This window comes from Macaca thibetana, chromosome 3 (genome assembly GCF_024542745.1).
Source record: "Macaca thibetana thibetana isolate TM-01 chromosome 3, ASM2454274v1, whole genome shotgun sequence".
NCBI classification, from domain to species: Eukaryota; Metazoa; Chordata; class Mammalia; order Primates; family Cercopithecidae; genus Macaca; species Macaca thibetana.
Window position 1 is genome coordinate 87,443,827 of NC_065580.1, and position 72,089 is coordinate 87,515,915.

Below are 72,089 nucleotides of genomic sequence, written 5' to 3' on the forward strand. Positions count from 1 at the left end.
TCCTAAATTGATTATCTTATATTTAGCTTTTTCCAAAATATCAGAGTACCTTGTAAGCGTTTATATCAACTTACAGTTTTTTTCGTCATTGGTAGTGGTGAAAGTGCTAAACATTGCTGATTCTTGTTTTCATCCACTGTATCCAATTTTCAGAGTTCAGTCATGTTCCTACGGGTTTAACTTAGTGATTTTCATGTGTTTAGTGATTTTCATGTGCCCTAGTGGGCCAGTCCAAGGTCCTGATAGTCATTAAAAGAATGATCACATTATAATAAGAGTTGGGATTCTTTTAGATAGTGCTTATAAAAGGAAGACATTGTAGTGACCAACCAGGTGGTAAATGGCTGATCTACTGGGGCCATTGTAGCCATAATCCCTGACTCAATAGCTCCACATCTTTTTGTTTACATTCTTTCTTTTTTTCAGGCTCTTGCTCTTACAACTGACTTTCTGGTCTGCTGAGGAAGAAAGGTTTCAAGAGATTGGCTCCTTCTACACTCCTCTGAGAATTTCCTTTTGTTTCAAAGGGAAAAATAGCGAGTAACTTTTTAGATTAAATTAAGCATCTATTTCAGTTCATAATGTATAAATTGTAGTAATTAAAGGTAGAATGACTTTTTAAGTAATTATATTGCATGTGATGCAATCCCAAAAAGATGTAGTGCTTTCTAAGACTACACATTTAGATGGTTGGTGTGTACAACTGCCAGGGTTTACTAAAGCCAAAGAGGCAGTGTTCTGAGTTTAGATTAGAGTACAAAAGGAACCAGTTATTTGAAGAACTGCCTGGGAAAAAGCATTTCAGGCAGGAGCAGCAAGTGCAAATAATCTGAGGTAGGAAAGAGATTCTCAGCATGATAGAACAAAGTAAGCAGCCAGTGTCCCTGACATCACAAGAAAGCAAGAGAGAGACTGATATTCAACTGATGGAGAGAAGAGCAGGGAAACAGAAATGGATCATAAGCACTTGACCTGCTAGGAATCATTGATATTGTTAGTTGCCTCCTTAACTTCCATTTTCCTCTTTTTGATGTTCCCTCTTTTTCGAGTAATACCTTCCTTTATGCATTGATCATGTACTTCAAGAGGAAGCTGACTCCTCTCCATCTCCATGATTGGGTCCTGGTTGGCTTGGGCCTATCAGCATATTTCAACTCTGTGGTCACGACATTGTTTCCAGGGTGAGCCTGTGACTCAAGAGAGCCAATAAGGGAAAGCCACAGGACCCTTGTTCCTTCCTTTTGGACATGAAAACAACCTGTTGTCCTGATTGCATTTTGTAGACATCTTATGAGCTGTCATTGGGAGACATTCAACATTGTGGATAGCAGAAGAAAGCAGAAAATGGGACTTTGATGACAATTTTGAGCTCTGGATTTTTAAAATGTAAGTTAATAAATGTCCTTAATTGTTTAAGCCAACTTGATTTGGATTTTCTTGTTTTGGCCTGTAGAGTCACAGTCCATTGAAAAGTAATTACATGGTTTTATGCCAGGGAATGGCATTGCCCTTGTGCCATTTGTAAAAAGCTTATTATAGTTTAAATAATAAAGGTATCTATTGACTCACAAAGGGAAAAACCAGAGCATGGAGAAAGGGTAAGATGAAATTGTAGTAATGTATGCAAACGAGTAGTGATTAAACCCAGGCTAGTGACATTGCAAATAGAGAAAAATACATATGGAGAAAAATGTATTTTGGCACTAGCATCAACAGGACTTGTTAAAGGGTTGCTTTTAGGAAACAAGGAATAGAAATAATCATGGATGACCTCTCCAAAACCGTAGGAAGGTTTTGGTTTAAAAAATTAAGATGATGCCATTTACTGAAATAGGAGTAGCTGGTTTGGGGATGAGTGGAAAACAAGGATTTCAGTCCACGATATGTTAAAGTGTAAAATAAATGTTTTTCTTTGATGAGGATATGTCAATTATATGTAGTTTTATATACGAGTGTGTGACTCAGTGGAGAAATCAAGGCTGGAGATATGGTTTGTGAGGCATCAACATGTAATTGGGTTTTAAATAAATGAAATGAAATGAAGTAATCTATGGAGAGATTGTAGATAAAGAGTTAAGGAGAGCCTAGGATAGAGCTCATGCACTTCAAAGTTTGGAGGTTGACTAGAAGAGCTTGGGAGGAGATTAGGGAAAATTGGCCGGAAAGGCAGATGGGAAATGGAGGATGGAGAGTTACAGTAACAAAAAGAGGAATTGTTTCAAGAGAGGTAATAACACTGTGAAATCCTGATGAGAGTTTGAGCAGGGAGTGAAAGATATGTAAATAATCAAAGAATAATTTAATCATGTTTTATATTTAAGACAGGTATGTTCTAATATCTATGCTTTGAAGATAATATTTCATGAATGATGAATCATAATTAAGCAGAATGTCACTTATATAAGTGGCATTCTTTCTTTTATTCGGGCTGTTGCTCTTACAACTGACTTTCTGGTCTGCTGAGGAAGAAAGGTTTCAAGAGATTGGTTCCTTCTACACTCCTCTGAGAATTTCCTTTTGTTTCAAAGGGAAAAATAACAGGTAACTTTTTAGATTAAATGAAGCATCTATTTCAGTTCATAATGTATAAATTGTAGTAATTAAAGGTAGAATGACTTTTTAAGTCCATATATTTCAAAGAAAAATAAATAAAGTAAGCAGAATATTTTACCAAAGTAATGATTCTAATTCAAATAGCTGTCAGGCACAATACGGCTCTATCCAATAAAAAGAATTGAAAATATTCCCATATTTACTTGCAGTTCTCAAAGAACATTGATGGAGATCTATGCCATAGTTCATAGCCTCGTTTCTCTTAAGTGCCTTTCCTTTTCTCCTTTAATTCTCTCAAATTTGTAGAAGAGAGAGGGGAGAGGGGAAGAATGAATGTGTGTGTATACATATGTGTGTTTGTTTGTCCCTAATATTTTTCCCACATCTCTTGCAGATACCCATCTCTTTCGTTTCTCTTTTATTCCACCTTCCCCCATGTCTTACCACACTGCCATCTCCCCGTGTTTGCTGAGATTTTTGGTCTTAGTACCAGCCATTGGAGACCATTCTTGGAGGATTAAAAGACCCAATTATTGCATTTGTCTGGACTTTCCTCCTGGAGGGAAATGCAAGTTCCTTGGAAAATGTATATTCTTCTTTCACTCGGATTGATATTTCCTTGCAGAGAAACTCAGATGAATCAAATTATCTTTCTTCTTAAATCTAATTTTCTAGCCATGTTGGATGAGAGAGTTTAGGGTTCAAATGCCTTCTCTTTTTGGGGGAATATTCATTTTAAATAAATTTTCCTACTCGTTAATTTCAAAAGTCAAAATGCCAAATTTTAGAGGACTTAAAACATTCACTGAATTTGTGAAATAGTTTTTTCATTCCAGTGACTCAATCTTGCTTTTCTTTTGTTGCTGCTTTGGAGGAGGTTAATGTGCTTCCCATAATGTCATCACCTTGTTGAAATCCATCTGTCCCATAGCTCGGCAGTGGGGCAGCCCTTTCAAGTTCTGCAGGGAAACCAGATCAAATAAAAGTATCCAGCTCTTCAACAAGTATATGAAGAACAAAAAGAAAAAGCCTATTAAGAAGAGACAGAGCAGATACCTTTGCCCTAAAGGTGTAATGTGAAACTAATATTCTGTTAAATCTGTTGAGCATTACTCAGATTTCTTCATGAGTACATTCACACCTGGAGGAAAAAAATGACCACTGTCATACTATGGAAAGAAATAACAGAAATTGCTAGAGAAAGAAAAGTAGAAAGGCTCCATTTTCTGGTTCCAGTTGGAAATTTAACTCTTTTTGTTAGAGCTAAAATATGCTTAAACTGTACATTTCTAAGAGTTCTCTCAATGGGAGAAACATAGCAATTCCTGAATATAACTCACTATGCTTGTGCCTTTCAAACATTTTCTTTCGTTTTTCAGGGCAGGTTTTAAGCAGAAGAAAAAGGAAAGATAGGAGTTGTGGCTCATTCACTCACTTCCTATTATAGTTTAAATGCTGAGGTGTCCTAAAACTTCTGATATTCTTTGGAAGCTAAGCTGAAGAATTTTTTTTTATTTATTCTGGTCCAGTACAAATATTTGTCCATTGAGCAATATACGGCACATTAGAATCATAAACCCACCATCTGCTTAAAATGAGCCAACACCCACCTGTAAGGAGACGGTTACAGGCTGGTATCCTGTTCCTCTAGTGCTTAAGTGAAGGCCACTGACGCTGTGGGGCCCTGCTTTGTTTGAGCTGCCCTGTGCTAAGATTGCCTGATAAAATTCCAAAAGGGTGTGTACATTTGCTGCAACCCACAAAGATTACTTTCAGGTTCCCTTGGAGAAATCTTTTCACAGTAATGGGGGCCAAAATGCTGTCAGCTTCTGATATGTGGGTGCATTTGTGGATTCTCCACTCTGATATTCTAGTGCAAGGAATGAAACGAATGAATAGATCATTTGGCATTCTGTGATTATGTTAGCAGGCATGACTGCTGTCACATTAACTGAGCAAGAAAGGGATCTTCATTACCTTATTCCTAGCAAGTACCGACAGCAGGGTAGAAAAAAAGACACTCTGCTCATAGTATTTTATTTATTTTTTATTGATTTGTTTAATTTATTTTTTGAGGTGGAACCTCACTCTGTCACCCAGGCTGGAGTGCAGTGGCGTGATCTCAGCTCACTGCAGGCTCCACTTCCCTGGTCTCAAGCCATCCTCACACTAGTTTATCTTTTAAATGACCGTAAGTCCCCATTTTAAACTGACAGACATTCGACTGATACTATGCCTTAGAATTCTCCATGAAATATTTGTTCTTGCTACTCAACGGGAAGCTTATAGAATCTGGAAAATGAATTTGTAGTGGAGGCTTGTTCCTTGAAGTAGCTACTATTGCTTTTAAAAGAAGCCCTCCTGGCTGGGCGTGGTGGCTCATGCCTGTAATCCTAGCACTTTGGGAGGCGGAGGCAGAGGCAGGAGGATGACTTGAGCCCAGGAGTTTGAGACCAGCCTGGGCAACATAGTGAGACCCTGTCTCTACAAAAATATAAAAAATTGTCTAGGCACGGTGCCATGCACCTGTGGTCCCAGCTACTAGGGAGGCTGAGGTGGGAAGGTGGCTTGAGCCTGAGAGGTCGAGGCTGCAGTGAACTGTGATTGTGCCGCTGCACTACTGGGTGACAGTGAGACCTTGTCTCTTAAAAAAAAAAAATGCTCTTTAGAAGACAAAAGTTTCAGATTCACCATAACACATTAAGTGTTACCCTAAAGGGTTTGCCTCTGAGATTCTTCTTTAGGAAAACCCTAATACAAAATGGAGGCCAAAAATCCACTAGTGATTGTATTTTAGATTTTGAAAGTTGGTTGTCTATGACTCCTGGGTGATTTAGACAAATTTATACATGTTATTTGCCAAATCTAGGTAAGAAAGCAAATCAAGCAAAACCTGTTCGTTTGAGGTGTAGTGCTTTACTCTAATTTTTTATTATGCAGGTTTGCTACATGGGTACATTGCATGATGTAGAGGTTTGGGCTTTTAATGATCCCATCATTCAAGTAGCAAACATAGTACCTCACAGATAGTTTTTCAACCCTTGCCTCTCTTACCTTTTGGAGTCCTCAGCATCTATTGTTCCTATCTTTAAGTCCATGTGTACCCAATAATTAGCTCCCATTTATAAGTGAGAACATGCAGTATTTGGTTTTCTGTTTCTGTATTAATTTGCTCAGGATGACAGACTCTATTGCATCCATTTGCTACAAAGGACATGATTTGTTCTTTTTTATGGTTGTGTAGTATTCTATGGTGTGTATGTACCACATTTTCTTTACTCAATCCACTGTTAATAAGCACCTGGATTGATTCCATGTCTTTGCTATTGTGCATAGTGCTGTGATGAACACAGGAGTGCAGACGTCTTTTTGGCAGAAGAATTTATTTTCCTACGGGTATATACCCAGTAATAGGATCTGCTGGGTCACAAAGTAATTCTGTTTTTAGTTCTTTAAGAAATCTCCAAACTGCTTTCCACAGTGCCTGAACTAATTTGCATTCCCACCAACAGTGTATAGACAGTCTCTTTTTTCCAAAGCTTCAGTCACATCTGTTATTTTTTGACTTTTTAAAAATAGCCATTCTGACTGGTGTGAGATGGTATCTCATTGTGGTTATGATTTGCATCTCTCTAATGATTCATGGTATTGAATATTTTTTCATATTTTTGCTGGCCGCTTGTATGTCTTCTTTTGAGAAGTGTTTGTTCTATTCATATCCTTTGCTCGCTTTGTAATGGAGGTTTTTTTTGTTTGTTTGTTTGTTTATTTGTTTTTTCCCGGTGTGATGGTTAATTCTGCAAAAAGGCATTTTATTTTACAGGCAGCATGGACTTCATACACATACAGTATCAGTGCCTTGAAAACCAAAGAATTTTAAAAGCAGTAGTTTCTAGTTTCTGCAGAAAAATACATATTTATTTATTTATTTATTTGAGACAGAGTCTTGCTCTGCAGCCTAGGCTGGAATGCAGTGATGTGATCTCGGCTCACAGCAAACTCTGCCTCCCGGGTTCAAGTGTTTCTCATTCCTCAGCCTCCCGAGCAGCTGGGACTACAAGTCACTGTAGGCCGTGAGTCTGGGCTGGCCACATAGTCCACAGGCCAAGAGCTGGTCCGCAAATATTTTCTCCCGTTCTGTAGGTTGTTTTCAGCTGTGTTGATAGTTTCTTTTGTTTTGCAGAGATCTTTAAGTCTCATTTTTAATTTTATTGTGTTTGCTTTTGGGGTCTTTCTCATAAATTCTTGCTTTTTTTTTTTTTTTGAATACCAGAGCTCTGTGATTAGTATTAGTAAGATTCTTAAGTGTTCCATACAGGTAATAAAATCAGAAGAGTATGACTTCAATATGGTACAAGATCCAGGTTTTGGTAGATAGAATAGGTGATTTTAGAGTGGATTAGTCTGTTTTCACACTGCTATAAAGAATTACCTGAGACTGGGTAATTTATGAAGAAAAGAAGTTTAATTGACTCACAGTTCCACAGGCTTATCAGGAAGCATGACTGGGAGGCCTCGGGAAACTGACAATCATGCCAGAAGGCAAAGGGGAAGCAGGCACCTTTTTTTCACAAGGTGGCAGAGTGAGCGAAAGGGGAAGTGGCACACACTTTTAAACCATCAGATCTGGTGAGAGCTCGCTATCTGGAGAACAGCATGGGGGAAATCTGAGCCCCCATAATCCAATAACCTCCCACCAGGCTCCTCCTTCAACACTTGGGGATTACAATTCCACATGAGATTTGGGTGGGACACAGAGCCAAACTATATCATAGAGGTACTTGAAAGCCTCACTTACTCTCTTTCATCACTTAATATTGGGACCTGGAACTTCAAAAGCTTTGATTTCCTCAGCTTTCCACTGTTAAATATAGAAATCCAGGTGGGAATACTGTCAATTGCAAATACCTTACAGAAGATATTTGCTACTTTAATCATGAATGATTTCTAAGGGGAATCTAGACAAAGGGCAGATAAGATTTTGAGAGAGATTGGGGCAGGGGTGGCGAGGAGGGGGCAGGAGGCTTGAGGAAAAGCAAAAGAGACTGAGGAGAGCAAAAGATCCCAAAGTAAGAGTTTACCTAGAGCAAGTGTGGAGGGGATGGGGTTGAGAGGTGAGTGATGTTAACAGGGCAATGAATGACTAGGGAAGAGGTCCGAAAGAAAGTTAAGAATGCTGCCAAAGATCACTTGTCTTCTTAAAAATTCTTTTATGGGTAACATTGCGTAGCATTATAGAGTAAGAACACTGGGGCATTTAGATAAGGGATTTTAAAATGAGGGTGCATGTGTACATGATATTAAAACAATACTACCTTCTCCCTCCCCTCCTGGCCCCCAAGCCTCTCATCTTGAGCATCACAGTTACACTGATCCGCCAAAAACTGATAGAACCTCGCCCTTTGGTTTGTTGGGGGGCGTAGTGGAAACTCGGGGCTGGGGAAAGAAGAATTGCCTATGATTTTGCTATAAAACAATTAAAATAGATGTTAACTGCCTTTCTTTAATAAAAGATATACTCTAAGGATTTTCAGTCATTGTGAGAGACAGGACTAGCTGGATTTCCTAGGCTGACTAAGAATTCCTAAGCCTAGCTGGGGAAGGTGACCACACCCATCTAAACACAGGGCTTGTAACTCAGCTCACACCTGACCAATCAGGTAGTAAAAAGAGAGCTCACTAAAATACCAATTAGGTTAAAAGCAGGAGGTAAAGAAATAATCAAATCATCTATCACCTGAGAGCACAGGGGGAGGGACAATGATCGGAATATAAACCCAGGCCTTTGAGCAGGGATCGGCAACTCTCTTTGGGTCCCCTCCCATTGTTTGGGAGCTCCATTTTCACTCTATTAAATCTTGCAACTGCACACTCTTCTGGTCCCTGTTTGTTCCGGCTCAAACTGAGCTTTCACTCACAGTCCACCACTGCTGAACGTGGCAGTCACAGACCCGCCATTGACTTTAACCCCTCCAGATCTGGCAGGGTGTCCGCTGGGCTTCTGATCCAGCAAGGCCCTCATTGCCACTCCCGATCCAGCTAGAGGCTCACCATTGTTCCTGCGTGAGTTAAGCACCCGGGTTCATCCTAATCAAGCTTAACACCGGTCACTGGGTTCCACGGTTCTCTTCCGTGACCCACGGCTTCTAATAGAGCTATAACACTCACTGCATGGCGCAAGGTTCTATTCCTTGGAAAGCGTGAGGCCCAGACCCCAGATCAAAGAACGAAAGGCTTGCTGCCATCTTGGGCGCTCTAAGAAAAAAGAGGCACCGGTAAAAATTGTACAATGTCAATTTTGATTGTCTTCTGCTTTTCACAATATGTAAAATAAAGCAGAATAGTATAAACTCAGGAGCCAAACTTGCTGGGTTTGAGCCCTGGCTCCACTCATTAGCTGTGCAACCTTTTTACCACGTTACTGAAAATCTTCAGTCCATAGCTAACTCAGTAGTAAAATAAGTATAACAATATTTCACATTGATAGTAAGGTATTAATCAGATAATCCATGCAAATGCCTCAGCACAGTGACTGGAACATAAAAAGGGTTCAATATATGTTGGTTTTAATAATAACAAAAATTCCAAATATAGTAATTAGCTCTTTTTTTTGAGATGGAGTTTTGCTCGGTTGCACAGGCTGGAGTGCAGTATTGTGATCTCAGCTCACTGCAAGCTCCGTCTCTCTGGTTCAAACGATTCTCACGCCTCAGCCTCCCGAGTAGCTAGGACTACAGGTGCATGCCACCACACCTGGCTAATTTTTTTTATAGTTTTAGTAGAGATGGGGTTTTGCCATGTTGGCCAGGCTAGTCTCAAACGCCTGACCTCAAGTAAGCCACCCACCTCAGTCCCCCAAAGTGTTGGGATTACAGGCATGGGCCACCGCGGCCGATGGTAATGAGCTCTTTCTCTGAGAATGACTGTTTCTTCTGAATTAAAACTACAGCATTGACTTCAGGTATTTCATAGACTTGATTCACTTAAACAATGACACAAAACTCTTTGAGTACTGAAATAATACTTAATAGGGTAGAAGTTTGTTTGAAAGATAGAACAAAAACCTGACAAACTTATTATGAGAAATGATTTGTCCATTCTAGCATAGCTCCTTTTGAAGTGTGTGATAGGAAGTTTTGGTGTTTCCCCACCCATAGTGGAAATCATGTAAATTGGAGAGGCAGGGAAAGAGCATCTGTATTGGTTTGCTAGAGCTACCATAAAAAGTACCACACACTGAGTGGCTTAAACAATCAATTTATTGTTTCACAGATCTGGAGGGTAGAGAGCTGAGATCAAGGTGTTGGCAGGGTTAGTTCCTTCCGAGGGCTGTGAGGGAGAATCTTTTCCGTGCCTGTCATGCAGTATGTTTGCTGACAACCTTGAGCATTCCCTTGGCTTCTGCTGCATGATCACACTCTCTGCTTTGTGCTCACATAGCATTCTTTCTGTATGCATGTCTCTGTATCCAAATTTCTTCTTTATATAAGGAACTCAGTCATACTGGGTTGGGGGCCCATTCTAGTACTACCTCATCTAATAACATTTTCCTTTAAAAAATTTAATTGACACATAATAATCATACATGTCTATGGGGTACATAATGTTATGACACATATAATGTATAGTGATCAGATCAGGGTCATTCAATATCGGTCATCTCAAAGGTTTATCATTCCTTGTATTGGGAACATTCAATATCTTCTAGCTATTTGAAATTGTATATTGTTGTTTACTATAGCCATCCTACAGTACTAAGTACACTAAAACTTATTCCCATTTTTAATGGCCTTATTTCCAAATAGGAAATACCTCCATTCTGAGGTACTGGGGGATAGGACTTCAACCTATAATTTTTTGTATGTGTGAAAGGGACACAATTCAACCTGTTACAGTATCCTATCCTGGAAAGTAACTATGATATACTTCCAGAAGTTGCAGTAATCACTACTTAGCAAAAATCTAATTGCATTCCAGTTAATTCATTCCAGAAAAAATGTTCAGAAACTGATTCACTGCTAACACCAGGGGAGTCAAGTGTTTAATGACCTCCTATTGTGGGTGCTCCCCACAATTCTGTTGCCCTCCTAACACTCACAAGACTTATTTTGTGAGATTGTGTGTGGGCGTGGGTGTGTGAAAGAGAAGGGGGTTGGGGACAGGGACTTTCTGCTCCCAAGGACTTTCCATTTAGTGAAAAAGATGGATGTTGCACAAAAAGCAAATTTTAAAAGAAGAAAAAAATGCTTATCTTTCTTTACTCAGTAAGGAGGTTCATGAATATACATACTGTATGTAATTGCATTTTAAGAAGTACTACTTGTAAACTCAAGTAATCTTTATGTGTGTGAAATCATTGGGTTAAGAAAGTACGCTTCCCTGAGGCTTGGCCTACTCTTATTAACTCTAATCTAGAAGTCTGAAAGATGCTACCTAGAAAACTTTGTATACTTACGTATTTTAAGATTATACCAATGAACAATACTTTCTTTGGCCCTTATAATATACCTGATTTTCTATTTTTTCATGTTGTTTTCCATGATGTTGAAATACATTCTCCTCTCATTCAGGATTCATGAGTACTGCATCTTGTGTAAAGCCTGACAGTTCTACTAGAAGGTTGAGCTGTTTCTCTACTGATTTCACATTATTTTATTAGCTTATTTAGTAAGGAGTTATTTCCCACCAGTGATATATCTTACCACTAGACTGTGAATTTCTTTTAACCGGTCTATCTTTGAATCCATAGAGGTTAGTATCTGGCAGAGTGAAAATTAATCATTGAATAATTGGGAAAGATTAAATGCTAGGAAATAATTTAGGTTTTATTTTGATCTCAGGAATTGAGAGCTTGATCTGAATAGAAATGTTGCTATTTTAGGAAAACAAATGGGAAGGAGGACAAGGAAGAGGTGAAGGATCTAGTGCAGTAATTCTAAACTAGTATTGACAATATTAGCAAATAAAAATACAGGTCACCCAGTTTAATTTAAAATATCACATAAACAACAAATACATTTTAGTATATCTCAAATATTAAACAGGACATGCTTATATTTTGAAAATATTGTTTATCCCTTATTTAAATTTAACTGGATGACCTGTACTTTATGTGGCAATGCTGGACCTTATCTAATTAATCCTTTTTGAATGTGTAACTTTTTTGACTGTTATCTCTTTGAAATGCAAATGAAAACTCTGAAAGCCTGCATTAAAATGCTTTGCATACTATTTCAGGTAGTTGATGTTGGTAACTTTTTAAAATGTTGGATGTGTTAGGAAAGGAATAATTTCTTGGAGGTTATAAGGGTAAAAACAAATGGAAGTAAAATTATACACATACACACACACACACACACACATACGCCTATATGTACATACACAGACACAAATTCAGTAAACATAGTCCTACATTTCCAAAGTAGAGGTAACCTAAGAAGGAATGGAATCCAAACAATTAATTTTATAAAATAGGGTAGAAATATCAACTACAATATAGAAAGTTTTTTTTTTTTTTTTCTAAAAAACAAGTTGGGATCTCACTATGTTGCCCAAGCCGGAGTACAGTGGCTATTCATAGACTTGATCATAGCTCATTGCAGCCTCAAACCCTTGGGCTAAAGTAATCCTCCTGCCTCAGCTTCACAAGTAGCACAAGCCACTGTACCCAGCGAGGATTATAGAGTTTGTTAAAGTGAGGAGAGAAGGAAAACGAAATGGGTTACAAGATTACAATGACTGAAACTGATTATCGAATATTTATATGTAAAATATCTACATATTAAATGTTGGCATGCATATAATTACATGCATAATAAAAGTATATACATAACAAAATAACAATATATGCATATTAAATAACAATATATGCATATTAAATAACATATGCATATTAAAATGTAAAGGTGTATTTTTATTACAAAGAAGAATTTATCACTTAGTAACATTTTTATGCTACTTGAAGCAAGATAAATGAATAATCAATTTTATTTATTCTTAAAAAAACTAAATTGTCAACTGATCTCTTTTATAGTTCACTGCAAATAACTGCTAAAATTTGGATCCTCTGAACTATTTATGCAACCATGGAATCAGCTATATTTCTTTAGTCTTCATATGTTAAACTATTAAATCAGAGAATGCCAGTGCATTCTGATCTCTTAGCATCCATTAAGATAAAAACTCTAGACTTTTATCTAAAAAGCCAAAATAGTCTGTAATATAAAAATTAAAATAGGATATTTAATATTCTTTTGTAAATAAATAGGATAATGGGTATCTAGTACTGATAATCATATAACCTATTTATATTCAAATAGATCAATTTACTACAAACCCGCTTAAAATGAACAGAATAGTGATCAAATAACACCCAAAGAAAATCTTTTTTTTTCTCAGACTCATCAAATGTTGAAATTACAGGGATCTATAACATAATATCATAGACATTGCATATCTATCTCATATAAAAGTGTAGTTCTATATCACAAAGCAATTCAAATTTTGCTAAATGCAATAAAATCCTATGAGTTAGGAAAATTTTTGCCCATCTAAAATATTTTCTTTCTTTTTATCTTTTTTTTTTTTTGAGATGGAGTTTTACTCTTGTTGCCCAGGTTGGAGTGCAATGGAACGATCTTGGCTCACTAAAACCTCCACTTCTCAGGTTCAAGCGATTCTCCTGCCTCAGCCTCCTGAGTAGCTGGGATTACAGGCGCTCACCACCATGCCAGGCTAATTTTTGTATTTTTAGTAGAGATGGGTTTCACCATGTTGACCAGGCTGGTCTCAAACTCCTGATCTCAGGTGATCCTCCCATCTCAGCCTCCCAAAATTCTGGGATTACAGGTGTGAGGCACCATGCCCAGCCTCTAAAATATTTTCTACCTTCTGATAATTACTCCCAGCTGATTTTGGGATTTCTATTAGCAGAATTTTTTTCTTCTTGTTGTTATTTAAATAAATAGAAGACATGGTATTAACTCTCTGGAGGCTTCCTGTGGAGAACTGAGTTGATGATTGGATATTTGATCATTTCAGAATAAATATAATCCTTCCCTACTAGTTAATTGGAGAATTCTTCAATTTTCCTGAAGTAGTTACACTTTCTTAAAATTATTAGAAATTTTAAAGTATCTACCCACTAATTAAGAAAAACATGTAGCTGGATGCAGTGGCTCAGGCCTGTAACCCCAACACTTTGGGAGGCTGAGGCAGGTGGATCACCTGAGGTCAGGAGTTTCAGACCAGCCTGGCAACATGGTGAAACCCTGTCTCTATTAGAAATACAAAAATTAGCCAGGTGTGGTGGTACACACCTGTAATCCCAGCTACTTGGGAGGTTGAGGCAGGAGAATTACTTGATGGGTGGCGGCGGGGGCACAGAGGTTGCAGTGAGCCAAGACTGCACCACTGCACTCGAGCCTGGGCAACAGAGCAAAACTTTGTCTCAAATAAATAAATAAATGTAGTTGAATTTTTAAAATATAATTAGGTTTTAAATGTCTGTCTTAGTGTAAAGTAAGAAAAGAAGTAAGTGGTTAATGCTGCAATATGTAGCTAAAATTTAAAATCACAAGTGGGCAGAGATTTATCTACTTTTTTTGGTAACATGGAGATCATTTATGACCTGGGTTGGCAGGTATGGTACAGTGGAGGAGACAGAATTAAAATTAGATTAGTTGGTGGTTGGACCGGGAACAGTGGCTCAGGCCTATAATCTCAGCACTCTGGCAGGCCAAGGTTGGAGGATTGCTTGAGCCCAGTTCGAGACCAGCCTGGGCAACATAGTGAGACTGCATCTCTACCAAAAAAAAAAAAAAAAAAATTAGAAAATTAAAAATAAAATTAGATTAGTTGATGGAGTGAAGGAGAGGTGAAGAAATAGAGACAAACCTTATAGGTACCTCTTATTTAGGTCCTCCTGTCTCCACTATTACTCTTGGCAGGCTTTCTTTGCTACTGATGAGGCAGAAATAAAACTATATTGTCAGTCTCAGATTTAAAAAACATTCATTTTAATAGGACTATTGCAAACACATTAAAAAACTAAACAGTAATATTACAAAATCTATATACTTGCACATTTAATATTTGTCAATGTGCCAGAGGTTTTCTTCATTCAATTTGACTCCTTCGAAGTGAAGGCATTTTTCCATCATCCCTTATAACTCTGATTGAATAAGTCTTAATGCTTTCTTCATGTTTTCTATCACTGAAATAAGAGTTAATATATATTATGCTATTAACAAATGAAAGTATAAATGCTATGATCTATTAACTCTAGAACCTGAAATTGACCCAATAGCTTTGAAAACTTGAGAATTCATCTGTGACATTAAGGAATATGCTAAAAGTGTACATGTAAATTTAGGGATTAGACCATTGAGAGCTGGTTAGTCAACTTTATGTTGAATAATTTCATTAGAGGGGTTTTGAGGAATACCTCTTTTATTTTTTAATGGATCATTTTGTATTAGTATTGCCAGATCTTACAGGCACAGTTGTCTTACTAAATGTGGTTGACAATGAATGTTGTAAAAAATAGATTTGGCCAGGCATGGTAGGTCATGCTTCTAATCCCAGCATTTTGGGAGGCTGAGGTGGGAGGATCACTTAAGGCCAGGAGTTTGAGAACAGCCTGGGAAATAGACTAAGACCCTGTCTCTACGAAAAAAAAAAAAAAAAAAAAAAAAAAAAGAGAGGATTAAAGTCCTAAGTAAGACTGTACCTCCTTGCTTATAGGCATTAAAGAAAGATGAAATGATTTTACTATCATTTGAGGAAATCACATGAGATCTTTGATACTAGGAGAATGGACTCTCTCAAGTTTCTGTCATTTTAATGTGTACTATATTCTTTTTAGTGATCTCAGAATTTAGTAATCATAAAAGCCCTTAGGCATCCCTGTTAAAATAGATTCTGAGCTACCCCCAAAATTCTGATTTTGGTGGGAGCCAGAAGTTGGCGTTTTAAACACCACCACTAGCCTCAGTGATTCTGGTGTGTAGATAGCACTGTTTGTGGAGAAGCACTGATGTAGGGCATCATTGTCCCTTAACTAACAGTCAGGGGTCAGCTATGACCACTGTTTCAGATCGTTTGTGAATACTTACATAGGGGTAAATCCTGAGGTTCATATGTGTACAATCTGTTAGAGTATCTTCCAGCTATATCAGCTCTGACTGTTAAAGAAGGGTCTGTCAAGAAAAAAACCGAGTCAGTAAAGTATAATTTAGCATGTTCTTTTTTTTCACTCTTGTGAAAATTTTATTATTATTATTTTATATTTGGGGGTTATGTGTGCAAATTTGCTACATAGATATATTGTGTGATGGTGAAGTTTGGGCTTCAACTGAAACCAACACCCAAATATTGAACATAGTACCCAACAGTTAGTTTTTCACCCTTTGGCCCCATCCCTCCTTCCCTTGTGTTGGAGTTCCTGTTGTCTATTGTTCCCCTCTTTATGTCCATGTGTAACCAGTGTTTAGCTCCTATTTATACGTGTGAACATGCACTATTTGGTTTTCTGTTTCTGTGTTAATTTGCTTAGGATAATGGCCTCTGGCTACATCCATAAAATGTTCTTAAAATCATTTTTATTTCTTAATCTAAAACAAATGTCAAGCAAATTTATAAGCAAAATTAGTTTTCATACATGTCGGTTCATGATGAATTAACCTGAATTCTCCTTTTAGTGTGTCATAGATCTCTGTCAATCTAGTCTGGGGCAGTGTATTGAAAGTACATTGGGATATAGATTTAATAGCATACGTGCTTTGAAAAAATATTTAAAATTTTCAAATTGCAGAGATAGTGGATTTTGGTTGTAGAACTGACAAGAGCTGATATTGATTGGATTAGAAATGACTTCTCTTTAAAAAGAATAGTACTTGAACCAGCATTTAAAAATAAAAGCAAGAATGCTGACTTCTACTAATTTTGTAGATCCGATGAAATGAGATCACATACATACCTACAAACATGATTCTAGGCACATATTGCCCATCAGGTGATAAATTCTTATCAGTGGTTTCATGCTAGCAGAAGAAAAAAAAAACAGTGTTATTGGATTCATTTGTTTTTGATAGTTTCAAGATGATTTTGTGTGAACTAGACTGTCAGTAAATTCTATTTTGGCCTTTTATAATTCCACATAACTTCCTCTATTAACCAACATTTAGCTCTTTGTGCTTTAAAAATAGAAAAAAAGGAGGCCGGGTGCGGTGGCTCATGCCTGTAATCCCAGCATTTTGGGAGACTGAGGTGGGTGGATCACCTGACGTCAGGAGTTTGAGACCAGCCTAACCAACAAGGTGAAACCCCATCTTTCCTAAAAATACAAAAATTAGCTGGGCATGGTGGCAGGTGCCTGTAGTCCCAGCTACTCGGGAGGCTGAGACAGGAGAATAACTTGAACCAGGGAGGCTGAAGTTGCTGTGAACCCAGATCGCACCACTGCACTCCAGCCTGGGCGACAGAGCGAGACTCCATCTAAAAAAAAAAAAAAAAAGAAAAAGAAAAAGAAAAAAAGTAAAAAGGGATTCAAATTTTCCATGAAATTATAATATTAAGAAAACATCATAAAGTTTATGTACCATAAGGTTTAGCATGATGAACTTATTCTGAGCCATTTCTTGTATTTCTTCATTTTGGGAAAATACTTGTTTTAGTGCTATAGGGGAAAACAAAATTGTCAGTTAGTTTTAAGGATCAAGAGAACTTTAATGTAGCATAGCAAAATAAAGCTAATATTTAGCATTTGTTTGCATATATAACTCAAGTGTAAATATTAATAGTTCATTGGCCTATTGCCACTTTGCAATGAGGGACAGTCTGTTCAAGGAGACATCAAAGGATAATCACAGTGAAGACACTAGTTTTATAATTTTATGTAACTCATTGACTCATTGGTTAAGACAACAACTTTTTTCTTTCAGTGTTTCTCCACCCTCTCAGCTCACCCCTCTCTTTTCATGGGAAGAAGAGGAATATCTAATTTCTAAGGGGATATAATAGAAATATTCAGTAGATTGGTAACAATCATTGTGGTCTTTAAGCACTTTAATAAAATGATGGTACTCTGGCAGTTGTCTAATGTTTTTTTTTAATGAGATTTGCTGAGTGCCTTCTTAGCTATTATTACCAGGTCACTTTTCCTATTTTATATTGGAAATATTATGTATTATAATAAGAGCTCAGGGACTAAAATTACCTTGGGAGTATTGACAATCTTCCAGGTGATGAATAACCATTAATGGCTTCTTACTAAACAAAGAAAGTATGGAATTAAGTCAAATGATTAACTTTGAGTCAAAACATACAGTGGAGTTAGATTTGAAGTTTTATTAGTTTCAATAAGACTTACAGTAGTAACTCAGATTTACAAATCATAGCACTGTAGTCAATAGCAGTGTTACTCTATTTGTGGCCCCAGAACTGACAGTATCAGTATCACTAGGTAGCTTATTAGGAACTTAAATTCAAAGGCTCCATTCCAAAATTAGCAAAGGCTCCATTCCAAAATTAGCTGGGTGTGGTGGCGTGAGCCTATAGTCCCAGCTGCTCTGGAGGCTGAGATATGAGAATCACTTGAACCCAGGAGGTGAGGTTGCAGTGAGCCAAGATAGCACCACTGCACTTCAGCCTGGGCGATATAGCGAGACTCTGTCTCAAACAAACAAAAAACCAAAGGCTTCATCCCAGACCCACTCAATCAGAATCTTTGGGGTGAGGGGTGGTTTCAGGCATCTGTAGTTTAACAAGCTTATTAGGTAATTCTTATGTACTCTATAGTGCAGTTAGAGAAAATCAATCGTGTATCCAGAGATAAAGGGATATTATGAACAATGTATTCATTTCCAATGAACACTTAGTGTAAGATTTCAGGAAAGTCAAAGACTTAAATGTAGTTTTTAAAAAAGTTTTACAAAAAAGCTGTTAATATTTGGCTATTTTCATATCCTTTCATTCTGGCACATTGTAGAATGTACAGACAACATAAGTGGAAGTTTCCTAGTTAATACATTTTTGGGGGGTCATTTTGATTTTAACCATAAAAAAGTGAAAAAGATAAAAATTCTTCCTCCTCCTGCTGACTTCTATAACTATGCTGTATTACTTTTCTTTATATTTTCTCCCAGAGGTTTTCAGGTCATATAACTGAAAATCTATATGAATATATATATATTGTATATACCCAGATGCATGTTCATATTTATGTGCATGTATTTCTTTCTAAAAAACAAAAATACTAGCACACAAGTATCTACATTTTGCTTTTAAAATATAACATATCTTAGTTATGCCACTATTCTTTTATATTATATTCTATTATATGAATATATTTTATCTTATTAGTCCCCCCAAAGATGGATATTTAAATTGTTTCCAATCTCTTGTATTTAGATTGTTCCTAAACATTTACATTTGTACACTTATTTGGTAAACATGCTGGTTCTTTTTAAGGCACAGTTTCTTTACACTCATAATTGCATACTAAACTCTTATATAGTTCATATTTACAACCCGCCGTAACATTTTTGCATTCTGAATTAGTCCTTCATATTTTGATATTTGGCATAATGTTCAAACACACTTTATACACACTGACCTCTCCTTAAACCACTCATAGATTTAATAAATCCTACAGAAAAACATTCAGAGATTATTTGAAGGCTTGATCTTCAACCACTCACAGATTTAATAGATCCTACAGCAAAACATTCAGAGATTATTGGAAGGCTTGATCTTCTATTTACTTCAAGATGACAGAATAGTTAGTTTCTCGAGATGAAATACTACGAGAATGGAGAATTACAAACTGTTGTGTAATTCATCAGAGAAGCATATTAACTCTGCTGAAGTACCACTGAATGAAACAAAAATGAATCTGTGAAGTAGCAATCGGATTGGCAGGCTGGCTTCTATGTCCCATCACTCTCATGGTCTTCTGTTATTATGTTTTCTTCCATGTCTCCTTAGGCTGAAAAGGGCTGAGGCTGGCTGGCAGGCAGTTCACTGGCACTATTCTGACTCAGAGGAAGAGACCAGGTTTCTGGCTCTGTGTCCTGAGCGGGTTCACCCAGAGATTCCTCTGCAGAATGCCCTCCATTAAGCTGGGCTTCATCTCCACTGTCAGGGTCGATCATTCCATGTTCCTTGTCAGTCAGGGCTTTCATTTTCAATCTTCCAAAGTGTTGCTTTTTCAATCTTCCGAAGTGTTGCTTCAGAGGGAGCCTTCCAATATCTTGGATAAAAGAAATCTGAGCTTGATTTCTCATCGGAATGGTTAATAGAGCAAGGTATGACAGTAGCTGAGTTTGGAGGCATAAAGCTGGTGTGCAGAAGTCAGGAAAAAGTCCTTTTGCTGCCAGGCAATTTTCCCGATACTTTTTATTTATTAGAAACCACTGGGTTGTGTGCAAGGGTCAAAAACTTGCTCCTCCTCTTTGGCAATGAGCATATCCTTGGGCTTTGTTGGAATGTATCACACCTCTCGTAGCTATAGCTGTCCTATATTTCCTGAGTAAAGAGTGTGTATTCCAGTCACCACTGAGGATATCTACAAAACTTAGAAATTCACTGGCTCTCACAATATCATCAATTTCATGAAGAAATCTATGTAGTTTTGGTGAAGATATAAATTAAATAAGTCTCCTGGCATATGTGACATTTCTACTACCTCCTCAGGTTCAACAAGTATGTATCCCGATCATGTTCTGATAAATGAGAGGGCAACCGAGGTGAGTCTAATTCTGTTAAAGATGCTCTTTTATGGTATAGGATTTTCCTCAAAGATCGGAATAGAAACAGAGAAACATTTTTGCCACCAATAGCTTGGACCTCTTGATTTTCAAAAACCCTATCAGGTTTTTTTTTTTCGTTTTGATTTTGACAGCACAGCATTCAATTTTAAAGACGTTCTTTTTTTCCTTGGCCATAAGTTGTTTTCCCCTTTTGAAGAAGAAATCTGGAGGCTGTTTATTGCACTTCTCATATCACCAGAACGTCCTTGACAGAGCAACTCTAGAGAAGTTTTGTCAGGGACAGTAATTTTTCTTCCACTCTTGTTAGCTTCTGTACTCACTATTTGATTAAGAAATTTCATCATAATTGTTGGTGCCACAGGGTTGAAACTAATATTTGAGATAGAACACTCTTCCTAGATTTCTTTGGGAAACAAGAAACTTTGATTATTATCACCACTGAGACTGTCAGAGATTATAAATGTAAGAGGACATCGATCAATCTTCACATACTTCCTTAGAACTTCATGTAAAGTATGAGAATCCCGATAAAACTGGTTAGGTAAATCTTCAACCAGAATTAGCTCTCAGATGGATCAGTAAGCATGTGTAACTTGTTATACTTTGTTGCTCTTAGTAGAAACTTTGAAAACTGCTATCTGAGACTGATAGGGAAACGTACCGAAGCTTGATTCAGTATGAAACATTTCCTTGAAATCATCTTTTTGGAAGTCTGGTAAAACTGGATTAATCCACTCTTGTACTTGAATACCATGCTTATTTGATAGTATTTTTTGGTAGTTATTGTTTCACATCCAGGAGGACCTGTTATTAATAAAATAGATCCATCCTGTTATGGTTGCCTTTCTAAGACTTGAGCTTTTTACCAGGTTTCAACTTCTTCAGTTTTCTTTTTAGGCACAGCAAGTGCATGCTAAATTTCTGGTTTATATTTATCTACCCATGATTCATTTTCAGACAGATAGTCTTTTGAATTTTCTAAACCATAAATCTGTTCTAAGGAAGATAGACTTCCTATTTTTCTAGCTGGAAATAATCCTACTTTCTAATGTAGAAGGCTAATTTTTTCTCTATGACTTGAGTTATTCACACCTAATGATGTGGCAGTAATAGTAGAGATGACTCTACACTCTAGAAAATCATTGAAAGATGGGTCATCCAGTCTGTTACCTTTGTGGAAGATACCTTTGGTCTAAGAAAAGTTTTTGACATTATAAGCTGTAATAGTTCCCATCCATAGTATAGGACCTGTAGTACATTAAACTATAATTCACCTCCTTTAAGAAGCAGGTAACTGTTCCTGAAGATGCCAGATTCCTGAAATGAGAGACCATGCTGTTTTTTAAAAATGATTTTGCACATAGATGGGTATGTTTGTGAATACATTTCCAGAAGTAGAATTTCTGGGTCAAAGAGTGTGTGCATTTATAATTCTGATATATACCCTCCATAGAAGCTGTACCAATTCATATTCTCTCTGGTAGTGTGAGCAGTAATTGTTTTTGCTATTCTCACTAAAGCTGGTTATTAGTTTAAATTTTTTTTAATCCAACAGGTGAAAAGAGGGAAATGAATGTGGTTTGTCTTTCTTATAAAAAATAGTCAATCTTATATATTTGTGTTACTTATTTTTCTATTCTGTGAACTTTCATATTCTTTGCTCATTTTTTTCTGTTGACTTGTTGACCTTTCTCATATTAATATGGAGCATATTGTATATTAAAGCCACCCTTGTAATATGTGCTGCAGTTTTCCATTTAAAAAATATTTTTCCTTTGTTTACTGTAAGGTTTTGGTTATGCAGAAAATTCCGTGTAATTGAAAATATTAGTCATTTCTTTCAGACTTTTTCTTTTCTCTTCTCCTTTTCTTTGGTTATGCTCAAGCCTAGCAGACAGGACTAGCACAAGGCCAGGGAAGCATCTAGAAGACTAAAATTAGAGGCTTTATTTTTATATCCCAGGTATCTTTCTTGCCTCACTATAATCTTGGCTCTCCCCTATTCCAAGCATTTAAAGAAATAAAATTTTGCAGTAGTATCTTCTAGCACCTTAATGATTTAATTTTCATGATTATATCTTTCTAATTTATTTTTGCATAAATGTGAGATATGGATACAAATTTATTTGTTTTTCCCAGATGGCTATCAACTTCTCTCTGACACTAACTATTATGTAACCTGTCTCCCCTATTCCTGATTTAAAATACCACATTCTGTATTAAAAATTTCCTGTAGTATCTATTTATCTATGGAGTTTGTCAGTTATCAATAATCTATTTACTTATTTATTTGACAAGTAAAAGCTGTATACATTTATGGTGTACGGCATGCTGTTTTGATGTATGTATATTGTGCAGTGGTTAAATCAAGCTATTTCACATATGCATCACCTCACATACTTATTTTTTGTGGTGAGAATATTTAAAATTTACTCTCAGCAATTTTCAAGTATAAAATATATTATTATTAACTATTATTCCCACAATGTACAACACATCTCTAAAACTTATTTCACTTAACTGAATAATGTGTCCTTTGAGCAAGAACTCCCCATCCTTACCCCCAGACTCTAGTAACCACCATTTTCCTTTGTTTCTATGAGTTTGACTTTTTTAGATTACACATGTGAGATTATGTGACATTTGTCTTTCTGTATCTGGCTTGTTTCACTCACCATAATGTCCTCCAGGTTCTTCTATGTTGTTGCAAATGACAGTGAACATGGGAGTGCAGATATCTCTTAGACATACCGATTTTATCTTTTTGATATATGCCCAGCAGGGAATTTCTGGATCATATCGTAGTTCTATTTTTAATTTTTTGAGTAATCTCCATACATTATGCTTTCCATAATGGCTGTACTAATTTACATTCCCACCAACAGTGTAAAAGGGTTCTCTTTTCTCCACATTCTTGCCAACACTTGCTATTATTCATCTTTTGAATAATAGCCTTTCTAAAAGGAGTCAGGTGGTATTTCATTGTGGAGTTAATTTGCATTTCCCTGATGATTAGTGGTGTTAAGTATTGTTTTTATCTACCTGTTGGCCGTTTGTTTGTCTCCTTTTTTTTGAGATAGAGCTTTGCTCTTGTTGCCCAGGCTGGAGTGCAACGGTGAGATCTCGGCTCACCACAACCTCTGCCTCCCAGATTCAAGTGATTTTCCTGCCTCAGCCTCCCGAGTAGCTGGGATTACAGGCATGCACCACCATGCCTGGCTAATTTTGAATTTTTAGTAGCGATGGGGTTTCTCCATGTTGGTCAGGCTGGTCTCGGACTCTCAACCTCAAGTGATCAGCCCACCTTGGCCTCCCAAAGTGCTGGGATTAGAGGTGTGAGCCACAGCGCCCAGCCTGTATGTCTTCTTTTAAGAAATGTCTATTCAGGTGTTTTGTCCATTTTTAAAACACAAATTCCATTTTTGTTTTGTTATTGAGTTGAGTTCCTTACATATTTGCCTCTTTTCAGATGTAGGGCTTTCACATATTGTCTTCTATTCTGTTGGTTATTTCTTCACTCTGTTATTGTCTCCTTTGCTGTACAGAAGCTTTTTAGTTTGATGTAATCTCAGTTGTCTATTTTTGCTTTTGTTTCCCATGTTTTTGAGGTCATATAAAAAAAATCATTGCCCAGACTAATGTCTGGGTATATAGAATGATTTTTAAATACTGCTTTAATTTTAAGTGAATTGTGAGCGTCAAAGGAGATAGGCTCTTTGGATAGCTATTCAGAATTTCCTTCTTTCCAATGGCTAAATAGTATTTTGTTATGTACATATACCATATTTTATCAATTCATCTGTTGATGGTCAGAAAAGATACTTGATATAATTTCAGTCTTCTTACAGTTGTTAGACTTGTTTTGTGGTCTATCATGTGATCTGTTCTAAAAAATAATCCCTATGCTATTGAGAATGTATCTTCTCTTGCTGTTTGATTAAATGCTTTGTATATGTTTGATAGGTCAATTTGGTCTAAAGTGTAGTTCAAGTCCAATGTTTCCTTATTGACTTTTTGGATGATCTGTTCATTGTTGAAAGTGGGGTATTGAAGTCCCTTACTATTGTTGTGTTGTAATCTATCCCTCTTTTCAGATCTATTAATATCTGATATATGTATTTAGGTACTGTGATGTTAGGTGAATATATATTTATAATTGTTATACCTTCTTGGTAAATTAATCTGTTTGTTATTATATAATGACCTTCTTTGTTTCTGTTTACATTTTTTGACTTAAAGTCTGTTTTATCTGATGTAAGTGTAGCTACTTTTTTTTTGGTTTGTTTTGTTTCCATTTGTATAGGATATGTTTTTTGATCCTTTCAACTGCAGTTAATAAGCATCCTTCAAGGTGAAGTGAGGCCCAGCATGGTGGCTCATGCCTGTAATCCCAGCATTTTGGGAGGCCAAGGTGGGAGGATTGCTTGAGCTTAGGAGTTTGAGACTAGCCTGGGCAACATAGTGTAACCCTGTCTCTACCAAAAGTACAAAAATTGGCCCATGTGGTGGCACACATTTGAAGTCCTAGCTACTTGAGAGGCTGAGGCAGGAGGATCGCTTGAGCCTATAGTTGGGTCTTATGAGTTATTTTTTTTTTTTTCAGGGGGCAGGGGGAATCTGTTTTTTTAATCCATTGAGTCACTCTATGTCTTTTGACTGGAGGTCCAAATCCATTTACATTCAAAGTTTTATTTCTATACTTTTATTATGTTTTGTTTATTTACAAGTAACATACTGTTTATTATTGCTTTGTAAAATGTTTAATAATGATTAAGGCCTAATCCTTATTGCTCTCTTTTCAGAATATTCCTAACTATCCTAAATACTCATGTCTATTTTTAAATTTCAATTTTAGAATTATCTTTAAAAAAAATCTTATTGCAATTTATTGTGATCATCTTAAAAAGTTTTTTAAGTATAGAGAGAATTGGCATTTTTATGATGTTAAGTCTTGCAATCCAAGAATATAATATGCACTGCCATTGGTTTGGAAATTTCTTTTTTCTTTTCAGTGTATTTAGGTTCATATAGATTTTGCACATCTTCTGTCAAGTTTATTCTGGAGTATTTCCTTTTTTGTCATTGTAAATGAGGTATTTTGCAAGTTTTTTTTGGATGTGTTTTTCTATATATAAATACAGTCAATTTTTAAATATCAGTGTATTCCCATCTAATTCAACAGAATTTTTGTTATTCTGAACATTTAAATTTTTAAGTTTTTCAGGTATATAAATTATCATTTGCAAATAAAGATACTTTTAACTTTTCCTTTCTACATTTTCTACTTTTTCCTCCTATACTTGCCTTAGTTAGTACCTCCAGAAAAATGTTAGTAATTGTTGTGATTATAGATATACTTGTCTTATCCACACTTTAATGGGACACTTCTATTTGTTTTCCCAGTAAACATAACGTGTTCGTTTTTTCTGTTGTTGCTACCGTTGGAATGCTATTTCTTTGTTAGGGTTAATTTAAAGAAATTAATATTGTCAAATGCAAAGTCTTAAAAATTCAGATATAGATGTTTTATTCTATTAATGCATTTTCAGAATTTATGGAGATGAGAGATACTTGTATGGGTTGTCTCCTTATAAATATTAAATTATTTTAATTAGTACATTTCTTAATCCTAAACCACGCTGGCATTATCAGACCAAACCTCAATTTATCAGGGTATATTTTTCAAATGTTCTGCTGGTGCTCCTTACTAATATGTTGTTTGTTTGTTACACTGATATTTGGAAGTGAGATTCTTCTGTAGACTTTTTTCTTTTCTAATACTTGTCCAATATTGAAACAATAGTTAATTTGAAATCTTTCTTCATCTTTAAAGAGTATTGCAATAGAATGTTCTTTAGATATTTCATTAATTTAATAATATGTTTCTCAGCTTTATTCCCAGAGACTCAGTAGGCCTTTAAGAATAAAAACAGTATCATACTTGGTCATTGAGCCTAAAACAGTGTCTGGCACATAGCAATGGACGTTCAAGGAATACTTGACTGATTAATTATAAATTTGGATTTTTAAAAAAGCTACTCAAATTGCTCTGATATTCAAACAGGCAGGCCTTAGAACTGCTGCCCTAAACCTGTTTTCTGTTTAAGCCTGTGTAATGCCTAATAAGTAATACTACTTTGTTTATATAATATACTCAAAAGCTTGATTGAGTAATAAATTCATTAATACAGAGGTATTTAGAGCTTTCGTTTATAAAATGCATTCTAACAGCAACTATTAGTCCCACTGGCATACAATAGCAGAGCAAATACTTGTGACATCTTTTTGAAAACTAAAATGCCTTCTTTTGATTCTTCTCTGAGGTATCTATATGATCTGTTAAAATTAACGGGGAGTGGAGGATACAAAATCAACACACAAAACCAGTAGCATTTCTATACAACAATAACAAACTAGCTGAAAAAAAGAAACAAGAAAGCAGTGCTATTTACAATAATCACAGAAAGGCCAGGTGTGGTGGCTAATGCCTGCAATCCCAGCACTTTGGGAGGTTGAGGTGGGCGGATCACCTGAGATTAAGAGTTCAAGACCGGCCTGGCCAACATGGTGAAACCCTGTCTCTACTACTAATAAAAAATTATCTGGGCATGGTGGTGTGTGCCTGTAATCCCAGCTACTCAGGAGGTTGAGGCAGGAGAATCACTGGAACCTGGGAGGTGGAGGTTGCAGCAAGCTGAGATCACGTCACTGTACTCCAGCCTGGGTGACAGAGTGAGACTCCATCTCAAAAAAACAACAAACAAAAACCACACACACACATACATGCACACACACACACACACACACACACTCCTAGGAATATATTAACCAAGGAGGTGAACGATCCCTACAAGAAAAGCTATAAAACATTGATGAAAGAAATTGAAGAGAACACCAAAAGTGGAAAGACATCCCATGCCATAGATTGGAAGAATGAATTTTGCTAAAACGACCATACTACTGGAAGATATCTACAGATTTAATGTAATCTCTATCAAAATTCCAATGACTTTTTTCACAGAAACAAAGAAAAAATCTTAAAATTTGTATAGAACCACAACAGACTCCAAATAGTTCAAAGCAATACAGAGTGAAAAGAACAAACTGCAGGCATCGTACTACTTGACTTCAAAATATACTGCAAAGCTATGGTAAACAAAACAGCATGGTATTGGTATAAAAACAGACACCTAGACCAATGGAATAGAATAGAGAACCCAGAAATAAATCCACATATTTAAAGTCAGCTGATTTTTGACAAAGGTGCCAACAATATGCATTAGGGAAATGACACCCTCTTCAATAAATAGTGCTGGAAAACGTGAATATTCATATGTAGAAGAATGAAACTAGACTCCTATCTCTCACCATATGCAAAAATCAATTCAAAATGAACTAAAGACTTGAATGTAAGACCCCAAACTATAAAACTCCTAGAAGAAAATATAAGGGAAGACCTTCAGGACATTGTTCCCAGCAAAAAAATGTATGGGTAAGACTTCAAAAGCAAATGCAACAAAAACAAAAATAGACAAATGGTACTATGTCACCTGAGAAGCGTCTGAACAGTAAAGGAAACAAAAGAATAAGGGGATAACCTGTAGAATGGGAAAATTATTTGCAAACTATTCATTTGACAAGGGCCTTATATCTAGAATACACAAGGAACTCAAATAACTCAGCAACAAAAAACCCCAAATGATTTGATTTTAAAATGGGCAAAAGATCTGAATAGACATTTCTCAAAAGAAGACACACAAATGGCCAAGGATATGAAGAAACTCTCAACATCTCTAATCATCGGGGGAAGGCAGATCAAACCACAATGAGATATTATCCCACCACAGTTAGAATTGATATTATCAAGAAGACAAAAAATAACAAATGCTGGTGAGGACGCAGAGAAGAGGGAATTCTTATACACTGTTGGTAGGAATGTAAATTAGTACAGCCATTATGCAAAACATATAAAGGATTCTCAAAAAACTAAAAATATAACTACCATATGGTCCAGCTTTCCTACTACTGAGTATTTATTTAAAAAATCAGTATATTAAAGAGATATCTGCATCTCCATATTTATTGAATTACTATTCACAATAGCCAAGATTTATAGAATCAACCTAAATGTACGTCAATGAATGAATGGATAAAGAAAAAGTGTTACATATTCACAGTGGACTATTACCTAGCCATAAAAAATAATGAAATACTCTCATTCACAGCAGCATGAATGAGCCTGGAGGATGTGTTAAGTGAAATAAGTCAGACATAAAAAGATAAATGCCATGAATTCTGACTCATATAGGGTAGCTTAAAAAAAAGTTGTACTAATAGAAGTAGAGAGTAGAACTCTGGTTATTAGAAGCTGGGAAGGGTTCAGAGCTGGAAGAATAAGGAGAGGTTGATTAATAGATGCAAAAATACAGCTAGATAGGAGGAATAAGTTCAAGTAGTCTACAGCACTATAGGGTACATGCAGTTAACGATAGTCTATTGTATATTTTTAAAAAGCGAATAGAGAGGATTTTGAGTGTTCCCACCAGAAAGAAAAGAAATGTTTGAGGTGATACATATGCTAATTACACTGATTTGATCACTACACATTGTGTACATGTATCAGCATATCACTCTATATTCCATAAATATGTACAATTATTATGAGTCTACTACAGATAAAAGGAAAAAAAATGAGCTGAGAGACGTGTTACCTTTTTTGAGCATAAAAGAGACCTTCTTCATAAGTTTGTACCCAAGTGATGTCATCTCCCCATCCTGAAATAGAAGAGAGAAATCAATGCAGTAACCCAGAACTAGAGACGAGCTCTGAAATGGGTATCTAATAATCAGATATCTACCTACAGATATTTAACTAAGCCTTTAAGCTGTTGGCTGATATATGGTGCAGAGGACCCACAATTTTCACTAGATATGGAGGTGGTTTCCCTTTATGTTGTAGTACTGAGGTTTTGCTACTGTATTTCAAACCTTGAGGCCCATGGCCTTGAAGCCAGTAAGTGCTTAATAAATATTGTTATGATTAGAGCTGATTGAAAGGACATCTTTGGATAATGTAAAAGCTCTGGCTTTAGGAATGTTTGGAAAGTAACAGTTCATCTTTGCATACTTCGTAAGATTATTAGGAATCCTTTGGGCTATACTCTACAATGCCCTCCTATTTTGGGTCCCAAGAGATGCTGACCTCTTCTAAGTCAGTATACATTGTGAAATAAAGGAATTCTGAATTTTGCTTTGAATTCTGACATGGAAAAAATTCTTGTGTGGGAATTTCATGGCCGAGAGACATAATAAAACACATGTGTTTTGGAAACACCCAAAAGAATGGAGAGAAAAAACAGAAAGCAATAAATATAGAGAGAACCCATTAGCCTTAAAGAAATGGTATGATTATTTGGGAATGTGTATTAGCAATTAAAGAATAAGACCATCAAGGAGAAGAATGCACAGAACCTCCAAAAACATTACTGAGTATTTTCAGAAAGTGTCTCAGTCTATCAATGAGAGAGATTGAATTAATGTGAAAATTAGCAATATTTGGAAGTCAGTTTGGGCCCAGATTTTCACGTACATTTCAAATGTTGTCAGACCACAGTTTCTGGCTTTAATGTCATGGTAAATATGATAATAATTTGAAAAATATGATTCCATGATTTTTGCTTGTTTGTTTTTCATGTTTGTTTTCTGGTGACAGCTTTATTGAAATAAAATTAATACACCAATACAACTCACCTATTGAAAATGAATACTTTTGGCCAGGTGTGGTGGCTCATGCCTGTAATCCCAGCACTTTGCGAGGCTGAGGTGGGTGGATCGTTTGAGGTCAGGAGTTCAAGACCAGCCTAGCCAACATGGTTAAACCCCATCTCTACTAAAAATACAAAAATTAGCTGGGTGTGGTAGCATGCATCTGTAGACCCAGCTACTTGGGAGGCTGAGGCAAGAGAATTCCTTGAACCTGGGAGGTGGATGTTGCAGTGAGCCAAGATTGCACCACTGCACTCCAGCCTGGGTAACAGAGCAAGACTCCATTTCAAAAAAAAAAAAAAAAAAAAAAAGAAAGAAAATGTATACTTTTTTCAGTATATCCACGAAGTTGTGTAACCATCATCATAATCAATTTTAGAACATTTTCATCTCCTCAAAAAAACCCGCTATACCATTTAGCTATCACCTCCTCCCCATTTTCTTCAACTGCCACAGCCCTAAGAAACCCCTACTCTACTTTCTGTCTCTATAGATTTGCTTATGCTGGACTTTTCATATAAATGGAATCACACAATATGTAGGCTTTTGTGACTAGATTTTTTCACTCAGCATAACCTTTTTAAGGTTCATCCATATAGTGACATGTATTATTATTTAATTCATTTTTTTATGGTCAAATATTATTCCATTGTATGGATATACCACATTTTATTTATTTGTTCATCAGTTAATGGATATTTGGGTTGTTTCCACTTTTTCTCTTTTATGAATAATGCCACTGTGAACATACATAGGCAAGTTTTTGAGTGGTATATGTTTTCATTTATCTTGGGTATACACCTAGGAGCGGAACTGCTGAACAAATGGTAACACTATATTTAGGTTTTTGAGGAGCTGTCAGATTATTTTCTCAAGTGGCTGCATCATTTTATATTCTCACCAGCAATGTTTTTGGGTTTTTTTTTTTTTTTTTTTGCCTGATTTAAAATCTTAACATTGAAAAACATCTCTTGTTAGTTTAATGCCACATCTTAACAGGAACTCTTGCTCTCTGTAATAATCCTGAAAGATGCTCTTTCCAACTTTGGTTGAACACATGCAATATCTATACACCACATTTTGCGTTAAGTAAAAGTTATTCTAAAACAGCAAGTGAGACTAGGCCTCTGCTTAATTTTCCCTCTTCTGATGCAAATATCATTCAATGCTGGAGTATTAGCAGTGGGGAAAATTTCTGTTCTCTGCTCCTGCTCAATTTGGTTCCACAAACAGTAAAGGAACATCTGCTGCATCACTTACTCCACAAAGCAGTGGGAATACAAATATAGACAATATAATCCCTATTCTCAAAAAATTCTCCGAAGCCCTGTAGGAAAGCCATATTGCATTATAATAATTTTTTATATACTCTGTTATAATCACAATAGGTCAAAGCTGGTACAGTTTAAATGCACCTCATGGCTTCTGCTCATTACTCTAATTCTATCCCTATCTCTGTCCCTGGCTATGTTTTCTTGTCTTTTGAGATTTTATTCATTTATCTAACATATATTTATTAAGTATTTACTATCTGCCAAGCACTGGACTAGGTACTCAGCAATTCTGATTCAAAGGAAGTTGGGATTTTCTTGGATCACTGTATGCGTATGTATTTTTTCTCCCTGAATCTTCTACTACCTTTTTCTAATTAATCTTCCTTTTCTTCTTACTTCCTTCTCTACTTAACTGGTGCTACCCTGTGCTCTAAGGGGCTCCATATGCTACTCTGTGTACTGTATCCAAACTCCTCCCACTCACCCCTACCTTTAATCTTCATTCATTCTGAGCCTCATTCTCTCCGTTGTTTACCATGTAGCAATAGATGGTAAAAGACTTTGCCAAATATAAACCAATTCTCAGTAATGGTGTTCTCAGCTAATATCAGTAATCTTCTGTGTTAAATTAGTTTCTTATCAATTGAAATAACAGAACCTTTAAGTTGTTTAAAATAGAGCATACAAATGTAATATATCTTTCAAAACATTCAACAAGAGTTTTACATAAATATTTAGAAGTGAGCACACAGAATGTTGATGCTTTGTGGTACAGTTATCACAGTGCTGCTTAATGCAGACCTGGAAAATCTTTAAGGGCAATAACTAGTTTAGTCTTTGGCACTTTAAGGCTACTTAGCTCATTGTTTTGCAACAATTATGCTTATATAGAGAGACAGAGTTATGTTTAGGAAAATATTTCAACTTTTTCATTCATCTCTTTTGCAAAAATATATTGACTTTCTGTATATATAGTTTGTGTGCTTGTTAAGCTGAAGTAGAGTTAATTAGCTTAGGTAAACATTGATGAGCACTTGGCTGGCACTCAGTACATCTGTTAAGAAATGAATGTACTTGGGAAGCAAGTCAATCTTTTAGAATTTGAAATTATATAATATATATCTATAACTATAGCATATATTTATATATAATTTATTATATATTTTAACAAATGTATACTATTGTATATTATATATAATTTATATGTTATTATTATAATATATATGATATATATATATCAGAGATAGGAACAGAATTATTTGTTCCCACATGGTTATTCAAAACTAGCAGTATTACTACAAGGCACTTGACCACTATTTGCAGTAGTAATGTGAATGGAGCAAACAAATAGTCAAGTACTTGGTGGTAATACTGATAATTTTGAACAGCTATGTGGGGACAAATAATTCTGTTCCTACTTCTGTTACTTAGAGATATAGAAACCAATGTTGAGAATTTTTTCTTTTATAAAATGTTTCTTTACAGATGAATATGTATTTGTTTCTTAGGCCAAAGTAAAACAGTAAATACAAAAAGAAATGTTTTCTAAACATGTAGCCAATGGCAATCCTTGATTATGTCTAAAACCACTGTCTTCCAGAGTCAATATAGCAAAGACTTGGGTACCCCAAATTCTCAGGGTTTGGGGTACAGTATAATTTTCTGGGAAGGCTTATATAAAATCATTCCAAATTATTATTATTTTTTTTTTGGAGGACTGGGAAATAGAGGACTGGGAATTGGAGCAAATTTTGAGGAACCTTAAATTGCTATTAGGACACCAATATGACATAGCAATCAATCATTATTTTCTAGGACTCTGGTTATCAAAGTTATAGGCAGCAAGTCAATTCTCCATTATTTTAGCAAAAGATAATGCAAACTTATGTTATTGTTTGCTAGTTGATTTGATTCACTGCCTAAAATAAACTGATTCCTTCTGTTTTTAAAAATCCATTTTGAAGTCACACACAACAAAAATCATTCAGTTAGTTGAATTTGTTTTATAATTAGACCATGAGTGAAGACACCAGATATTTTAAAAAGCAATCCAAATGACTGAGTTTAGAAAATAAAATGAGATTACAGCACCTCTTGAGAGTGTCTGAGGAGGCCTCTTTTCCTTCTTTATTGCAATGGCAAGGTTGGAAGAAACTGCGACGAGTAAGAGGCAGAGAGCCAAAGCTGAGTGTAGCATCGTGTCTTCTAGAGAATCTCTCAGAAGAAGCTAGATGACAGAAAGGAATTCTCAGAATCTAGTGAGTTGCTTCAAGCTATTATTAAAAGATATTTGCTAAGAGTTGGACCAATACTGTGACGACAGACTGTTCTGCTTTTTTGGTTTGACATGGTATAACCAACCACATAGAACTTTCATTCACATTTTATTTTTAAAATACTTAATCAACTCAATACATGCTCAGTTGGTGAGAAGTCACGTTCTGAGCATCCTGGGCATAGTACTGTATAATTAAAAGACAGCTGGTTCAGGGTACACAAAGCCTGCTTCTGAATCGCCCTGTAGTGTTCACACCACCAAGATGAAACTCAAATAAGATTATGTTTTTTAATGTCTTGTAAACTATAAAGTGACTTTTAGCATGCAGAAATATTCTTTGCCTTTTGATTCTCCTGTGTCTAGTAGGTCAAAACATTTTGACTCTATACCAAGATAAGATTATACATGAACAAATATTGCTTAAAATAGAAATCAGAGGAAAAATAGAATATGGAGGATTCTTGTCCTTCAGTTCCTTTATATTTTCTTACCTTTCTCATCCTTTCAACAATTAATCAGAATTTTGCCCTTCAGTTTATAATACAGCTCTTTGAAAAATAAAATACTGTCATATTACTATAAATTAGACATATGTATAGAGAAGCATAGATGTGCCATGATTACATTCTCTCCTGGTTAGCTAGAATTCAAACCGATTCTTAACTCAATGTGAGTCTTTTATACTTTGCGCATTAAGATAAAAACTAAAGTCCAAAGTTGGACCTGATCTGGATCTGGTCATAAACCACTTGATAAATATATTACAGGAAGTCTGTAATACTTGTGAGATGTTTAGTTACAGCATTAGCATATAAAACTCATTTGAAAATGGTTGGCGCATGCAGTTTTGAAACTTTACCTCAAAATATAAAATAAATATACAGATATCCTTCACATTTATTTAAAGTTCCTTTAAGATGTCTTTCCTATTGACTTACATTATTTAGTATTGAATTTGTCACCAAAATAGTAAAATTTCCTTAGCCAAGCGAGTCTCCTGCCTTGGTCTCCCAAGTAGCTGGGGTTATAGGTGTGTACCACCACACCTGGCTAATTTTTCTATTTTTAATAGAGACGGGGTTTCAGCATGTTGGCCAGGCTGGTCTCAAACTCCTGACCTCAAATAATCCACCTGCTTCAGCCTCCCAAAGTGCTGGGATTACAGGGGTGAGCCACAGCTCCCGGCCTCCTTTCGTCTCCCCTCCTCTCCCCTCCTTTCCCCTCCTCTCCCCTCCTTTCCCCTCCCGTCCTCTTCCGTCCTTTCTTTCCAGGCATATAAAAACCCTGTTAAATAATGATCATGGTGCCTGATAAGGATTTCAGTTTAAGTTTCCATAACTTATTAAGCCATAAAACATTTCAGAATGTCATCTTGTACCTTAAGGCCTCGGTCATCTTGTACTTTAAAGACTGAAACAAAGAAAGGGTGGATTTTAGTAGAGGACAGGGACATTTGACTCTGGAACATGAAACCCAACCCAGCAAAGGCAGCCGTAGTTAGACAGGTTGGGAGTTGCAGTGGAGGAACTGAAGTAACCATCTAGGACAGGATCTTAACCTGAATCCAGCAGGCTTCTAGAAGGCCTGTGGATGAGCTACAGAAGGCTCAAAACCCCTGGAAATTGCGTGCAAAATTTTATCTGCCTGTTCCTTTTCCATGGGAATAGGGTCCAAAACGTCATTAAAATTCTTCCAGGGATCTTGGATATAAAGAAGAGTTAAGAAAAGTCAATCTGGAGGGCACTTTAGAAAGATTTTTCTATGTTAGGTACAGAGACAAGCAGGTGGAATCTGCATTTTAAAAAAGAAAAAGCATAACTTCATCATTTTTGCTATTTTAAAGCTGCCAAGCTTAGAGTTAGGTGGGAACATTTTTTTCCTTAAAATTTCAAATATTTATGTATTATTGTCAAATACTTTCTAATTAAAAAATAAAAATCTTGGTTTTCTGGTTTTACATTGATAAATTATAAAATAGGTATTAAATATATTCTGTGACAAAGCAGTACAACTTGTACATTATAGATTTTGAATAAATAATGCTTTCCTTGGTAACATACACTGTAAATTGCTGAGGGTCCTTTAGAATCAGTTGCAAGGTTAAGATACTTGGGGGAACACAGATAAATATGGCATGGTTACAGGCCTATAGCAGCTTAAAATGCATTTGGGAGGCATATAACCATATGCCAGAAATTAGGTTGTATAAACATTGGTCAATTAGCATTTTCTGACATTAGTATTTTATTTTTCAAAAGTAATTTAACATAAGTAACTGATATTATAAGCACCTATATTTTAAAATAAAACAAGACTTAAAAGACTATAAAGAAGAGCTATTAATACTTGTAGAATAATTTTTAAAGGGTCGTTTTTGTGGTTGACGTCAATTTATTCTAATACCATTAATATAAATAGAGATAAAACTATGAAACTAGCAAAGGAAATCCAGTTCGGTAAAAGAAGAAAATTAAAAATTCATTTCACTTTCCCAGCCTTTACTGAAAGCTTCACTTTTATATAGCAAAAGGTGATTATTTAAATATTGCAAAGCTTGACCACTGATTAAGTAATCTGGAAACTTTGCTTGCTTACCTGACTTGGCCAGTGCTCTTGTTGGAAATGTACTCTGGATGTTTCTGGTTAAAAATGGGTGTGGATTTATAGACACACACACACACCTGACCTACAACCTCACCTGCATAGAAACAAGAGCATAGTTACCGGAAAACAAACTTTCGAAAGTAGGCTGGTCTGAAAAACTCTGTGCTTCTTTCCAGTTCTCATGCTTCTCACACTAACAAAGCGCTTTTCTTTTTCTCTAAATTCAGTTTGAATGTCCTCATAAAATGAGGTTAAATACCATCTTTGTGGTTCTTTCTCTTTTACTTTTTATTTCCCAAGGTAATTTAATGTTTGGCTGAAGTTCAGCACACACACACAAAAAAAAGGAAGAAGGAAACCGGACTGAATTTAAGAACTGTGTGCATGCCATTGTTCTTGATGTGAGTGCTGTGAGGCTTGCAGATTAGAAAGAAAGCAAATAGAAATTCCTAAGGGTTACTCTGTTTACAGGAATATAATTAACAGCTAAAGAGATTGAGTCCTTTTTTTTTTTTTGAGAGAGAGAAGGAAATAATTCTGTTTTAAAATTGAACATTTTCATCATTTGATTATTCTTTACAATTTTTCTATAAAACCTTTACTGTGCACAAAATAGAAAACAGCAATTAGATGAGTTTAAATTTATCTAATAGATACTATTTAATTAATTGACAGTAATTATTTAATTACTGTTAAAATAATGTAGGGCAGGATGTCATCAGATTTGTTTTTTTGCACAGCCCAGGAAACAGGAACGATTTTGACATTTTTAAACGGTTGGGGAAAAAAACCAAAATAATCATATTTTGTGATATGTGAAAGTTATATGAAATTCACTTTCAGTGTCCATAAATAGAGAGAGATTTGGCGGATGGCATGCAGCCATGTGCATTTACTTACTAGTGTCTATGGCTACTTTTGCACTGCAACAGCAAAGTCCGGTACAGTCCAGGACAGTGGATACCAAAATCTGTGCACACTAAGTCCCATATCTGGCCCTGCGTAACCCACAGATACGAAAAGTTGGTCCTCCATATGTGCAGGTTTGGTATCCCGTGAACACAGTATTTTTGATCCACTTTGGCTGTGGATGCAGAACTTGCTCATATGAAGGACTGTATTTATTTAAAAAAAAATTCTCCTCTATGTGAACCCACACGATTCAAACCTATGTTGTTTAAGGGTCAGCTGTGCTTGTGACAGGGACTGTATGATCTGCAAAACCGAAAATGTTTACTATCTTTAGTAAATGTTTACAGAAAATGTTTATTGAAGCGTAATCCAGGGTATTGTTTATAAATTCCTTTCCTTTCCCTCCCTCCCTCCCTCCCTCCCTCCCTCCCTCCTTCCTTCCTTCCTCCTTTCCTTCCTTCCTCCCTCCCTTCCTCCCTTCCCCCCTCCATCCCTCCATCCCTCCATTCCTCCATCCCTCACTTCTCTCACTCTTTTTTTTGTTTCTTTTTTTTTGTGAGGGAGGGTCTAATTGCTCTGAATATATTAACAAATGTACTGTGCAGGAATGGGGGTGATGGTCGTCTTGCTCCTGATGTTAAAGGGGGTGTGCTTCTAGTATTTTAACTTCAGACGTAGTGCTGGATTTGGCTGAGTTGACCATGTTAAGAAGGTAACCATTATTCTTAAACTACATCTCTTAAAAGCAGGAATGTTGGATTTTGTTCTATGAAGATGGGTATATGAATTTTCTCATTTGATATAGAAAATTTTACTGTTTTCCTAATTAAACTTTCCATGGTCCTGAAAGAAACCTCATGTAGCTAGGTTGTATATTCTTTAACTGTACTGCTGATTTGTGTACTTGTCTAACTATGCTTTCTTCCTTACACAGGATTCTCAAAGATAACCTTCCCTGGAACATGCTATTCAAATGGAATCCTTCTTGCTGAAAGTTAAGAAACTTGACCTATAATTTTAATTTTAAATCCAGCCAGTCTTTGCAAAGCAAAGAAATGGCTGGGCAATGATCCTTAAATTTCTGATAATGAAAAGTCTGGGAAAGCTTTCAACTTCTTGTTGACTGAGAGTGGTTATGGAAAAATCTCAAAATATTCTGCATCCCTGTTCAACTTCTCACATAGTATTCATTTAAATAAATATAAGAGTGAAAAACAGGAAGTCGAGTACCTGTGGGGTAGTGAAACTAGATCCTGTAATGTCTGAGCTGATCAGTGTCTTTAGGTCTCTCCCACTAGGGTGATAATGCAATGTGTCCTCTAACCCAGGACAATTTTGAAAGTAAAAGGAGGTAATAAGTCATTGGAATTATGGCATCTTAAAATAATATTTTGAAATGTATATTTGTTAGCCAAAATTGGTTTTATTGTATAATAGATCACAAACAGTTCTATGAAAGATTATTCTTAAAAGTAAAATTATTTAAAGTATATTCGTGTACATGATGGCAAATTATACAAATTATTCTTTGTATATATTTATGTTAATCATTTTCTTAACTGTACCTATCTGATACCAGGTGGGTGGTATTTTTTCTGGCATTAACTGTCTTTATTTTTTCAATGTGACCTCATATTTATTTTTTCATAAAATTGCCTGCAATAATCTTCAAAGTCAATCTTATGGTTAATGGATTTGGAACTGTCAGCAGCTTCAATTTACTCTTCCTGTAGGTCATATTACATCCTATTTTTAATTAAGAAAATAATCTTTCTATAGCTGATGGTTTACGTGGTATTTGAGAAAGTCCAGTTCACCAGAGGACAGTTTTAATTCTAATTTTAATCTTAATGAAATATTATCTCAAATATTGTCTTTTAGCCTCTGCTTAGAGTATCTTCTTCAACAGAAAATTTTACAAGATGAAACAAGTAAAATAATTCATCTTGCCTTATAATTATTTTAAATGTTTCATTAAATTTCCAAGCTACAAAATTGTAGGGTCTCTCTATTTCATTCTATTCAGGAACAGAATATAAGTGTGTCTAACTATATACTCTTTTAATAATAAAAGCTATTTTTCTCTTGGAGTTGATTCTTTTGAAGACATTGTTCTATATTTTTACAAGTTTAATTGTTCACACAAGTCATTAGTTAAATAAAGGATTAGGATCACCTATTCACTTTGTGTGTGTGTGTGTGTCCATCTGTTTGTCTGTATTTCAGTTTATCAGTCTCTTACTAAGAAAATTTATATATATTTTAAAAAGCTGACAGTGGAAAGTAGATATTCCTCTTTCCCAGTCTATGGGTCTTCTTGAGGCAATAATGATTGCTTTCTGAGCCTTCCAGAAATACTTTCTCTCTGTTAAAGCAGGTCTCTATCTGTTTATCATCTCTCAATAATCTATCTATTTATCTCTTTATCTACCTATTTATATTTGTATATTAACACAAATGGTGCCATTCTATTAATACTTCTGAACCTCTTTTTTATGTAATAATATTGAAGATTGTACCATATTAGGACAGGTATTTGGAAATTATTCAGTAAATGAAAGAGAATAATGTCTTGCCGAGAGCATTTATATATCGCTATTTTCTAAATCTTGTAGAGGCAAATAGTTATTTTTTAAAATATTGGGTTTGGAGAAAGAAGACTCTTTGGATTACAGGAATAGATAGCTCCACAATTTGTTACTGAGCAGTGTAATTTTATACCAAACATTTAAATGAATAGTGTTTTTATAAGCCTCTCATAATCAATGTCTGTAACCTACAGGTTCTTGCTCTGTCAAAATTAGTTACACTTCCTGTTGCAAAATAATAATGCTTTATTTCCATTAAGCATAAAGTCTCTGAACTTACAGGGTAGTACATCCAAACACTTGATAAACCTGTGGTATTTTTACAATATAAATGTACATGAGATTTATTCCTTGGTATTTGCCCTGTGAGCTAAATAAGATTAAGTAGAATTGTGCATGTAGCTTTTGGATTCGAGATTCAAGTCCTTCAATCAGGCTCTTACCTGTAGCTTGTGGTGATAAACTTTGTACTTTTTCCCATAAAAATGCTCTTATATCTTAAACAGGCATAGCATTTTTTCCTCCCATGGTGGAGATCAGGGACCTAGCCTGGCCAGTTTCCTCAGCCCAATTCAGGGAGGGCCTGTTTTGGAAGACATGAATAAAATTAAAACGAATTGTGCGTAGCTGGGAGGCAGCCACAGTAAATCTGAAGTGAGATCTCCAAATAGTTCTCAAGTAGATGAAGAATAGATACAGATAATGGGAAGAAGAAAGCAGAGCCAGGGAGTAACCGAAGGAGGGAAAGGAGGGAGTACCCACTGGATTTGAGGAGGAAAGAGAGGTAGGGCTCTTGAGTGATGTGTGGGGCATATGGCTCTATTCAACAGGCTGGAGAATATGGATGTGGTCGTACCATGAGATTAGAGGATAAAGAACCTTTTTAAGATGGCAAATAAGGTGTTATAATGTGGTCCACATTTTAAAAGTTATGTTTTAATCTAAAAGAATAAATATATTCATAAGCTGCAGACATAAAAGCACCAAGCCATAGAATAAAGAATCTTTCTAGGGAAACTATGAGTCTTTCCATATGGAACCATTTTATTTTGATAGCTTCAAGAATTCTAATAGAAGATTATCTCCTGAAAGAGAATATAGCTCCTCTAGTTGATCTTATTCTTAAGGGCTAAATATTGTATATACAAATCTACAATGAAAATTCGTTTTCAAAGATGAATTTTAAAAGTCAACTAAATTGTATATTCTTATAAGTACAAATTGATATTTTCTGTGCTTGATGATTAAACCATACATTAACAGTCCTTAGTCCTGCTAAAACTCTTCATTCATTTCCCTCTTGATTTTATTTATTTATTTATTTATTGAGACACGGTCTCACTCTGTTTCTCAACTTGGAGTGCAGTGGCATGATCACAGTTCACTGCAGACTCTACCTTCTGCGCTCAAGTGATCCTCCCACCACAGCCTCCAGAATAGCTGGGACTACAAGCACATGCCACCCATACCCAGCTAATTTTTGTGTTTTTTGTAGAGACAGGGTCTCACTAAGTTGGCCAGTCTCCCAAAGTGCTGAGATTACAGGTGTGAGCCACTACACCTGACCCCTCTTAGTTGATTAATACAGAATTTTAAGTTCATATTTTTTGCCATTGCTATATATTGATTTTATAGAATTACCATACAAAATATTGTTGGTTATTTAGTTAAGACTATTTTTCTTTCATATAGCTCTCTTTTCTGAAACATACTGAGTTGGTTCAGCTTTTCCTTTTCTACTGTGCTGTTTTATATTTAAGGTGGGCCCCATAGCCAGACTCAGGGGCTAGATTGATTAGTGTATTTAAGTGGTTCTTAACCAGGGGACATTTGGCAATGTCTGGAGACATTTTTGAGTGTTGCGATTGGGGAGGGTGCTATAGGCATCTAGTGGGTAGAGAGCAAGGAGGATTTTAAACAATGTACAGAATAGCTCCCTCCAACAAAGAATTATCCATCCCAAATGTCATTGGTGATGAGGCTGAACTCCTAGTCTATTTTTACCCAATCGTGGTGATCCCCTTTCTAAATCACTGTTGGTTTAGGCATAAACATGTGATATAATTCTTGCTGATGAAATAGGGGAAATCTAAGGAAAGTTTCTTCTCATTAATAAAAATCAATAAATGTAAAGAAAATGGCTCCCTTTTCCACTGATATGGTCATATCTGGATGCAGTGTATTGAACTCTGACACCCACCGTAGTTTCATGAGGATGATTAGGAAAAACCAAGTTGATGTACCTTAAAGAACCTGAGTGAAAGATGGAGAAAATCTGTGTGTGTGTGTGTGTGTGTGTGCGCGCGCACCTGTGTGTGTGTCTAAATATCAGAATCACCATTTTAATCAGCCTCCAGCCTGAAGCTGTCGTATCTTAGTGTTTTTTCTAAGAAAAAAATTTTCTTCCCATTGTTTAAGCCAGCTGAGTTTTTGTTACTTTTAGCTATCAGGCAGTATCCTAATTGATAATATTATTTAGCATTTGCTTATTTCATAATTACATATTTAACTTTTTTGACATTTAGTTTCATTTTTGATTGATTTTTCTTTTATGTCGTATCTTTATCATTGTTTATTTTGCTTTACTAATAGGCTGGGTAAAATTTTTTTGTGCGTATAATTTTAGAAGAAGCGTACACTGGTGATATTAATTAATCTTTGTAAGTCTAAAATGCCTTTTTGTTCATCTCCTGGGGATGGGAGCTTGTGTGAATGTTAGATTACTCATAGTTCAGTACATTTTAGATACAGCTGTTGAGGGTTCTGCCTATTTAGTGTGCACCATTTTCTACTTGGCATGGAAGAAAGGTTTGAGGACCATCTGTCGTTATTGTGTGACCTATTTTTTTTTCTTGTCCAGAAGCTTGTAGAATTATTTGCTTGTTCTTAAAATTAAAAATGTTAATCAAGGCCAGGTGTGGTGGCTCACGCCTGTAATCCCAGCATTTTGGGAGGCTGAGGCGGGCAAATCACCTGAGGTTAGGAGTTCGAGACTAGCCTGGCCAACATGGCAAAACCCAGTCTCTATTAAAAATACAAAAATTAGCTGGGCATGGTGGTGCACACCTGTAATCCCAGCTACTCAGGAGGCTGAGGGAGGAGAATCGCTAGAACCTGGAAGACGGCTGTTGCAGTGAGCCAAGATGGCACAACTGCACTCCAACATGGGCAACAGAGCGAGACTCTGTCTCAAAGAAAAAAAAAATGTTAATCAAGATCCAGGCCATTTCCATCACAGGTATGGCGGCTAACACTAGTACTAGCTCCTTACAGCTGCTACTGCTAGAGCTTATAGACAAATCTAAGAATCAAAAATTCTCTTTGTGATGAAGAGTGATAAAGAAATTGTTGATACTCTTCTAGGATTTGATAACTTTGTCAATACGGTACTGCAAGATATCACTGATTTTGAAATCCTCCCAGAAGAAAGAATACTAAATTAGATCAGATTTCACTAAATGGAAATAATATAATAATGTTGGTTCATGGAGGAGGAGGACCTGAAGTATGAATGTGTTTCCTTGACTTGTGCTGGATTCTGTTTTGTCTTGTAATGAAAAGAAAATAGATTTTTTTTTCGCCTTTTAGTGTTTAGATCTTATAAAACTAAGTTTCCTATTAAGGGAAATGTTTTGAAGGCATATACCCATTTTTGTAAGTTAATCATGATTATCTTGGAAAAAAAGAAAAGAGTTTCTTTGAAGATTAAAATGGAAGTGTTTTGGTTAAAAAATTTCATCAAGATATTATAAAATATAAATTGCTACTTCTTAATTTTCCCTAAGACTCAATAAATGTGTTTAATTATAAACACCCAAGGCTGTGTTCAGTTTCTAGAAGTGTTTCTTCTTATCATCTAGCTGGTTATTGAGTTTCATTATGATCAACTCTTTATTTCTGGAAAACTTGTTTTCCAGATTTGAGATGTTCCTTGACTTATGGTGGAGTTACATCTTGATAAGCACATTATAAGTTGAAAATATTGCAAGTTGAAAATGCATTTGATATACCTAAACTACTGAATATTATAGTTTAGCCTAGCCTACCTTAAGTGTGTTCAGAACACTTATATTAGTCTTCAACTGGGTAAAATCATCTGGCAACACACTGCACTGTAGAGTATTGGTTTACCCTCCAGATTGCATGGCTGACTGGAAGCTGGGGCTCACTGCCTCTGCCCAGCACAAGAGAGTCTGCTACTACATATCACTAGCCTGGAAAAAGATCAAAATTCAACATTTAAAGTATGATTTCCACTAAAGGCATATCGCTTTTGCACCATTATAAAATAGAAAAATTGTAAGTCAAACCATAGTAAGACAGGGACCATCTGTATTGGAAATCTGACATTATTTTCTATGTGTCTTTTATAATTTGCATCTCTCTAGCCTGCCTCCACAGAGGCCTGAATTTCTCGTTGTTGTTGTTTTTTTTTTTAACTGATTTGATCCTTGTAGTAGTCAGTTTATTCTTTATTGTTCCCATTACAGTAAAAAGGTTAGCAGTCACACTTTTCATTTTGAAACCTCTTTTCTAGCTTCAAATTGTTTTGTTTATGACTATAGATCTTGTTTTTATATCTGTATGATAAGATGCTTCTGTAAGGGGTGTAGCCAGCAATTAAGCCTCCAGAGTGACCTCATTTCCTAAGCCTGCACCTTTGCCAGGTTTACACTGTGGGTGCCTTTGTAGCTCCCCACTGCATGAAGACTCCAGGTTTTATTGCACTTCCTGGAAATGCCAGCAGAATGAACAATTTCTCCCACAAATCATCGCATGACTTAGCTTTATTTTCAGGCCCCACTGCAAACCTGTTGGAGGCAGGTGGTGTCCCTTCACTTACACCCTACAGGCTGTCTTTTATACATATTAGATTATGGACATGTCAGTCCTCACACTCTGATCTTGTCTGTGCTGTCTTAGATTTCTTGAATTTTCAGTTTGACTAAGTACTTCTTTCTGTCATTTTCAAGAGGGTATAATTGTTTCCTTTCTATGTTCAAAAAAGAAGAATGTGGGCTGAGTTTGGCATCTTGTACAGAATGCTACCATTTACTCTACTTTAAATTGAACCTAACATAGGTTGAGTGACTTGTCCAAACTCACAGTAAGTAGCAGAGACTGGTCTTAAACTTAGATCATTTGAATCCAAATTTTGTGTTCTTTCCACTAGGAAGGCAGTATGCATAGTAGTTAAGAGTGGGAGTCCTACAGAAGCAGAGTAGACAGGTTCTCACATCTGGAGGAGTGGGCCTATAGGGGACCATGACAAGGAATTGATTCTCCAGTCAAGCATGAGCATGAAAAGAGAATTTTCTTTTCACACTTTACCTTACAGTGTGGCCACTGATTTCAATCCCACCTTTTGTGATGCTTCCTCTAACAATGTTGTCATTGCCTTAACAATTGTCATGACTTGTTAGTTATGTGAGGAGAAGTGATCATGGGGCCATTTGCCCTGAGCATCCAGCCTCCAGTGGTCCTTTTATTCTGGGGCTAGGATGTCTGGGTTCCAATCCTGCTCAGTAGCCACCACGACCACAGACAAATTACTAATGCAATTAGAAATGATGATAATGTTTATCATACAGAAGTGCTGTAATGATGAAATGTGAGAGAACATGAAAAGTGACAGCAGTCAGTACCTTCCCAAACATGTGGGCCTACCTTAGAGCAGGCTCTTTGGTCTCTTTGGTAGTTAATGACGATAAAACAGCAAATACAAAGGTCAAGTTGCCCTCTTTTTGGAAAAGAAAATAAATGAGTATTTTAAAAAATGATAGCTGATGAGTTCCCAATAAATATTAGCTTCTCTTATTTATTATATAACTATTATTCAAGTGAGCCCACTAAGCCCAGAAACTAGTGAGAAAACTCTTTTAGCAATAAGATGGGCTGATGTATTAGGTATTTTCCCAAAACATGATTTTTTAGAGGGTAGACTTCTCTCAAGATGAGTAGGAGCCAGTTTTGAAAATTCATGATTCAAGTACTAATTCCATTTCAATTTTAAACAAGTTTAATTCAGTTTTGTTCATGGTTTTATTGGCCCAATAAATTATCCTAGTGAACTGTTTGTCTGCCGAGGAGGTGGGTTTACAACCTGAAGAGTCAATTTGAAAGTTCAACAGGAGCTGAGTTGAGCTACTCTCTGACTTTGACGTTAGATGTCACTGCAATCAAAGGAAAGCAGAGCGGGCAACCTAGCAGTGAAGTGAAACTTGAACATGGTAGAGGAAAGAGAAGTGTTTAAACTGTGGTGCAAAGTTCCTGGATAAGAACTTGTGACATGATTTGCGTATCCACCTTGCCATGGGGAAAAAGGAGCATTTTAATATATGTATGGCAACCACATTCATTTTCCTGAGACATTGACTAGGAAAAACTCCTAACCACTTTGCACATCTTGGTATTTCTTCGCCTAATAGGTAATAGAACTGATAGAGGCCCCCAAGGATTTTCAGTGCAGAATATTCCTAACACGTTCTAAATGAGAATTTTACGGACCAGATCACCAAGTCTAGTTCTTCTGAGCTTAATGCTTAAGACTTAAGTTGTCTTTCAAATATTCTTCAATTATATACTTTATCAGGTATTTCCAAAGTTTCTTTGCTTAAAGATGTGAAGAACCCCAGGTTACTAGTATTTGTGTGTTAAAAGTAGAATTACCAGATACATTCACATTTGTTTACTTAAGCAAAATATCTACAAACAGTTGGAGGGCAGGGGACCAAACTAATGTTTCCATTTATTGCTAGGCAACTGGGTGAACTGAAAAGTCCATCCTCCCAAGGGATATTGTACTAAATATATCTTTTTATGTGTGTGAACTGGCACACACTATTGGAATAGATTCAGAATATCTAACAATTGATGCGGCATAGGTACCAATGAATTAAATCTAGTCATGGCTAGTGCTTTCAGTGGAAAATAAGGGCACTCCATATGGGTGTAGGGAGGATCCGATGGGGAACAACTGCTGTAGTACCTATTTATCAACTCTTGAGGGAAGTACTTTGACATATTAATAACTGGGATGACTGTACCAGTATTTATTGGTTGAATATCAGCCTGCGTATGTATAACTTGGCTTATCAAGAGCCCACAAGATCTCTGGTTTAGGTTCCAAGTACAAGTATCAAAGTTCATTCTCATTACCCTCTTGATAATGGTCTGAGCTGCTAATTTTTACATTGCTTTAGTGGTGGGAAGGTCCCACATGGAGAGAAATATTATGAAATATGCAGAGAGAAGCTTGGTCTTTACATGTCTACATCTATTTTCAAGCTATGATGAAGGCCTTGATTCTGATGGGCATCAACAGGCGGATACAGCTCTGAAGATTCAGAAAGGCAGATTCGTGTCTAACATAACTACATTACCTTGGTGATCGCAGGAAGTAGACTGATACTGGGGATAGGAGTGGGGTTCTCAGTACTGGTGACAAAGTTTATTTTAAAGTACCTTGATTTTTTTCCTTTGCTCTACGTGAGAATTAATGCAATATATGTAAACTGTTTCATGTAGATAGGTTGAAGAAGAAAGACTGGATTGCAAGGGCCTAAGAGCAGGCAGTTTTCATGTTCAAGGTGTTTTTGCATCATGTGCAGTGCTTAGATTACTGAGTCCATAGTAATTACCTAATTGTTATTTGACAATTGGTTGATATTTTTGTTTTCTGTTGGTTATTCTCATTGAGAAGAAATGGAAGTATTCAGAAGCTGTTCTTCTGAATACTTGTATCATTTTCTTGGTGATTCCGAACCAAACTTACAGCTAAATTATCTGGGTTATATTAATCTTTGCATGCATTAAAACTGCTGTTTTTATAATGGAAGGAAAGAGGACTACTGCTTATATATGTCTCAATGTGTCTGTGCCACTCTGTTTTAATTATGCCAAGTGTTCACTGACAAAAGGATGAATGGAGCATACAATTTAAAAATATGAACATGTTATTAATATTTGGTGCTATAACTTTAACAATCACTGATTACCATCATGATTAAGGACCTTGTTTCACCAATACCTGACACATATTGATGTCACAATGAACTGTATTTTTCTACTGTTTAATTCCACCATTTCTCATTGTTTGGCCACTTTTACTTAGGGGTTTTCTATTTCATTGTTACATGCATTTTTTGTTGTTGTTCCAATATCTTAAAAATTCCAATTCTTAAGGTTGATTCCATTGTACATCTTTGGATTTCACAGTATATAGTTAGGCTGTAGTCTTGTCAGGATGAGAAATTACCATGATGCCATGATAGCTTCTAACTATGCTACTGTTTCAGAAGTCAGGATCCAAGGTCTCATGGACCAAATTAAGACCTCAAACTACATGGTTTATTGAGTCAAAACACAGTGAGAAGCAAGTGGCAAAGAGTAACATAACTTGGATGGGATGCAAATGAGGAGGGACTACAATACTTAAATCCAGAGCTGCATTATGTCCATATATCCTGCCCCTTTCCACTTCATTAGTATTCTCTGCTAATGGTAGGCTTATGATGACTGAGTTGCACATGGGAAAGGAGGCTCAGCAGAAAGAAGGTGCTCAAAGTCACGTTGGTATATCTGAGACACTACAGGGCAAAATAGCCAGTAGCTATTTTTAAATAGCAATGACTTTTGTCTGTATGGGGCAGAAAACATGAGGAGCCAGAATGAGTGTCAACAATGGGTGACTGACTTAACTATGATGTTAATGAAGGTGGCACGATTTGAATCCAGAAAACAATATATATATACACATACACACTTATATGTGTATACTTTTACATCTTTAATGATATTTAATTTGAATAAAATGCATCCATTTAAAATTATATTTCTAAGACTTTTGAAGAAATTACACACTCATGTAACTTCTAGCACAATCAAGATATAGAATATTTTCATCAGTTCCCAAAATTTCCTTGTGCCACTTTGCAGTCGATGGCCCACCCTAAACCCTAGCCAACCACTGCTCTTCTTTCTGTCTGTATAATTAATTTTGTCTTTTCTAAATAAAATTATATAGAATGTGGTCTTTTGTGTTTAGCTTCTTATGCTAACCATATTTTTGAGATTCATCCATGTTATTTAATGTATCGGTATTTCATTCCTTGTTATTGCTGAGTCTTATTCCACTATATAAACAGATCTCAATTTGTTTAGCCACTCACCTATTTTTTCTGATTTTTTTTTCTATTTTTTTTAACTTTTATTTTAAGTTCAAGGTTGCATGTGGAGGTTTGTTACATAGGTAAACTTGTGTCATGGGGGTTTCTTGTACTGATTATTTCATCACCCAGGTATTACGCCTAGTGTGCCTTAGTTATTATTCCCTCTCCTCTCCCTTCTCCTATTCTCCACCCTCCAATAGGCCCCAGTGTGTGTTGTTCCCCTCTGTGTATCCATGTGTTCTCATCATTTAGTTCCCACTTAGAAGTGAAAACATGTGGTATTTGGTTTTCTGTTCCTGTGTTAGGTTGCTGAAGGTAAAGGCCTCCAGCTCCATCTGTGGCCCTGCAAAGGACATAGTCTCATTCTTTTTAGTGGCTGCATAGTGTTTCATGGTGTATATGTGCCACATTTTCTTTATCCAGTTTATTATTGACAGGCATTTAGATTGATTCCATGTCTTTGCTATTGTGAATAGTGCTGCAATGAACATCCATGTGCGTGTGTCTTTATAATAGAATGATTTATATTCCTTTGGGTATATAACCAGTAATGGTATTGCTGAGTCAAATGGTATTTCTCTCTTTAGGTCTTGAGGAATTGCCACACTGTCTTCCACAATGGTTGAACTAATTTATACTCACACCAACAGTGTTTAACGATTCCCTTTTCTCCACAAACTCACCAGCATCTGTTAATTTTTGACTTTTTCATAATAGCCATTCTGACTGGCATGAGATGGTATCTCATTGTGGTTTTGATTTGCATTTCTCTGATAATCAGTGTCACTGAGTTTTCTTTTTTTTCCCAAAGGATTGTTGGCTGTATGTATGTCTTCTTTTGAAATGTGTCTGTTCATGTTCTTTGCTCACTTTTTAGTTTTAGTTTTTTATTTTTTTTTCCTTGTAAACTTGTTTAAGTTCCTTATAGATACTGGATACTAGACCTTTGTCAGATGGATAAACTGCAAAAAATTTCTCCCATTCTGTAAGTTGCCTGTTCACTCTGATGATAGTTTATTTTGCTGTGCAGAAGCTCTTTAGTTTAATTAGATCTCATTTGTCAATTTTGGCTTTTGTCGCAATTGCTTTTGGCATTTTCATCATGAAATATTTGCCCATGGTTGTCCTGAGTGGTACTGCCTAGATTTTCTTCTAGGGTTTTTATAGTTTTAGGTTTTATATTTAAGTCTTTAATCCATCTTGAGTTAATTTTTGTGTATGGTGTAAGGAAGGGGTCAAATTTCAATTTTTTGCATATGGCTAGCCAGTTCTCTCGCACCGTTTATTAAATAGGGAATCCTTTCCCCATTGCTTGTTTTTATCAGGTTTGTAGAAGATCAGATGGTTGTAGGTGTGTGGTCTCATTTCTGATTTCTCTATTCTGTTCCATTGGTCTATGTGTCTGTTCTTATACCAGTACCAGTGTTTTGGGTACTGTAGCATTATAGTATAGTTTGAAGTTGGATAGCATGATGTCTCCAGCTTTGTTCTTCTTGCTTAGGATTGACTTAGCTATTTGGGCTCTTTTTTGGTTCCATATAAATTTTAAAATAGTATTTTCTAATTCTGTGAAGAATGTCAGTGGCAATTTAATGGGCATAGCATTAAATCTATAAGTTACTTTGGGCAATATGGCCATTTTAATGCTATTGATTCTTCCTTTCCATGAGCATGGAATGTTTTTCCATTTGTTTGTGTCCTCTGATTTCTTTGAGCAGTGGTTTGTAGTTCTCCTTGAAGACGTCCTTCACTTTCTTTGTTAGCTGTATTCCTAGGTATTTTATTCTTTTTGTAGCAATTGTGCATGGGAGTTCATTCATGATTTTGCTCTCTGCTTGCCTGTTGTTGGTGTATAGAAATGCTAGTAATTTTTGCACATAGATTTTATATCCTGAGACTTCACTTAAGTTACTTATCAGCTTAAGAAACTTTTGGGGTTTTCTAGGTATAGGATCATGTCATCTGCAAACAAAGGTAATTTGACTTCCTTACTTCCTATTTGAACACACTTTATCTTTTCTCTGTATCTTTTCTCTTCCCTGGCCAGAACTTCCAATACTCTGTTGAATAGGAGTGATGAGAGAGGGCATCCTTGTCTTATGTTGATTTTCCAGGGGAATGCTTCCAGCTATTGTCCATTCAGTATGATATTGACTATGACCTTGTCAATAATGGATCTTATTACTTTGAGGTATGTTCCTTCAATACCTAGTTTATTGAGAGTTTTAAACATAAAGGGATCCTTAATTTTATTGAAGGCCTTTTCTGCATTTATTGAAATAATCATATGGTTTTTGTCTTTAGCCCTATTTATGTGATGAATCACATTTATTGATTTGTATATGTGGAACTAACCTTGCATCCCAGGGATGAGGTCAACTTGATTGTGGTGTATAAGCTTTTTGATATGCTGTGGATTCAGTTTGCCAGTATTTTATTGACAATTTTTGCATCAATGTTCATCAAGGTTATTGACCTGAAGTTTTCTTTTTTTGTTGTACCTCTGCCAGGTTTTGGCATCAGGATGATTCTGGCCTCATAGAATGATTTAGTGGGGAGTCCCTCCTTTTTGATTTTTTGGAATAATTTCAGTAGAAGTGGTACCAGCTCTTCTTTGTACCTCTGGTAGAATTCCACTGTGAATTTGTCTGGTCCTGGGCTTTTTTGGTTAGTAGGCTATTTCCTACTGCCTCAATTTCGGAACATGGTATTGGTCTATTCAGGGATTCAATTTCTTCCTGGTTCAGTCTTCAGAGAGTGTGAGTGTCTAGGAATTTATCCATTTCTTCTAGATTTTCTAGTTTATGTGCAGAGAGGTGTTTATAGTATTCTCTGATGGTTATTTGTATTTCTGTGGGGTCAGTGGTGAGATTCCTCTTATTTCTGATTGTGCTTATTTGATTCTTTTCTCTTTTCTCCTTTATTAGTCTGGCTAGTGGTCTATCTATTTTATTATTATTATTATTTTCAAAAAACAAGCTCCTGGATTCACTGATTTTTTGAAGGGTTTTTTTTGTGTTTCTATCTCCTTCAGTTTGGCTCTGATCTTGGTTACTTCCTGTCTTCTGCTAGCTTTAGGGTTTGTTTGGTCTTGATTCTCTAGTTCTTTCAGTTGAAATGTTAGGTTGTTAACTTGAGATCTTCCTAGCTTTCTGATGTGGACATTTAGTGCTATAAATTTTCCTCTTAACACTGATTTAGCTGCTTTCCAGAGATTCTGGTACATTGTCTCTTTATTCTCATTAGTTTCAAAGAACTTCTTGATGTCTGCCTTAATTTTATTATTTAACCAAGAGTCATTCAGGTATAGGTTGTTCAATTTCCATGTAGATGTGTGATTTTGAGTGGATTTCTTAATCTTGAGTTCTAATTTGATCATGCTATGGTCTGAGAGACTATTTGTTATTATTTCAGTTCTTTTACATTTGCTGAGGCATGTTTTACTTTGGCTTATGTGATCAATTTTAGAGTAAATGCTATGCTGTAATGAGAATAATGCATATTCTGTTGTTTTTGGGTGGAGGGTTCTGTAGATATCTATCAGGTCCACTTGATCCGTAGCTGAATTTAGGTCCTTTGTTAATTTTGTCTTGGTGATCTGTCTAATATTGTCAGTGGGGTGTTAAAGTCTCCTATTATTACTATGTGGAAGTCTAGGTCTCTTTGTAGGTCTCCAAGAACTTACTTTATGAATCTGGGCGCTCCTGTATTGGGTTCATGTATATTTAGGATAGTTCCCTCTTGTTAAATTGAACACTTTACCACTATGTAATGCCCTTCTTTGTCTTTTTTTAATCTTTGTTGGTTTAAAGTTTGTTTTTTCAGAAACTAGGACTGCAAACCCTGCTTTTTTCTGTTTTCCATTTGTTTTGTAAATTTCCCTCCATTCCTTTATTTTGAGCCTGTGTGTGTCTTTGCACATGAGATGGGTCTCTTGAAGACAGCATTCTGATGAGTCTTGGCTCTTTATCCAGCTTGCTATTCTGTGTCTTTTAGTTGGGGGCATTTAGCTAATTTATATTTAAGGTTAGTATTTTTAAGTGTGACTTTGATCCTGCCATTATGATGCTGGCTGGTTATTATGCAGACTTGTTTGTGATTGCTTCATAGTGTCACTGGTCTCTGTATTTCAGTGTGTTTTTGTAGTGGCTGGTAACAGTTTTTCCTTTCTATATTTAGTGCTTCCTTCAGAAGCTCCTGCAAGGCAGGCCTGATGGTAATGAATTCCCTCAGCATTTGCTTGTCTGAAAAGGATCTTATTTATCTTTTGCTTATGAAGTTTAGTTTGGCTGGATTAAAATTCTGGGTTGGAAACTATTTTCTTCAAGAATGTTGAATATTGGCTCCCTAATTCTTCTGGCTTTATAGGGTTTCCACTGAGAGGTCCACCGTTAGTCTGATGAGTTTCCCTTTGTATGTGACCTGGTCTTTCTCTCTGACTGCCCTTAATGTTTTATCTTCTATTTCAATTTGGAGAATCTGATAATTATTTGTCTTGGGGTTGATCTTCTCATGAAGTATCTTTCTAGGGTTTCCTGCATTTCCTGAATTTGAATGTTGGCCTGTCATGCTAGGTTGGGGAAATTCTCCTGAATGATATCCTGAGGTATGTGTTCCAACTCAGTTCCATTTTCCTTGTCTGTTTCAGGTATCCTAATCTGTCATAGGTTTGGTCTCTTTACGTAACCCATAATTCTCAGAGGTTTTCATTCTTTTTTTCCTTTTCATTCTTTTTTCTCTATTCTTATCTGCCTGTCTTATTTCAGAAAGATAGTCTTCAAGCTCTGAGGTTCTTTCCTCCATTTGGTCTATTCTGCTATCGATAGTTGTGATTGCATTGTGAAGTTCTCGTGTTGTGTTTTTCAGCTCCATCAGCTCAGTTATGTTCCTCTCTAAACTGGCTTTTCTGACTATAAGGTCCTGTATTGTTTTATCATGATTCTTAGCTTCTTGCATTGGGTTACAACATGCTCCTTTAGCTTAGTGAAGTTTGTTTTTACCCACCTTCTGAAGCCTCTTTCTGTCAATACAATCATCTCAGCCTCAGCCCAGTTCTGTGCCCTTGGTGGAGAAGTGTTGTGGTCATTTGGAGGAGAAGAGGCATTCTGGCTCTTTGAGTTTTCAGCCTTTTTTTTTTTTTTTTTTTTTTTTTTTTTGTTATTAGTATACTTTAAGTTCTAGAGTACATGAACATAACGTGCAGGTTTGTTACATATGTATACTTGTGCCATGTTGGCGTGCTGCACCCATCAACTCGTCAGCACCCATCAACTCGTCATTTACATCAGGTATAACTCCCAATGCAATCCCTCCCCCCTCCCCCCTCAGTCTTTTTTTTCATTGATTATTTCTCATCTTTACGGGCTTATCTACCTTCAATTTTTGAAATTGCTGACCTTTGAATGGGGTTTTTGGGTTTTTTGTTGTTGGTGGTGGTGTTTTCTGTTTGATGGATTTTCCATCTTGGCAGGGATCTGGGAGTCAGAGTATGTAAAACTCCTAGGTCTCTGCATGCCTGAGTGGCTGCTCTGCCAAGACTCCATACAGCTCTGTGTATTCGACCCAAGGCCCTGGTGGTCTGGGCTCACAAGGGGATCTCCTGATTCACAGATTGCAAAGATCCATAGGGGAAGTGTGACTTCCTGGGCAGGGTTGCACGATCACTTACCACCTCCACTGGCTAGGGGTAGAGGTTCTCTTGATTCTGTGCCACTCCTGGGTAGGCCACTGCCTCTCCCTGCTTCTCCTTGTTCTCCATGGGTCCAGCTGCTTGCCTGTTTATGAAAGAATGTGGATACCTCAGTTGAAGGTACTGAATTCACTCATCCCTTTTCTTTCCTCTCTGTGAGTGCCATGGACCCTAGCTTTCTAATCAGTCATCTTGCCTCCACCTATTTTGTTGTGCAAACATGCCTCCATTTCTTTATTTTAAATATGTGGTAGAATTCACCATAAAGACAATTGGACCTAGAGTTTTATTTGTGGAAAGTTTAAAATAAAAAAAACCTTTTATTTTGAAATAATTATATATTCACAAGGGATTTCAAAGATAGTCCAGAGAGGTTCTGTGTAACCTTCAGCAGTTTTCCTTATTGATTATATCTTACCTAACTACAATACAATAACAATGCCAGGAAACTGGTATTGCCACAAAATGTGTATATAGTTCTGTGTAGTTTTTATGCTATTAATACACAGAGCTATTCCATCATCACAAAAATCTCCCTCATACTATCCTTTTATAGTCACCCCTATCCTCTTCCCTCTTTCAACTCTGAGTCATGACAATGACTAATCTCCATTTATGGCCTTTAACCTTCCTCTTCTTATAATATAATTATCTTAAAAATTTACTCTACATAAATTAAGAACTACTTCAGCATTCTAATGTTTGCTTCAACCTTGAAACATAATTTAGAAAACTCCAGAAGTTAAGTCTGTTGTATTTATTCATATTCTTACTCATTCTGTTGTTCTTCCTTCCTGATGTTCTCAGATTCTATCTTTTATTATTTCCATTATATTTCAAGAACTTCCTTTAGTCATTCTTTAAGGTGGATCTGCTGGCAACAATTTCTCTTCATCTTATTTTGATTACCTGTCTAATTTTTAAAGGGTATTTTCACTGGATGGAATTTTGTATTGATAACGTTTTTCTTTCTGCTCTTGAAAAATGTTGTCCACTGTAGTCTCTGATGATAGATCTGCTGTCATTTGAATTGTTGTCACAAATTAATTGACAATATATTTTTTCCGTTTAGGTAATGCATAATTTTTCTCTCTAGATTTTTTTCTTTGTATTTAGTTATTTAGAATTTTTTATTATGATATGTCTCTAGGAGGAGTTCTCTGGGTTTTCTTCTGTTTGAGGTTCACTCAGAATCTTGAATCTGTGAATTTCTGTCATTTACATTTTTGGAAATTTATTAGCCATTATTTATTTTAATATTTTTCCAGCCTCACCTTCTTTCTCGTCCAAAATTCCAATGACATGGATGTTAGATCTTTTGTTATGGTCTCACAGGTCCCTGAAGCTCTGTTTATTTTTTGCCAGTCGATTTTCTTTTTGTTGTTTGGAGTGTGTCATTTCTTTTGTTCTATCTTCTAGTTCACTGATTCTTTCTTCTGTTTTCTCCGTTCTGCTGTTGATCCCATCTAGTTAGTTTTAATTTTTGTGATTGTATTTTTCAGCTCTAAAATTTCCTTTTGATTTTTTAATAGCTTCTATTTATCTATTGAGACTTTCTCTTTCATTTCTGTCTTTTTTAAAAAATTTGTTTTTATCATGTTTGTAATTGCTCATTACAGGATTTTTATTATCACTGTTTACAAATCCTTGTCAGATAATTTTAATATTTCTGTCATCTATTGATTGTCTATTTTCATGCAGGTTGATATTTTTCTGGGTCTTAGTATGATGCATGATTATTCACTGAAACCTGGACATTTTTGGTGTTATGTTATGAAACGATCTTAATAAATTTTCTGTTTTAGTGGTCCTCCTCTGACTCCACTCTTGTAGGGGTAGGGAATTAGGAAATAATGCCCATTTATTTTTAGGGAAAGATGAAATTCCAGTTTCCCTAAATGACCTCAGTTGGTACTGAGGGCGGGAGTACTGACTCCTCACTATGCCTTGCTAATACCACTCTGCCTGAGAAGAATAGGAGGACTTTGCCACTTTCCCCATGCAGCCTCCACTGAGGCCACAGGGGAGATGACCTCATTAACACTGAGTGACAGTGAATGTCCCGACTTTCTACTAGGTTTCTGACACTAACCTGGAGGTGAATGAAAAGAGTATTTTCTTATGACCTAGTGGGTGTGGAAGTCTAGACTTCCTGTGTGGTCTTCACAGACGCTGTGAGAGTAGACCTCACTGTGACCTCATGAATATAAAAATCCAGGTTTCTCCTTGGCCTTCTTTGACATCGCTCTCACAGGTAAGTTGAAGTGATTCTTTTCAGCCTGGCAGTGAAAGGAGTCTAGATTCTTTATTTGACCTGTGTTAGTGAGCGTGAATTTGTAGGGGTTTTTCTTCTATGGTATTTTGGTGGAGTAGAGTAGATATTGTCTAAAAATGTTCTGTATTTGTAGGTTGTCCTTTTCTGCTCTTTGGTTACATGAACTGGCTTTTGATGAAACTTCTTGTTGATCACCTCCAGGTGGTGTTGCTGCCTTGTTTGACACTAAGTTTGGGATATAAGAGGATAAAAAAAATTCCCAAAACTCAGGAACGTAATCTTTTTCAAGATCAGAGGTCTCTAACTTGTCTGCTTTCTTCTCTCCATCTTTCAGAGTCATCTTATGCTAGTTTTATATATAAATGTCCTGACTGTTTAGTTGTACTTAGTGGGAATAGTAGGAAAAAGTACTTCTTCTACTCCATATGTGCAGAAGTGGAATGAAAAACTTTTGATTATGGAATTCAGTTGTGTTAAATTGATAATTCTATGCAGATTGTCTCTTTCTTCTTGGGTCAGTTGTTGTAATTTGAATATTTTAAGGAATTTGACCATGTCATGTATATATTCAAATTTGTTGGAATATAGTTTTTCATAAAGTTATTTTCTTATGCTTAAAATCTCTGCCATAATGTCCCTTTTTCTCTAATATTGGCATTTTGTTTCTTGCTTTTTTCTAGCTAAGTCTATGTTGTAGTTTATAAATTTCATTAATCTTTTTATTGAACGTTTCATTGATTTTTCTCTATTTTCAGTTATATATTTTACTGGTTTATACTTTATTATTTCCTTATTTTTTATTTCTTTCTATTTAATTTGCTCTTCATTTTCTGACTTCTTAAGGTAGGAGTTTTGGACACTGATTTCACATCTTCCTTTCTAATAAAAACACTTAATTCACAGATTTCCCTTTACACACTCTTTTAGCTGTATCCCCCCAAATTTTGACCTTTTAAAAGAATTTTCATTCAGTTCAAAAGATTTTCTAAATTTCTCATCTTTTTTTCCTTTTTCACACATTGGTTGGTAAAATGTGTTAATTTCTAAATTTTGAGAATTTTTAAGGTATATTTCTATTATTGATTTTTAATTTCATTTTGATATGTTGAATTATTTCTGACAAAAAACTGTGATAATACTTAGATTTATTCTTTTTTGAGTGTGTATATATATAAATATATAAACATATAGATACATATATATCACAGATATATAACAAAAAGATATATGTTTTGTCATTCTTGGGTAAGGTGGTCTATAAATATTAATTAGATTAGGGTGGTTGATAGTGTTCATATTTTCTATGTCCTTATTCATATTTTGCCTACTTGATCTACCAGTGGTTGAAATAGATGTGTTGAATTATATTTCTAAGTGTTTAAACTCCATAATACATTGAATTATTTTTGCCTTATACTGTCAATTACTATTTAGAGAAATTAAAACAGATTTTAAAAAATGTTTTCCTACACACTATTTTAAGCTTTATTCACTCCTTTAAGTAGAACCAAGTTTTCTTTTGTTGTTGTTGTTGTTGTTTGTTTGTTTTTTAATTATTATTATACTTTAAGTTCTAGGGTACATGTGCATAACATGCAGGTTTGTTACGTATGTATACTTATGCCATGCTGGTGTGCTGCACCCATCAACTTGTCAGCACCCATCAACTCGTCATTTACATCAGGTATAACTCCCAATGCAATCCCTCCCCACTCCCCTCTCCCCATGATAGGCCCCGGTGTGTGATGTTCCCCTTCCCGAGTCCAAGTGATCTCATTTGTCAGTTCCCACCTATGAGTGAGAACATGTGGTGTTTGGTTTTCTGTTCTTGCGATAGTTTGCTGAGAATGATGGTTTCCAGCTGCATCCATGCCCCTACAAAGGAAACAAACTCATCCTTTTTTATGGCTGCATAGTATTCCATGGTACATATGTGCCACATTTTCTTAATCCAGTCTGTCACTGATGGACATTTGGGTTGATTCCAAGTCTTTGCTATTGTGAATAGTGCCGCAATAAACGTACGTGTGCATGTGTCTTTATAGCAGCATGATTTATAATCCTTTGGGTATATACCCAGTAATGGGATGGCTGGGTCATATGGTACATCTAGTTCTAGATCCTTGAGGAATCGCCATACTGTTTTCCATAATGGTTGAACTAGTTTACAATCCCACCAACAGTATAAAAGTGTTCCTATTTCTCCACATCCTCTCCAGCACCTGTTGTTTCCTGACTTTTTAATGATTGCCATTCTAACTGGTGTGAGATGGTATCTCATTGTGGTTTTGATTTGCATTTCTCTGATGGCCAGTGATGATGAGCATTTTTTCATGTGTCTGTTGGCTGTATGAATGTCTTCTTTTGAGAAATGTCTGTTCATATCCTTTGCCCACTTTTTGATGGGGTTGTTTGTTTTTTTCTTGTAAATTTGTTTGAGTTCTTTGTAGGTTCTGGATATTAGCCCTTTGTCAGATGAGTAGATTGCAAACATTTTCTCCCATTCTGTAGGTTGCCTGTTCACTCTGATGGTAGTTTCTTTTGCTGTGCAGAAGCTCTTTAGTTTAATTAGATCCCATTTGTCAATTTTGGCTTTTGTTGCCATTGCTTTTGGTGTTTTAGACATGAAGTCCTTTCCCATGCCTATGTCCTGAATGGTATTACCTAGGTTTTCTTCTAGGTTTTTATGGTATTAGGTCTAACATTTAAGTCTCTAATCCATCTTGAATTAATTTTCGTATAAGGAGTAAGGAAAGGATCCAGTTTCAGCTTTCTACTTATGGCTAGCCAATTTTCCCAGCACCATTTATTAAATAGGGAATCCTTTCCCCATTTCTTGTTTTTGTCAGGTTTGTCAAAGATCAGATGACTGTAGATGTGTGGTATTATTTCTGAGGACTCTGTTCTGTTCCATTGGTCTATATCTCTGTTTTGGTACCAGTACCATGCTGTTTTGGTTACTGTAGCCTTGTAGTATAGTTTGAAGTCAGGTAGCGTGATGCCTCCAGCTTTGTTCTTTTGACTTAGGATTGTCTTGGCAATGCGGGCTGTTTTTTGGTTCCATATGAACTTTAAAGTAGATTTTTCCAATTCTGTGAAGAAAGTCGTTGGTAGCTTGATGGGGATGGCATTGAATCTATAAATTACCTTGGGCAGTATAGCCATTTTCACGATATTGATTCTTCCTATCCATGAGCATGGTATGTTCTTCCATTTGTTTGTGTCCTCTTATTTTACTGAGCAGTGGTTTGTAGTTCTCCTTGAAGAGGTCCTTTACATCCCTTGTAAGTTGGATTCCTAGGTATTTTATTCTCTTTGAAGCAATTGTGAATGGAAGTTCATTCATGATTTGGCTCTCTGTTTGTCTGCTACTGGTGTATAAGAATGCTTGTGACTTTTGCACATTAATTTTGTATCCTGAGACTTTGCTGAAGTTGCTTATCAGCTTAAGGAGATTTTGGGCTGAAACAATGGGGTTTTCTAAATATACAATCATGTCATCTGCAAACAGGTACAATTTGACTTCTTCTTTTCCTAACTGAATACCCTTTATTTCTTTCTCTTGCCTGATTGCCCTAGCCAGAACTTCCAACACTATGTTGAATAGGAGTGGTGAGAGAGGGCATCCCTGTCTTGTGCCAGTTTTCAAAGAGAATTTTTCCAGTTTTTGCCCATTCAGTATGATATTGGCTGTGGGTTTGTCATAAATAGCTCTTATTATTTTGAGATACTTTCCATCAATACCGAATTTATTGAGTGTTTTTAGCATGAAGGGCTGTTGAATTTTGTCAAAGGCCTTTTCTGTATCTATTGAGATAATCATGTGGTTTTTGTCTTTGAGAACGAAGTTTCCATTGTGATCATTTTCCTTTTGCCAGAAGAATGCCCTTAACTACTTGCTTGAGTGCATGTTTGCAGCTGATAAATTCTTTTCACTCCCACTTGTCAAAAATGTCTTTATTTTGCCTTTTGTTTTTAAAGACTGTTTCTTTAAAACTGGATTTAGAGTTCTAGATAGACATTCTTTTCTTTCAGCTATAGGATATCATTACATTGTTTTTTGTGTTAAATTGTTTCTGACACAAAATTTATGACAATACTTAGATTTATTCTTTTTAAAATATTGAATCCTTTAGTTCTGTCTGGTTTTTAGAATGTTTTTCTTTATCACTATTTTTCAGAAATTTGACTTGCTGTGATTGACTTTGAGTTCTTCCTGCTTGGAATAAATTGAGTTTCTTGTATATGTGAATTCAAAATTTTACCAAATTTGGAAAAATATTCGGCCATTATATCTTAAACTTTTTTTTTCACTTTCTTTCCTGTCTCTCTTCTATCACTTTGTGAATATGTTAATATATTATATACATATATATGTATTTGGCATTCTTTAGAAGTCACTGAACCTGTTCATCATTTTTCAGTGTGCTATTCTCTGTACTCCAGGATGCATAGTTTCTGTTGTTATATATTATCGTTGATCATTTTTCCTGAAGTGTCTGATGTGCTGTTAATCATAACCCATGAAATTCTTATTTCAGATATTGTATTTTTTATCTCCAACAGTTTCCTTTGATTATTTTTATATTTTCTATTTCCCTCTTTACTAGATTTATGTTTTTCTTTATATTCTTAAAAATATCCTATTTATATTTATAAAAGCTTGTTTAGAATTATTCTTTGTAAATTCTTTCATCACTGTCTTTCTTGGATCTGTTTATATTGGTTGGCTTTTTCCCTGTATAGTAGTTAAATTTTCTGCTTCCTTACATGTTTGGTAATTTTTGATTGGATGACAAATATTTAAATTTTTATGTTTTTGAGTGATTTTTTCAAAAAGTTTATTTAAAGTGTGTAGAATCTTTTCATGACAGTCTTGATTATTACAGGCTATGTTTTTAAGCTTTTTGAAAGTGGTCCTGGTGTGGCTTTTATTCTAGGGCAGTTTAGTCTCACTATTAAGGTGTGACCCAAGGGCTTTCTTGTGAATGTTCATATGTTCAATGAGGTCTCTTCACTCTGGCTGGTGGAAACTCAAACAATTCCCAGCCCTGTGTGAACTCGGTGAATTGTTTAGTTTACAGATTCTTGATATTTGTTATTTCCCAGCAGCAGTTCTTCTCTGGCCTCCTGGAATGTCACTCTATGTGTTTGTAAATTGGCATTCAGCCAAAGACTTAAGGAAAACCTTATGCATATTTCTGTAGTTATTTCAGTATATAACCCTTTCTATACCTAACCCCTCCTCTGGTCCACAATTTCTAACCCTCGTGGTCTCCCTGAACTTGAATCTTTTTCCCCTCAGCTCTGTTAATATGATCCTTCCTTGTGCTGTGGTCCAGAAATTACCTCCAGGCAAAAAGCTGGGGTGATTGTCGAACTCACTTCATTGTTTATCCTCTCAGGAATTGCCTCCCATATTGCCTATTGTGTAATTCATGAAAAACAGTTGTTTCAGTATTTGTCTACTTGCCTTGTTGTCCAATCTTGTGACAGGTACTCCTTTATGAAAAGAACTGAAGGTTTGTGCCTTATGCATAGTTAATGTTTACCTCTTTCTCTTCCTCCTTATTCCTAAATAATGCTCTTGGGTTTTTTTCCCCTCATCCTTTTAAATCTATGTAAAAATATCATATGTGCTACTTGCTTATTTCATTTATTCTATGCTAATATGTTTCACAGGTTACTTACTTGCCATCTATACTGGACAGATTTTACACATATTTTCCACCACACTTTTTTTTGTTCTCTATAGTAATTCTTTGTATGTTTGAGGTTTAAAATTTTCAAGTACTTATTAAGAATTGTGCTGACAGCTAGTTTATAATAGATTTCTCCATAAATGTACACATGTGGTTATTTTCTTAGATATAAGAAAAGAATATCTTTAAAATTTTTTAGTCAAAATGTCCCTGGTACATGATGAGACTCGTTCATTTTTTCATTTTTGGTCAAGCATTATTGGCATGATCTCTTCCTACAGTGGTTCTTCAGGTCAAAGTTACTTTGTGATATTGTTCTGGGTCTTTTTTTTGTGTATAAATGATTATCTCAAGCTGATTGAAATTTTGGGGAAAAAATACTATCCTAGGCATTTTATTATGTATTTACTAAATCTCTTTGGCCTGGCTGGATGCAACTGTGAGAATAAAACTAAGCTTGAGTTACCCTTTTGCTATTATACTCTACCTTCCTTTACAGTGTTCTGCTGGCCTCCCTGAATTCTGATCCCTTTCTTTGAGATGTTTAAAACTCTCTTTGCTTATTTTATTCCTTGCAGAGTAAATTTCCAACTTGGGTTAAGGGTGAAGTTTTCACTGGGCTCTTGTACTAAAGGAGTGAAATGTATTGGTGAAGCTCAAGGAGGTTAAAAGCTTCTGTTTCCTCATGGTATGTTCAGTGTGGCTCTTCCTCTCAAGGGGTTTACATGAAGCAGATATGATAAAACAGCCCAAGGTGCTTTTTTGTTGGCAGAGGCTTATCAAGGAAGATTGTGGTAGCTGGCTTAGCTCTGTTTTCTCTTATTGAACTTTTCCTTGAGTTTATATTTCTTTGATTCTTCTTGATAGAGTGGAAAAATGCAAAGGGCCAAGATATGGGTGCAAATTTAAAGGCCAAAGACACTATTAGTTACAAATGACCAACAAGTATATGAAAAATGCTCAACATCACTAATGATCAGGGAAATGCAAATCAAAACCACAATGTGATACCACCTTACTCCTGGAAGAATGGTCATAATCAAAAAATCAAAAAACAGTAGATGTTGGCGTGGAGGTGGTGATCAGGGAACACTTCTATGCTGCTGGTGGAAATGTAAACTGGTACAGCCACTATGGAAAACAGTGTGCAGATTCCTTAAAGAACTAAAAGTAGAACTGCCATTTGATCTGGCAATCCCATTATTGAGTATCTACTCAGAGGAAAATAAGTCATTATATGAAAAAGATACTTGCACGTACATGTTTATAGCAGCATGATTCACAATTGCAAAATTGTGGAACCAACCCAAATGCCCATCAATCAATAAGTGAATAAAGAAACTGTGGTATATATACATGATGGAATACTATTCAGCCATAAAAAGGAATGAATTTATGACATTTGCAGCAACCTGGATGAAATTGGAGACTGTTATTCTAAGTGAAGTAACTCAGGAATGGAAACCAAACATCATATGTTCTCACTGATATGTGGGAGCTAAGCTATGAGGATGCAAAGGCATAAGAATGATGGACTTTGGGGACTTGGGGGGAAGGGTGGGAGGGGGGCAAGGGATAAAAGACTACAAATAGGGTGCAGTGTATACTGCTCGGGTGATGGTTGCATGACAATCTCACAAATCACCAGTAAAGAACTTACTTATGTAACCGAATACCACCTGTACCCCAGTAACCTATGGGAAAATAAAAAATAAAAAGGTAGAAAAACAGGTGAATTAAAAAAAATAATTTGGTAATAAATATCAAGGAACTAAAAAAAAAAATAAAAATAAAAAAGACTTAGTAAAGTCTTTACCAAAGCAGTTCAGTGCCTCACCAGAGTTGGCTGTTTTACATAAGATTTTGACTTCAGTGCCTTACAGTACTGAAAACATACATTGTCTTTCTGAATCTTCATAAGCTAGTGCTGGTGGTGGCAGGTTGGCTGAAGCTTTAGCATCATTCCTTAACTTTGTTTATCTTAACTTTTTTTTTACCATGAAGTCTTGGGTAAATTTTAGCATAGTTTGACAGACTGTAGTTAGAATATTCAAGATCCACATATTTAAGAAACAAAGTTCCTCATAAAGTTTAAAACTGACATCAGAAGCGGCCTCTGCTCTTAATACTACAACTTGCAAGTATCGTAAGTGCTAGGTGTAGTTAGTAAAATCTGGACTGATGAAAACAGTGATTCTGAAACTTTAGGTCAAAGTTCCACGTGGAAAAACAAGTTTGACAATAGAGAATATCTTTATCTCTGCCTCTTGCTAGTAGAAAAGTGGTACTAGCTAATTATTTGGGGGGACAAAAAGTCTCATCTCAAAACAGGCAGCACTTTAATATGTAACACTTTGGATTTTGGATTGATGATGCCATGAATGGTGGATTGTACAGAAATTGATCACCTGGATTATTGTCTTTCAGTTTCAGCTTCAATTTTCCTTATGTGACTACAATTGATATCCGCTTGTCAACATCTACAACCAAAGAGGCAATCAAGCGAGGAATAAATTCCTAATTTCTCTCATTCTTCAACAGGCTATTAATTTAACTCTGATTTATTTCTTAGACATTCTCTAATTTCTGTAGTTGTGTCTATGATTATATCCAAAGAGAGGAAAAAAATGACCAAGTGGTGCCGATTTGAGTGATTGACATGAGATACCCAAGGCTTTTATTTTTGTTCAGGGATCTTCAGTGGATGGTCATGAAGTCTTGCTCTCAGGTGTCATTTCAGGAATTTAGAACAGAGGTCAGCCACTGCTGGAAACAAATGGAATTAGAGATTAATGGTGTCACCAATGCAAATTCTTTTAAAAAAATTTGTGTATGCATAGTAGGTGCATATACTTATGGGGTACATGAGATATTTTGATACAGGCATACAATGTGTAATAATCATCTGGGCATATGGAGTATCCATCATCTCAAGCATTTATCCTTTCTTTATTGTTGCAAAGCATCCAATTATACTTTTATTTTTAAATGTACAATAAATTTTTGTTGACTGTAATCACTCTGTTGTGCTGCAAATTCTGACTTTAAGAGAAAAATAGTTTATTTCAGATGCCAATTTCTCACCTGGCAATAAAATTGCTCCCTCAGATAAGGTGAATGCAAGAACAGAATGGTATCATTTACTTCTTTTTAAGAAAACATCAACTATTTATTTATGTATTTGTTTTTTTAATTTTTGTGTGTACTTTATAGGTGTATATATTTATGGGGTACATGAGATGTTTTGACACAGGTATGTGACATGAAATCAGCACATCATCAATAATGGAGTATCCATCCCCTCAAACATTTAGCCATTGGGTTGCAAGCAATCTAATTACACTCTTTAAGTTATTTAAAAATGTACAGTTATTATTGACTATACTTACCCTGTTGTGCTATCAAATAGTAGGTCTTATTCATCTGTCAAACTATGCTAAATTTACCCATGTCTTCATGGTAGAAAAAGTTAAGATAAGCAGCTCTCTATGTCCATGAGTTCAATTGTTGTGATTTTTAGATTCCATATATAAATGATAACATACAATATTTGTCTTTCACAATGGTTGCTCATAGTAACCACCAATGATCCTTTGAACTTCCTCAATATCAGTTGTAATGTTTCCTTTTCCATTTCTGATTTTACCTATTTAGATCTCTCTTTTTTTCTTATTTAGTCTTACTAAACGTTTGTCAATTTTGTTTAACTTTTCAGAAAACCAACTTGTTGTTTCATTTATCTTTTGTGTTTTTTTCAATTTCATTTATTTCTGCTCTGATCTTTATTATTACTCTTGTTTACCAATTTTGGGTTTGGGTTTGCTCTTATTTTTCTAGTTCTTTAAGATGCATTGTTAGGTTATTTATTTGAAGCTTTCCCTCTTTTCTTGATGTAGGCACTTACTGCTATGAACTTCCCTCTTAGTACTATTTTTTGCTGTATCCCACACGTTTTGGTATGCTTGGTTTCCATTGTCATTTGTTTCAAGAATTTTTTCAATTTATTTCTTAATTTCTTAACTGACCCACTGGTCATTCAGGAGCATATTGTTTAATTTCCATGTATTTGTATAGTTTATAAAATTCCTCTTGTTATTAATTTCTAGTTTTATTCCATTGTGGTCAGAGAATGTACTTGATAGTATTTCAATTTTTCAAATGTTGTAAGACCTATTTTGTGACCTAACATGTGGTCTATCCTTGAGAATGATCCATGTGTTGAGAAAAAGAATGTACTCTGCAGCTCTTGGATGAAATGTTCTGTAAATAGCTGAGACCCATTTAGTCTGTAGTACAGATTAAGACTGATGTTTCTGTGTTGATTTTTTGTCTGGAAGTTCTGTTCAAAGCTGAAAGTGTGGTGTTGAAATCTCTAGCTATTATTGTATTGAGGCCTATCTCTCTCTTTAGCTGTATTAATATTTCCTTTATATATCTGTGTGCTCCAGTGGTGGGTGCATATGTATTTAAAATTGTTATATCCTCTTGCTGAATTGACCCATTTATCATTATATAGTGACCCCTTCTTCTTATGGCTTTTGTTTTGAAATCTGTTTTCTCTGATATAAATATAGCAACTCTTGCTCTTTTTTGCTTTCCTTTGACATGAAGTATCTTTTTCTATCCCTTTATTTTCAGTCTATATGTGTCTTTATAGGTAAAGTGTGTTCCTTGCAGGCAACAGAGCAATGGGTCTTGTTTTTTCATCCATTCAGTCAGTCTATGTCTTTTGATTACAGAGTTTAGTCCATTTGCATTCAATGTTATCATTGATAAGTAAGGACTTACTACTGTTATTTTGTTATTTGTTTTCTTGTTGTTTTGTGGTCTCCTCTTCCTTCTTTCTTGTCATCCTCTAGTGAAAATGATTTTCTTTGGTGATATGATTTAGTTTCTGGTTTTTTATGTTTTGTATATCCATTGTATGTTTTTTGGTTTCAGGTTACCATGAGGTTTGCAAATAATAACCCATTATTTTAACCTTATAACAGCTTAATACTGCTTGCATAAACAAACAAGCAACAGAAAAACTATAAAAACTCACCTTAACTATGTCCCCTAACTTTTTTTTTTAACATTTTGTTGTTTCTATTTGTATCTTATTATACTGTGTCTTGAAGAGTTGCTGTAGTTATTATTTTTGATTGGTTTATTGTTCAGTCTTTCTACTTAGGAGTGTTAGAAAGAGTAGTTTTCACAACACAGTTACAATGTTATAATATTCTGTGTTTTTCTGTGCACTTATTATTACCAGTAAGTTTTGTACCTTCAGGTTATATTGCCAATTAATTTCCTTTTCTTACTGATTGAAGTACTACCTTTAGCATTTCTTTTAGGACAGGTTTGGTATTGATGAAATCCCTTAGCTTTTGTTACTTTGCGAAATTATTTTTCCTTTATGTTTGAAGGATATTTTTGCTGGATAACTATTCTAGGGTAAAAAATATTTTTCCTTCAGCACTTTAAATATGTCATGCTACTCTCTCCTGAGAGTTTTTAGTAAGTAAGTAAGGTTTCCATTGAAAAATCTGCTGCCAGACGTATTGGAGCTCTGTTGTATGTTATTTGTTTCTTTTCTCTTGCTGCTTTTAGGATTCCTTATTTATCCTTGTCCTTTGGGAGTTTGATTATTAAATGCATTGAGGTAGTCCTCCTTAGGTTAAATCTGCTTGGTGTTCTATAACCTTGTACTTGGATATTGATATCTTTTTCTAGGTTTGGGAAGTTCCCTGTTCTTATTCCTTTGAATAAACTTTCTACCCCTGTCTTTTTCTCTACCTTCTCTTTAAGGCCAATAACTCTTAGATTTGCTCTTTTGAGAGTATTTTCTAAATCCTGTAGGCATATTTTATATTTTTTTATTCATTTTTCTCTTGTCTCCTCTGACTGGGTATTTTCAAATAGTTTGTCTTCAAGGTCATTAATTCTTTCTTCTGCTTGATCTATTCTGCTGTTAAGGGACTCTGATGCCTTCTTCAGTATGTCAATAGCATTTTTCAGCTCCAGAATTTCTGCTTGTTTTCAATTGTTTCAATCTCTTTGTTAAGTTTATCTGATAGAATTCTGAATATCTTCTCTGTGTTATCTTGAAGTTCTTTGAATTTCCTCAACACAGTTACTTTGGATTCTCTCTGTGAAAGTTCACATATCTCTGTTTCTCCAAGGTTAGTTCCTGGTATCTTATTTAGTTCACTTGGTGAGGTCATGTTTTCCTGAATAGTGTTGATGCCAGTAGATGTTCTTCAGTGTCTGGGCATTGAAGAATTAGGAATTTATTTTAGTCTTCATTGTCTGGACTTATTTGTAGCCATCCTTCCTGAGAAGGCTTTCCAGATATTTGAAAGAAGCCAGTAACACTGTGCTTGTTGCAGACTTGTAGTGGTGCCACCTTAATGATCTTAGACAAGAATTAGGAGAATTCTCTGGATTACCAGACAGGAATTCTTGTTCTCTTCCCTTACTTTCTCCTGAACGTACAGAGTTTCTCTCTCTATTCTGAGCTTTCTAAAGCTAGGGGCAGAGTGACACAAGCACCACTGTGGCCACCACCACCGTGACTGTGCTGGGTCAGACCTGAAGCCAGCACAGTGCTGGGTCTTACCCAAGGCCTGCTCTAACCACTCCCTGTCTACTCTCCAGGTTTCTTGAAGGCCCTGGGGCTCTACAGTTAGCAGGTGGCAAAGTCAGCCAGTCCTGTGTCCTTCCCTCCAGGGCGGCGAGGTCCCTTAGTTCCTGGGTGGGTCCAGAAGTGCCGGGAGTCAGGGACTAGAGTCAAAAACCTTACAAGTCTACCTGGTGGTTTATTGTATTGTGGGTGAGCTGGCACTTAAACCACAAGATGGGGTCCTTTCCACTCTTCCCTTCCCTCTCCAAAGGCAGAGGAGTCTCAGCCCATAGCACCACCACCCTAGGCCATGAGGAGTACTGCCAGACTACCACCACTGTTTCCTTAAGGCCCAAGGACTCTTAAGTCAGCTTATGGTGAACGCTGCAAGGCTTCGGACTCACCCATCAGGCCAGTGGGCTCCCCTCTGGCCCGGGGCAGGTTCAAAAATGCCATCCAAGAGTCAAGTCCTGGAATTGGGGACCCCAAGATCCCACTTGGTGCTCTGCCCCCTTGTGGTGGTATTGATACCTAAAGTGCGAGACAAAGTTGCCCTGTCATCACCACAGCTGGTAATGTGCTGAATCTCACACGAAGCCAGGAGTCCCAGAGGCTCATCCATGGCAGTTGACGTACTATCTGGGTATCGCTGTTGGTTATTCAGGGCCCAAGGGCTCTTCAGTTAGCAGATGATGAATGCTGGCAGCACTAAATCCTTTCCTTCAAGACAGTGGGTTCCCTTCTGTCCTAGGGTATGAGACCCCTGGAAAGGGGGCCTCATGACTCTGACCGGTATCCTATCCTGTTGTGGCTGAGTTGGTATCTAAGATGCAAGACAAAGTCATCTCCAGTCTTCCTTCTCCTTTCCTCAAGTGGAAGGAAGGGATCTCTTTTGGAGCTGCAAGCTGTGCAGTCTAGGATTGCGGAGGGCGACGATGCCAGCACTTCCTTGGCTTACCCAGCTGGTGTCTCAGTATGTCACATGCTCCCACAGTCTATAGTCTCTGGACCTAGTTCAGCCTAGGACTCTCCTAAGAGTTGAAGTCCTTATGGCCTAGACTGCCTTTCAAGTTTACTTGGACACCGAGCACACCTTGATCCTCAGTGGTAAGGTTTGCAAGCACTCAAGTTTGGACCCCTGGGGTGAGCAATTCCCCTGTAGTTAGGACTGGTTTAAATGCTCCCTCTGTGTTTGGTCTGTTTTTCTTTCTGCTCTGAGTTCAGTGCCTCACAATTGCTGTGTTCTCTTCCCCCAGTGCCCAGAGATGCTCTCCGCACCACACTGCTGCTGCTGCTACTGAGGGAGAGGAAGGGGTCGCATCTGAGATTCAGTATTGTTTTATCTGCCTCTTCAGTGCCTGTTTCAGTGATATGAAGTTAAAACCAGGTACTGTGAGTGCTCACCTGATTTTTGGTTCTTAGGACGCTTTCCCCTGTTTCGATAGTTGTATTCAGCCATCTTGCTCTGCTTCCCCCTCTTTTATTTATGTTTTAAAAGATTTATTTATTTAAAAAAATTTAAAATAATTTTTATGGATACAGAAGAGTTGTATGTATTTATGGGGGGTACATGTGTTATTTTGACACAAGCATACAATGTGTAATGATCAATCAGAGTAATTGGGATATCCATCAGCTCAAACATTTATCATTTTGTTGTTTTAGGAACATGCCAGTTTCACTCTTCTAGTTATTTTGAAATATACAATGTTATTGTTAGCTACCCTACTATGCTACAGAACACAAGGTCTTATTCATTCTCTTTAACTGTATTTCTGTACCTATTAACCAGCCCCTCTTTATCCTCCGCCTCCCCAGTTCCTTTCCCAGATTCTGGTAACCATCATTCTACCCTCTGCTTCTATGAGATCAGCTCTTTTAGCTGTCTCATACGAATGAGAACATATAATATTTGTTTGCCTTTCTGTGCCTGGCTTATTTTGCTTAATAAAGTGTCCTTCAGTTCCATCCATGTTTCTACAAATAACAGGATTTTATTTATCGCTTGATAGTAGATTTCTCCAAGTCCAAGCTTCTTTAAGTTTATAGATGAAAGACTGTAGAAAACTAAGGTTTCTTGTAAAAATGACAACGAGAAAAAATATAGTATTTCTTTTAATCTTCAATTTCTTCTTCCTAATATTTTAGGATGACAGATTCCCTGCCATTGTGTATATGTGGCTCAATACCCTGCATCTAGATCCGTGATGGTAAATATGCTACGTAAGTGCAATCACTCCTCTGTTTTATAACCGTGCAGACGTTACTCCCTGATCACAGCCTCTGTTGGTGTCAGATGTCAGGGAGGAGCCCTCTGGCTCTGAGCACTGTGTGGATCATCAAGAGACCTGGTGTGCTTAGGCTTGCTTGGCTACTTTGAAGTGTTCATTGGCTTGGAGCTATTTATGTTAGCATTTTAAGCATTCTATAATCACCAGAAGATATTTTTGAGGTACAACAATTCTGAAAGTCCCTATTTTAAGATTCTGATTGTTAGGGGGTTAAATTATTGAGGAAGAAGATCTGTGAAAAGTATTATAAAGTATTTAACCTATGTAGACTTTGGTGAATATTATTTGACCTGAAATTAAGATGCTCCCTCTATTATTCCCAAGATGCTGGTGTGTGTCATGAAGGAGATAAAAATCATAAGGGCCTGCACACCACAGTGGTTTCAGTCTTCAATATGTTACTTCAACAATTTCCAGGAAGCCGTAACTACTTACTGTGGGAAATTATAGAACTGGTTAAAGCATTGTCACAAAATGTGTGATGTAACATACACCCTACCCTGCAGGCACAAAATGGTCCAGAACCTGTTCTGCAACACTAGAACCTTAGTATCTTCATGAATAGAAAGTGTTTAGATGGGCTGTCAGTGCTGATTGTGAAGCCAGGAGAGTT

At 36.1% G+C, this 72,089-nt stretch overlaps 1 protein-coding gene and 2 pseudogenes across 2 annotated transcripts; 1 reads left to right on the forward strand and 2 right to left on the reverse strand.

Moving 5' to 3' along the window:
• Positions 1–14,548: 14,548 nt before the first annotated feature.
• AGR3 (anterior gradient 3, protein disulphide isomerase family member) lies at positions 14,549–36,352 on the reverse strand. 2 transcript variants are annotated; one of them, XM_050785393.1, is made up of 9 exons: positions 36,237–36,313; positions 35,020–35,051; positions 33,455–33,590; positions 29,036–29,099; positions 17,771–17,823; positions 17,154–17,230; positions 16,532–16,595; positions 15,669–15,752; positions 14,549–14,767 (listed from the first exon to the last, which is right to left on the reverse strand). In XM_050785393.1, exons 3-9 carry the CDS (start codon positions 33,558–33,560, stop codon positions 14,718–14,720), a joined length of 498 nt encoding a protein of 165 aa, XP_050641350.1. In that variant the 5' UTR covers positions 33,561–33,590; positions 35,020–35,051; positions 36,237–36,313; the 3' UTR covers positions 14,549–14,717. The 2 variants fall into 2 exon arrangements, with proteins under 2 accessions (XP_050641350.1, XP_050641349.1); XM_050785392.1 differs by lacking the exon at positions 35,020–35,051 and having other exon boundaries at positions 36,237–36,352.
• LOC126951327 (cell cycle checkpoint protein RAD17-like) lies at positions 17,831–29,025 on the reverse strand (annotated as a pseudogene).
• Positions 36,353–42,985: 6,633 nt separating the features above from the next.
• LOC126951339 (U6 snRNA-associated Sm-like protein LSm5) lies at positions 42,986–43,256 on the forward strand (annotated as a pseudogene).
• Positions 43,257–72,089: the final 28,833 nt, after the last annotated feature.

Coding starts and splice junctions, on each gene's coding strand:
- AGR3 (XM_050785392.1), bottom strand. CDS start 33,560: ATGCTACACTCAGCTTTGGCTCTCTGCCTCTTACTCGTCGCAGTTTCT. Junction 16,596..17,153: donor TCATCATGCTAAACCTTATG/GTACATAAACTT, acceptor TTCTTCTGCTAG/CATGAAACCACTGATAAGAA. Junction 14,768..15,668: donor ACCTCAGGATTTACCCCTAT/GTAAGTATTCAC, acceptor CTCTTATTTCAG/TGATAGAAAACATGAAGAAA.